A 71281-nucleotide genomic window follows, 5' to 3' on the forward strand; every position below is an offset into this window, starting at 1 on the left:
TTTGTTGATCGCAAAAACAGGAGGTGAGAGAATACTCTCGAGCATTAGCAGCTGAATATGTCAAATTCAACCACACCTGAAAGATTAGTATCTGCAAGCAAAGTAGTAACAGCAAAGTAATATGATAACAACGGTGTCAGAAACGATCTGTCGACACGGCAGACTATTTCTAACGATTGTATCAATGGCGCCAAGTTTCCTCGTTGACGGAAATTGTTAGTTCCCGTCAACGACCAGCGAACCAAAATTGTAGCAGGTACCAGCAGTGTAACGAGCAATAGCAGCGGCAAGGAAAAGCAGTAGTGAGAGCAGTAGCAAGTAGCAACAGTAGCAAGCGACAGTAGTAGCAACAGTAGCAGCAAAGCAAGACAAGTAACAACAGTAGCAACAGTAGTAACAGCAGCAGAGCAAAACAAGTAATAGCAGCAGTAGCAATAGTAGTAACAGTAGCAGAGCAAAACAAGTAACAACAGTAGTAGGACAAACTCGTAAGCAATGGGTCGGTGATTTGTTTGGATGATATTCATCATGCAACATTTATAACACGAAGAGATATGTGGCTAGCTCCCGTTCATCAATGTGATGTAGGCATGCAATCCGTGTGTCGTCATACGTGCTTAGGGAAAAGAACTTGCATGACATCAATTGTCCATCCCTCCCGTGGCAGCGGGGTCCAAAAGGAAACTACGTGATATTAAGGTTCTCCTTTCAATAAAGAACCAGACCAACGCATTAGCACTTGGTGAACACATGAACTCCTCAAACTATGGTCATCACCGGGAGTGGTTCCGGTTATTGTCACTCCAGGGTTGCCGGATCCTAACACATAGTAGGTAACTACAACTTGCAAGATCGCATCTAAAACACACATATATTGGTGACAACCTAATAATTTCAGATCTGAAATCATGGCACTCGAGCCCTAGTGACAAGCATTAAGCATGGCAAAGTAGTAGCAACATCAATCTCAGAACATAGTGGATACTAGGGATAAAGCCCCATCAAAACTAACTCGATTACATGATAGATCTCATCCTACTCATCACCGCCCAGCGAGCCTACGAATAGATTACTCACGAACAATGAAGAGCTTCATGGAATTGGATAGGGAAGAAGGTTGATGATGACGATGGCGACGATTTCCCCTCTCCGGAGCCCAAGATGGACTCCAGATCTGCCCTCCAGATGAAGAACAGGTGGTGGCGGCGGCTCAGTTTTGCAAACACGACGAAAACTTCTCTTTTTGTTTTTTCCTGGGACGAAAGGGAACTTATAGAGCTGGAATTGGGGGCGGCAGAGCCGTGTGGGCCCCACAAGCCTTCCCACCGCCACCAGGGGGTGGTGGCGGAGACAGGGCTTGTGGCCCACTGGCCCACCCCCTCAGGTGGAACTTGGCACAGATATTTTTCATATTTTCCATAAATGATCTCCGTAAATTTTCAGGACGTTTGGAGAACTTTGATTTCTGCACAAAAATAACACCAAGGCAATTTTGCTGAAAACAACGTTAGTCCACGTTAGTTCCATTCAAATCATGCAAATTAGAGTCCAAAACAAGGGCAAAAGAGTTTGGAAAAGTAGATACGATGGAGACGTATCATGTGCGAGCAAGTTAAGGCTGAGCATCAGCGACCCGCAGGGTTGCTACAACCTCTCAAGGTGCCGGAATGGAAATGGGACAAGGTAGGCATGGATTTTGTTACCGGCTTACCAAGGTGTAGCAGGGGCCATGACTCGATATGGGTTGTCGTCGACCATTTGACCAAGGTGGCCCACTTCATCCCTGTCAACACCACCTATGATGGGAACAAGTTGGCCAGTCTCTACATTGAGCGTATAGTAAGCCTTCATGGAGTTCCCAAGGAGATTGTATCTGACCGAGGCACGCAGTTCAACTCAAGGTTTTGGAGGAAACTTCAAGAGGCCCTCGGTACCAAGCTCTCTTTTAGCACCACCTTCCACCCACAAACAGGAGGACAGATGGAAAGGGTGAATCAGATACTTGAAGATATGCTCCGCGCATGCGTCCTAGCGCACGGCGCCAAATGGGAAGACTGTCAGCCATTCGCTGAGTTTTCATACAACAACGGCTACCAGTCTAGTCTCCAGATGGCCCCGTTCGAAGTATTGTATGGACAGAAGTGACGCACCCCGCTCAACTGGTCAGAGACTGGAGAAGGGCTGATTTTCGGTCCAGAAGTCTTGCGCAAGGCATAAGAGCAGGTGCAACTAGTCCAAGAAAATCTGGAAGCAACCAAGTCACGACAAAAGAGTTATGCGGACTCTCGCTGCAGGAATGTGGAGTTCAATCCCGGAGACCTAGTGTACCTCCGCGTCACACCTCTCGAGGGAACCAAGTGTTTCCACGTTAAGGGGAAACTCGCTCCAAGGTTCATTGGACCATTTGAGATCACGCCAAGGCGTGGAGAGGTCACTTATCAGTTGGAGTTACCTCCGGAACTATAGGGTGTGCACAACGTCTTCCACGTGTCACAACTTGGGAAGTATCTTCAAGCCCAAATCATCCCGATCCTTGCAAAGGCATTGAGCACCAGGCCATTGACCTTCCGTCTGATCTCACCTACCGCAAGAGGCCAATCCGCATTCTGGACGAAGCAGAGCGATGCACCAGGAGCCGCACTATCAAGTATTTCAAGGTTCAATGGAGCAACCACACCAAAGCCGAAGCTACATGGGAGCGTGAAGACTATCTCCAATCCAAGTTTCCAGACCTTTTTAGCACCTAGCTTAGGAATCTCGGGGACGAGATTCTTGTAAGGGGGATAGATCTGTCACACCCAGTTTTTGGTATCACCTGTCTGTATTGTGAAATTCTGAGCTTGTTAAAACTTTTTCAAAAACTAATGTTGTGAATGCCATTGTATGCTTGTATGCTTGACCACGTGAGGATAAAATCCTAAATTGTTTTTGCATAACACTGATTTCCAAAAACCCTTGCTTATTTCTGATCAAGGGAAAACCCCACCTTGAGTTGCACTACATCCCTTGATAGCAATCAGTGCTTCTACTCATAGTTGGTAATCTGATTTTAACCTATATTTATATTTCAAAACCAAAAAGATAATTATTTTTGCAATAATTTTCCTGATTAAATAGCATGTCCATTTCTGAGGCCAGAAATGGTATTCCAAGAGGGAAAAATACTTTTGTGCCTTAGAAAAATCTGATTAAATTTGGAGATGATTAGAAAGACATATAATTTCCATACATATGATTTTAAACCCCATTTTATATTATAATTATTGATTAAAACTATGAAATCTATTTGTGTCTGTTTTAGCATTTTGAAATATTTCCAAAGGAAATATTCTCAATAAATTCCTAGAAAATTCCAGTAATATCCCTGAGATCTATTTGGTGTCCACATAAAGTTTCACCTTGATCCAAGGTGAATAAGGACCCCAAATAAGCCAAAAACTATTCCTGTCCAGAATCAAGTTAGAGCAACTCTATATAACAAGGTTTGCCCTATGATGCTAAAACTTTGCAGGAGTGCCTAATACCTCAAATGAGGGTTCCACTCCAAAAATGGGATTTGTGGGACTCAGTTTGCCCACACTCCCTTTGGAAGGGACAGATCTGGTCACATTGGAGTATTTTCAAGTTTACAAAGCTAAACTTGTCCTTTGGAGCTCAAATTTGGTGAAATCCCATGGTTTACCACCAAACCCAAACCTGTTAAGTTGCAGCACCAGTGGTGGGGTGCAACTCCCTTAACCCACTGTCGAACACCTTCTCACAGTTAGGAAAAAGCCACCTTAGCCACAGCTAAACCAAACCCCTTTGCTTCAAACTCATAGATTAAGTGCCCAGCATCTCTGTGTAACTCCAGTCAACTGGCCCCTCACTGGTTCAAAGTGGAAAGGCCAAAAACCCCAATTCAGATTTCAGTTCATGACTGACAGCACCAGTATTTCTTGCCTCCCTTGACCAGTCGAAGCTCCCACTAGGACCAAACGGCTAGCTACACTCCCAGCCAGTGCCAGGACATGCTAGACATGTCCAAAGTGCCTCAGAATGCGCCAGCATGCCGTGGCATGCAAAACTGCGCTCTGGGCGGGCTATAGGGAGTCGCCGAGGTGGGGGCGACGTTCTCGGCCAGTTCCAGCCTCCCCCGAGATGTCCAACCTCCTCCCCGACAACTCTCCTGCGTCGAGCAAGCCTCAGGGCCCCTCCTCTCCCACGTTAGAGCTCGCACGACGCGTGCCCGCACGCACCAGAACCGGCCAAGGTTGCGCGACCAAGAATACTCGACTCCTCTCTCTCTCCCTCTGCCGCAGATAGTTCGGGCAGTCCAAAACCACGTCCTGAGACCGTGGTTTCGACCCCAGCCTCTCTCTGCACCCCCATGCGCACCACAGTGAGTCACCGGCGCTCCCGAATCTGCTCATGGTCGCGGGCCTATAAATAGCCCTCCCCCTCGCTCCAGCACCCCTCAGATAGCTTCACCACAATCACTAGTACCTCCCTAGCCACCCCAACAAACTACTAGAGCCCCGGTGCTCGAGATCGACCGAGGCCCCTCCGCCTCAGAACTCCGGTCGATCTCCGGCTACACGACGACTGCTGCGCCCCTCGACCCATCAAACTAACCCTCTCAACCCCAGGAAGCTTTCCCCCAACTCGCCCGACCATTTCCGTGCCTCTAGCCAACCCCTCGACCACCTCCCGAAACTCCTCCGCCACGGCCTCCTCGTCGCTGGTGAACCCCTGCCTCCCCGTCGTTGTTCCGACCATCAGCAGGTAGGCGACAGTAAGGCGAACCCATTCCAGTCCTTGTTTCGGCATGAGAGCATCGGCAACCACGCCGGCTTCCTCCTCCTCCTCTCTGGCCAGAGGTAGGAGACGACCCCGACAGGTGTGCCCCACCTGTCGGTGGCCCAGCCTCCTCTCCTGCGCTGTCCTCAGCCACTAACTGCAGGGCCCCGCGCGTCAGGTTCAAACCTGACGGCGCGCGCGCCTCGGCAGGGTGTCGGCTGGCCATGGGCCAGCCCAGCTCTGGGCCGAGCCAGGCCGGGAGTTTTAGCCGGTTTTATTTTATTTTTCAAACCGTGGTTTCCAAGATTTTTATAAAAACATTTAACCAGTGTAAAAATATAATTTTTCCACTGTTATTCTTCTAAAAATATGTAGTATTTAATGATATGCTTGGATGAAATTCTTCAAGAACTATTCTATTTTCCATTAACAAAAACGACTAAAATGAAATAGTTTTGCTTCTGTTTGGTTGATTTCAAAAATATTCCTTCAAGGAAAATTAAGAAAAATATTTTTTAAATGATACCTTAGATTTATATGTAATAAAGAACATTTTTAATATGACTTTGTGATCTGTTTCTGTGTGAGCTATTTTCTTATTTGTTGTTTTATCGACGATAGAAAATCCGTGTGACGAGGGAATCGGAACGGAAGACCTCGAAGACCCCGGATACTTAGCTGACCAAGGCAAGCAGCCCTTTGACCATGACTGAGCATATGTTACTTTGCATGTTAAAATCGCAAGTATTACCGTTGCATAAGATCATAAGTACCGGTAATCATTTGACATGATTTTACCGAAGGCTCCCCCGGAGCACATGCATTGCGCTTGACCCTACCCCTTGAGGGTCCTGCTAATACCATGTTGACAAGTAAAGATAGAAGTAGTATTATCATGAGCATGTTGTTGACATAAACCAAGAGTTTATGAAAACCCCGTCGGGTGCCACTAATGCCAGAGGGTGATGAGGACTTAGGTGGTCACTTTTGGGGAAGTGATGCACCCGGTATTTGTGTGAGTATGGTTTCGGAAATGGATTTAGATTTATCATGTGTCGACCGTCCCAACCTTACCAGTACGACCACGTTACCCCTCGTGGGACGGGGCTATGTTAATTACTCTGGTCGGTGCTAGCAAAGAGCCACATTACTAGTGGCGGGAGTGATGTGTGGTCACTCTCGTGATGGGGCCGTGCCGGGTAGGACGACTATGCCATTTTTATGAGTTCCAGTCACACCGTCCCTGCATGGTTGGTACTGTCCAGAGTTGGTGCTCGTAAGACGTAAAACATGTGGGCTGGGTACCAATCGAGTGGACCTCTTTGTCTAGTATCGTCAGGGGAAAGGCATTGATCGGGTACTTACCTCGGGTATGTGATATACCGCGAGTCGTGGATGACACGGAATTTTCCCGGATCTCGTGGGTCCAGCGTACTACCTCTGTAGAGTGTAAACTATTCGAATAGCCGTGTCCACGGTCAAGGACAGTTGGGTAATCATGCTTAAACTACGTCCAGTTGTTTCCGCATAAACCAAGTGTGTGTCAGTGTGAGTGTCTGTGGTGTTGGAAAAGGTGTTGTTATGAAATAATGATATGACCAAGTTCGGTGACTTGGCATACAGGATGAACCCGGATGGTTCAGCCCTCAATAGATATATTGATATCTGTAACCTGTTCTTCAAAAGTGATTCTTTAACTTGATGCATAATCATGATCATTTCCACCAAGATGAGTTACACCAAAGATGCATGATATTATTATCCTTCACTTTGATTGTTCATGTCATGGGCTGTTTGCGAGTACATTCAAAGTACTCATTGGCTTGTCACTAGTTATGTTATTGACCAGACATGGAAGGACCGGAGTTTGGAGATGAGTACATCTTCGGAGACGCCCCTGCGAACTAGGACGCTTCCAAGTCAGAATGCATGTTGGTGTAGGCTTGATGGCAAGGGCACCCGCTTAGCCCCTTTGTTTTCTGCTATTAGTGTATCTGAGTGATTTGGCCTTAGGCCCTGTCTTGTGAACTTGACCCTGTGGTCATGTGTTGTAATAATCGGTACTTGGATTTAAGACTCTTTTATTCGATATCTGTGTTCAGTGTGCATTGATCTCTAGGATCACTGAGCACGGCGACTAGTAAGTCGGGGTCCCCACAGGTCGCCGCGTTACCGTTGCGTTGCCACGCATTCTGGGTGGAATAGGCATATCTGGTGGGTTATAAACTCCCTCGGTAGGTGTCAGGAACAAGAATACAATAGAAGAATCTCACGAGGAGACTGAACTAAGCTCAAACATGAATTAGCAGCCAAGTGTTTGATTAGCGGTGCGGCTAATGCACATAGACAATGGGCCTGAATTTTGCGTGAGAATGATCATCTACTAAGGAGACTCTCTTGCCAAAAATTTAGCTCAAATGGATGAACCTAGGTGACACTTTCTTTGCAAAGTACCACACTGTGCAGAAATATGGATGTTGAAGCTGGGATCAAATGAATCAATGGATTGAGCTGAAATTTGGTGTATGATGTTAATTAGGGCATATGAAGGCAGTGTAAAACATTTATACCATTTGGACATGCCCAAGTGACAGTTTGTTCACAAAGTGCTATTCTCAACAGAACTAGAAAATGAATATTGCTGAATTATTTTCGAACTATGGAAGCAAGGGTTTTCACATATTTGAGGAATATATGATCCAAAGTATTTATGAGAATTTTTCAAGAATATTTGGAATGACAGAATAGTAGGTTGCTTCACAAACTAGGCAAAAAAGAACACATGGACATGACACGTAGGCAAAATTGATGATGTGGCACCTAGGCATAGCTATGACCTTCTATATTAGTCGTAATTAGCTACAAATTAGGCAGCGAAATAGGGCTATATGCTTTACGACCTTTTCTAGTAAGGAAGTTACGACCTTTCTGATGAGAACGGTCGTTAGTTTTTGGGGTTAGGACCCCTCCGGACAGCTTACGACCAATTGACCTCAAATGGTCGTAGATTTACGACCAATTATGCGAGTGTCACTGACACAAGGTCGTTAGTTGACATATTTCTTGTAGTGGCATCTGACATGCTACTATATATTGGTTCCTTATGGTTTCCCCTCCCATGTCCATTGTCGCATTTGCCTTGAGAACGGAGACGAGTTTAACACAAGCATTTCACCCCTCCCTCCCTACCTCAACAACACGAGCTCCACCACGACCTTTCTGTCTTTTCCGACCACACTTGAAACCCAACGACGCAGCCCCTAGACGCGTGAACAATGACCCGCAAGCTAAAACATATCACAAACATTAAAAATAAGAAAATGGGTTTCATATAGATCACGGACCCCCGTCATCCTTGTCACGTGGCGCCAAAATATTTCAAAAGGGGAATGCAACACGAGGATTTCCCAGGAGGTCAGCCATCCTAGGACTACTCTCGCCCAAGCACGCTTAACTTTGGAGTTTTGATGGTATCCGGTACTTTAGTGCTGGTATGATTGCATCCAACATGCTACTATCTATTGGTTCCTTATGCTTGCCCCTCCCATGTCCATTGCCACGTTTGCCTCGACAACGTAGACGAGTTTACAACAAGAATTTCACCCCTCCCTCCCTAGCTCAAAAACACGAGCACCATCGCGACCTCTCTGGCTTTTCCGACCACGAGGTTACACATCCTAGTACTACTCTCGCCCAAGCATGCTTAACTTCAGAATTCTGATGGGATCCGGTGCTTTAGTGCTGGTATGATCGCATCCGACATGCTACTGTCTATTGGTTCCTTATGCTTTCCCCTCCCATGTCCATTTTCGCATTTGCCTCGAGAACGGAGACCAGTTTAACACAAGAATTTCACCCCTACCTCCCTTCCTCAACAACACGAGCACCAGCACGACCTCTCTGTCTTTCCCGACCACGCTTGAAACCTAACGACGCCACCCCTACACGCGTGAACAATGAGCCGCAAGCTAAAACATATCACAAACGTTAAAAATACGAAAACAGGTTTCATATAGATCACGGACCCGCGTCATCCTTGTCACGTGGTGCAAAAATATTTCAAAAGGGGAATGCAACACGAGGACTTCCCACCAGGTCACCCATCCTAGGACTACTCTCGCCCAAGCACACTTAACTTCGGAGTGTTTATGGGATCCGGTGCTTTAGTGCTGGTGTGATTGCATCCAACATGCTACTATCTATTGGTTCCTTATGCTTGCCCTCCCATGTCCATTGCCACGATTGCCTTGACAACGTAGACAAGTTTACTACAAGAATTTCACCCCTCCCTACCTACCTCAACAACACGAGAACCACCACGACCTCTCTGTCTTTTCCGACCACGCTTGACAACCAATGAGGCCGCCCCTAGACGCGTGAACAATAAGCCGCAAGTTAAAACATATCACGAACGTCAAAAAAAGAAAACTGGTTTCTTATAGATCACGTACACGCGTCATCCTTGTCACGTGGCGCAAAAATATTTCAAAATGGGAATGCACCACGCGGACTTCCCAGAAGGTCACCCATCATAGTACTACTCTCGTCCAAGCACGCTTAACTTCAAAGTTCTGATGGGATCCGGTGCTTTACTGCTGGTATGACCGCATCAGACATCGGACATGCTACTATCTATTGGTTCCTTATGCTTGCACCTCCCATGTCCATTGCACGTTTGCCTCGACAACGAAGAAGGGCTTAACAAAAGAGTTTCACCCCTACCTCCCTACCTCAACAACACGAAAACCACGACGACCTCTCTGTTTTTTCCGACCACGCTTGACACCTAGCGACGCCGCCCCTTAACGCGTGAACTATGAGCCGCAAGCTAAAACATATCACAAACGTCAAAAATAAGAAAACGGGTTTCATATAGATCACGGACCCGCGTCATCCTTGTCACGTGGCACAAAAAAATTCAAATGGGGAATGCAACACTAGGACTTCCCAGGAGGTCACCCATCCTAGTACTATTCTAGTCCAAGCACGCTTAACTTCGGAGTTTTGATTGGATCCGGTGCTTTAGTGCTGGTATGATCGCACCCAACATGCTACTATCTATTGGTTCCTTATGCTTGCCCCTCCCATGTCCATTGCCACGTTTCCCTCGACAACGTAGACGAGTTTCACACAAGAATTTCAGCCCTCCCTCCCGACCTCAACAACACGAGCACCACCATGACCTATTTGTCTTTTCCGACCACGCTTGACACCAAACGACGCCGCCCCTAGACGCGTGAACAATAAGCAATATTTCAAAAGGGGAATGAAACACGAGGACTTACCAGGAGCTCATCCATCCTAGTACTACTCTCACCCAAGCACGCGTATCTTTGGAGTTCTTATGGGATCTGGTGCTTTAGTGATGGTATAATTGTATCCGACATGCTACTATTTGTTGGTTTCTTATGCTTGCCCCTCTCATGTCCATTGCCACGTTTGCCTCGACAACGTAGACGAGTTTAACACAAGAATTTCACCTCTCCCTCCTTACCTCAACAACACAAGGACCACAACGACCTCTCTGTTTTTTCCGTCCATTATTGACACCCATAGACAACGCCCCTAGATGCGTGAACTATGAGCCGCAAGCTAAAACCTATCACAAACGTCAAAAATAAGAAAACGGGTTTCATATAGATCATGGACCCGCGTCATCCTTCTCACGTGGTGCAAAAATATTTCAAAAGGGGAATGCCACACGAGGACTTCCTAGAAGGTCCCCCATCCTAGTACTTCTCTCGTCCAAGCACGCTTAACTTCAGAGTTTTGATGTGATCCGGTGCTTTAGTGCTGGTATGATCGCATCCGACATGCTACTATCTATTGGTTCCTTATGCTTTCCCCTCCCATGTCCATTGTCGCATTTGCCTCGAGAACGGAGACGAGCTTAACACAAGAATTTCACCCCTCCCTCCCTACCTCAACAACACGAGCACCACCACGACCTCTCTGTCTTTTCCGACCACACTTGAAACCCAACGACGCCGCCCATAGACGCGTGAACAATGAGCCGCACGCTATTATGATCGCATCGAACATGCTACTATATATTGGTTCTTTATGCTTTCCCCTCCCATGTCCATTGCCTAGTTTGCCTCGACAACGTGGACGACTTTAACACAAGAATTTCCCCCCTCCCTCCCTACCTCAACAACACGACCACCACCACAAACTCTCTGTCTTTTCCGACCACGCTTGACACCCAAGGACGCCGCTCCTAGACGCGTGAACAATGAGCCGCAAACTAAAACATATCACGAACGTCAAAAATAAGAAAACGGGTTTCATATATATCACGGGCCCGCGTCATCCTTGTCACGTGGCGTAAAAATATTTTAAAAGGGGAATGCAACACGAGGACTTCCCATGAGGTCACCCATCCTAGTACTACTCTCGCCCAAGCACACTTAACTTCACAGTTCTGATAGGATCCGGTGCTTTAGTGCTGGTATGATCGCATCCGACATGCTACTATCTATTGGTTCCTTATGCTTGCCCCTCCCATGTCCATTGCCACGTTTCCCTCGACAATGTAGATGACTTTAACACAAGAATTTCCCCCCTCCCTCCCTACCTCAACAACAAGAGCACCACCACGACCAATATTTCAAAAGGGGAATGCAACACGAGGAATTCCCAGTAGGTCAGCCATCCTAGTACTACTCTCGCCCAAGCACGCTTAACTTCAGAGTTTTGATGGGATCCGGTGCTTTAGTGCTGGTATGATCGCATCCGACAAGCTACTATTTATTGGTTCCTTATGCTTGCCCCTCCCATGTCCATTTCCACGTTTGCCTCGACTTAGTAGACGACTTTAACACAAGAATTTCACCCTTCCTCCCTACCTCAACAACACGAGCACCACCACGACCTCTCTGTCTTTTTCCACCATGCTTGACCACGACGTCGCCCCTAGACGCGTAAACAATGAGCCGCAAGCTAAAACATATCACAAACGTCAAAGATAAGAAAATGGGTTTCATATAGATCACTGATACGTCTCCAACGTATCTACATATCTTGTCAAACTTTGGATGTTTTGCATGCCTTTTATATATTTTTTGGGACTAACTTATTTACTCAGTGCCAAGTGTCAGTTCCTGTTTTTCCATGTTTTTGACCCCTTTCGGAGGAGATTTTGAAACGGAGTCCAAACAGCAGAAGATCCCCGAAAAGATTTTTTCTTGAACGGAAGAAGATCGGGAAGCTTGAGAGCCAAGGCAGGGGAGCCTCAGGGGCCCCACAAGCCCCCACCCCGCGGTTAGGGGGGTAGGCTGCAGCCCACAGGCTTGTGGCCCCCTGAGCGCCCCCTGACCTAGGGGTTGCGCCTATAAATTCCCTAAAAATCCCAAAAAAATCACGAGATCATCGAAAGTACTACTCCGCCGCCGCAAGCTTCTGTCTCCGCAAGATCCCATCTGGGGCACGCTATGGTGCCCTGCCGGAGAGGGGATTCGGATACGGAGGGCTTCTTCATCAACACCATGACCTCTCCGATGATGCGTGAGTAGTTCACCATAGACCTATGGGTCCATAGCTAGTAGCTAGATGGATTCTTCTCTCTCTTGTGTCTTCAATACAAAGTTCTCCATGATCTTCATGGAGATCTATCCGATGTAATCTTCTTTTGCGGTGTCTTTGTCAAGATCCGATGAATTGTGGATTTATGATCAGATTATCTATGAATCTTATTTGAGTTTCTTCTGATCTCTCTTATGCATGATTTCATATCCTTGTAATTCTCTTCGAGTTGTGGGTTTTGTTTGGCCAACTAGATCTATGATTCTTGCAATGGGATAAGTTCTTGGTTTTGGGTTCATACCGTGCGGTGACCTCACCCAGTGACAGAAGGGGTAGCGAGGCACGCATCGTGTTGTTGCCATCAAGGGTAAAAAGATGGGGGTTTGATCATTGGTTTGACATTATCCCTCTACATCATGTCATCTTGCTTAAGGCGTTACTCTGTTCGTCATGAACTCAATACACTAGATGCATGCTGGATAGCGGTGGATGTGTGGAGTAATAGTAGTAGATGCAGAAAGTATCGGTCTACTTGTCTCTGACGTGATGCCTATATGTATGATCATTGCCTTAGATATCGTCATGACTTTGCACAGTTCTATCAATTGGTCGACAGTAATTTGTTCACCCACCGTGATATTTGCTATTATGAGAGAAGCCTCTAGTGAACACTATGGCCCCCAGGGTCAACTCCACACCATATTTTCAGCCTTACACTTTTCACGTCGTTGCACTTTCCGCCTTCAGATCTCACTTTGCAAACAATCTTGAAGGGATTGACAACCCCTTTGAAGCGTTGGGTGCAAGCTTGTTTGTGTTTGCGCAGGTACTCTGGACTTGACGAGGCCCTCCTTCTGGATTGATACCTTGGTTCTCAAACTGAGGGAAATACTTACTGCTCCTGTGCTGCATCACCCTTTCCTCTTCAAGGGAAAAACCGACGCAAACCAGAGAAGTAACAAGAAGAATTCCTAGCGCCAAGGAAGGACTTTTGTTGCTGCAGCAGAAGAATTTTTGGCACCGTTGCCGAGGAGGAAGATCTAGTCAAGAACTCATCCAAGTAGGTGTCGCAAACTCATCTCTTGCATTTACTTTGTTTGCCAGTTGCCTCTCGTTTTCCTCTCCTCGGCTTCACCAATTTGCCTTTTTCGTTCACCTTTTTCTCGCCTGCTCTTTGTTCGCTTGGGTGCTTGCTTGCTTGCTGAAGTAACCATGAACGAAAACACCAAACTTTGTGACTTCTCGAATACTAATAATAATTATTTTATTAGTACACCGATTGCTCCCGCCACTAGTTCGGAGTCATACGAAATCAATGTCGCTTTATTGAATCTTGTTATGAAAGAGCAATTCTCTGGCCTTCCTAGTGAAGATGTCGCATCCCATCTCAATAACTTCATTGAGCTTTGCGATATGCAAAAGAAAAATATGTGGATAATGACGTGATTAAATTGAAGCTTTTTCCTTTCTCGTTGCGAGATCGCGCAAAAACTTGGTTTTCTTCTTTGCCCAAAAATAGTATCGATTCTTTGGATAAGTGCAAAGATGCTTATATATCCAAGTATTTTCCACCGGCTAAGATCATCTCTCTTCGTAATGATATCATGAATTTCAAGCAACTTGATCATGAACATGTTGCACAATCTTAGGAGAGAATTAAATTAATGATTAGAAATTGTCCCGCTCATGGCTTGAGTCTTTGGATGATTATTCAAATTTTTTACGCTGGCTTGAATTTCGCTTCTAGAAATATCTTGGACTCCGCCTCAGGTGGAACGTTCATGGAAATCACGTTAGGGGAAGCTACAAAGCTCTTAGACAACATCATGACAAACTACTCTGAGTGGCACACTGAAAGATCACCTACTAGTAAGAAGGTACACGCTATAGAAGAAATTAACTCGTTAAGTGCTGAGATGGATGAGTTAATGAATTTGGTTGCTAGTAGAAGTACTCCTTTGGATCCTAATGATATGCCCTTGTCTTCTTTCATTGAGAGTAGCAACTCTAGGTTGGACGTTAATTTTGTTGGTAGGAATAACTTTGGCAACAACAATGCTTTTAGAGGAAACAATGTTACTAGGCCTTTTCCTAGTAACTCCTCTAATAACTTTGGCAACTCCTACAACAACACTCATGGAAATTACAATAGATTACCCTCTGATCTAGAGAGTAGTATCAAAGAGTTCATCAACTCTCAAAAGATTTTCAATGCGTCGATAGAGGAAAACTACTCAAAATTGACGATTTGGCTAAGAGCGTTGATAGAATTTCTACTGATGTTGATGCTTTGAAAGTTAGATGTGCTCCTCCGAAAATCAACATGGATGAAACTTTGAAAGATGTGCGTGTTTCCATGATTGAGAGCCAAGAAAGAACCGCCCAAATTCGTGCTAGACATGAATGGCTTAAAAAGGCATGTTCTCGTGATGAGAATCACGAAGATCTTAAAGTGCTTGGTGTGACTCCCATTGAACCTTTGTTTTCTTGTGTCAAACCTAATGATTATGGGGCTGGATATGAATCCACTTTCGTTGAAAAGTGCCCCAATGATTCGGAGTCCATCTATCGTGATGCTAAAAGCATTAAAACTGGAGTAGAACATGTTAAAACTTTGAGTAGTAATGAAATTACTACCGTGGATTTCAAGGAATTCAATTATGATAGTTGCTCCTCGATTGAATGCATTTCCTTGATGCAATCCATTTGGAACTCTCCACACGCTTATAGCCAAAACAAGGCCTTTACCGATCATATCGTCGAAGCTATGATAAAACCTCTTGAAGAGAAACTTGGATTGGAAGTCTCTATCCCTAGAAAGCTTCATGATGAGTGGGAACCTACCATCAAAATCAAAATCAAAAACTATGAGTGCAATGCTTTGTGTGATTTGGGTGCTAGTGTTTCTGCGATTCCAAAGTCTTTATGTGATGTTCTCGGTTTTAATGAGATTGAAGAGTGTTCTCTTAATTTGCATCTTGCTGATTCTACTGTCAAGAAACCCATGGGAAGGATCAATGATGTTCTTATTATTGCAAATAGGAACTATGTACCCGTGGATTTCATTGTGCTTGACATTGATTACAATCCTACATACCCTATTATTCTTGGTAGACCTTTCCTAAGGACTATCGGTGTTATCATCGATATGAAGGAAGGGAATATTAGATTTCAATTTCCTTTAAGGAAGGGCATGGAACACTTTCCTAGAAAGAAAATAAGATTGCCTTATGAATCCATGATGAGGGACACTTCTGATTTGAACACCAAAGACGACGATACTTGATTCTATCGTTTTTATGCCTAGCTCAGGGCGTTAAACAATATCGCTTGTTGGGAGGCAACCCAATGAAGTTATCTTTTTCTTTCTGTTTTGTTGTTTCCACACTTTCATAATTCTGTTGTGATTGTGTTTTTTGTGTTTCTTTTTGTGTTTGAGCCAAGCAAAGCCTTTATGACTAGTCTTGGTAATGGTTGTTTGATCTTGCTAGAAAAAGACAGAAACTTTTTGCTCACAAGATGATTTTTCATTTTTATTTACAAAGAGCTTTTGAGTTGATTCTTTTTGCTGCTGATTGATATGCTTTTTTCCCAGACCGTTGTAATTGTTCAGATTTTGTGAGGTAACAGAAGTATACAAAGTATACAGATTGCTACAGACTGGTCTGTTTTTGACAGGTTCTGTTTTTGTTGAGTTGGTTTCTTGTTTTGATGATACTATGGTTAGTATCGGGGGGTACTAGCCATGGAAAAGTGAGAATACAGTAGCCCAATACCAATATAGATGGAGTTCAAGTTTGCAACAGTAACAAAAGAAGTGGTAGTTTGTTTTCTTGTGCTAATGTTATCACGAGTTTCTGTTTAAGTTTTGTCTTGTGAAGATTTCAAGTTTTGGGTGATGTTCTCATGGACAAAGAGATAAGGAGTGGAAAGATCTCAAGCTGGGGGATGCCCAAGGCATCCCAAGTCAAATTCAAGGACACCAAAAAGCCTAAGCTTGGGGATGCCCCGGGAAGGCATCCCCTCTTTCGTCTTCAATCCACCGGTAACATTACTTGGAGCTATATTTTTATTCACCACATGATATGAGTTTTTGCTTGGAGCGTCTTGTATCGTAGGGGTCTTTTCCTTTTGTTGTGTCACAATCATCCTTGCTGCACACCTTTTTGATAGAGAGAGACATGCACTCATTGTGATTTTTGCTAGAATGCTCATAGTGCTTCACTTATATCTTTTGAGCTAGCTACTTTTGCTCTATGTGCTTCACTTATATCTTTTAGAGCACAGTGGTGCGTGATTTGGTAGTTGGCTTATGCTATGAAAGTAGTCCCAAAAGTGATAGATACCCAAAGAGGATGCAAAAAGCTCCATCTTCATATGCATTGAGTAGAAAGAGAAGTTTTGATTCCTCTCAAATAGTTTTGAGACACGGATTTGGTAATATTAAGAGTTATGTTAGTAGGGTGTTGTGAATCTAGAAATACTTGTGTTGAAGTTAGTGATTCCCGTAGCATGCACGTATGGTGAACCGCTATGTGAGGAAGTCAGAGCATAATTGATCTATTGATTGTCATCCTTTGTGTTGAGGTCGGGATCGCGCGATGGTTTACACCTACCAACCCTTCCCCTCGGAGCATGCGTTTAATACTTTGTTTTGATTACTAATAAAAACTTTCGCAACAAGTATGTGAGTTCTTCATGACTAATGTGAGCCCATGGTATAGATGCACCTTCACCTTCCACCATTGCTAGCCTCTCTGGTGCCGCGCAATTCTCGCCGGTGCACAAACCCACCAAATTCCTTCCTAAAACAGCCGCCATATCTACCTACTATGGCATTTTCATAGCCATTCCGAGATATATTGCCATGCAACTCCCACCGTTCCGTCTCATGACTTGTGATGTCACTCTCATATTGCCATTGCATGATCGTAAGATAGCTAGCGAGATGTTTCAACATCGTACGCCATGCTAGATCGTTGCACATCCCGGTACACTGCCGGAGGCATTTCCTATGAAGTCATCATCATTGTGATCTTTGAGCTGTGAGTAAATAAAAGTGTGATGATCATCATTATTAGAGCATTGTCCCATGTGAGGAAATAAAAAAGAGGCCAAAGAGCCCAAATACAAAAAACAAAAAACAAAAAAAAAAGAATAGAAAAGAAAAAAAAGAGTCCTAAGAGCCCAAATGAAAAAAGAGAAAAGAGAGAAAAAGAGAGAAGGGACAATGCTACTATCTTTTTCGACACTTGTGCTTCATGATAGCACCATGTTCTTCATGATTGAGAGCTTCTTGCTTTGTCACTACCATATGCTAGTGGGAATCTTCATTATATAACTTGTCTTGTATATTCCAATGATGGGCTTCCTCAAAATTGCCCTAGGTCTTCGTGAGCAAGCAAGTTGGATGCACACCCACTAGTTTTCCTTTTGAGCTTTCACATAATTATAGCTCTAGTGCATCTCTTGTATGGCAATCCCTACTCATTCACATTGATATCTATTAATGGGCATCTCCATAGCCTTTTGATACGCCGAGTCAATGTGTCCATCTCCTCCTTTTTGTCTCACAACCACCACCACACTCTATTCCACCTATAGTGCTATATCCATGGCTCGCGCTTATGTATTGCGTGATAGTTATAAAAAGTTTGAGAAAGTAAGAGTGCGAAAACAATTACTTGGCCAATACCGGGGTTGTGCATTATGTACATTAGTTGTGTGAGGATGATGGAGCATAGCCAGACTATATGATTTTGTAGGGATAACTTTCTTTGGCCTTGTTATTTTGAAAGTTCACGATTACTTTGCTAGTTTGCTTGAAGTATTATTGTTTTCATGTCAATAGCAAACTATTGTTTTGAATCTTACGGATCTGAACATTCATGCCACGTGAAAGAAGTTGCAAAGAACAACTATGCTAGGTAGCATTCCACATCAAAAAATCATTATTTATCACTTCCCTACTCGAGGACGAGCAGGAGTTAAGCTTGGGGATGCTTTATACGTCTCCAACGTATCTATAATTTTTTATGGTTTCGTGCTATTATCTTATCAAACTTTGGATGTTTTGGATGCCTTATATATATTTTTTGGGACTAACTTATTAACTCAACGCCAAGTGCCAGTTCATGTTTTTTCCATGTTTTTGACCCCTTTCAGAGGAGATTTCAAAACGGAAGAAAATCCCTGAAAAGATTTTTTCTGGAACGGAAGAAGATCGGGAAGCTTGAGAGCCAAGGCAGGGGAGCCTTAGGGGCCCCAGAAGCCCCCACCCCATGGCCAGGGGGTAGGTCGTGGCCCACAGACTTGTGGGCCCCCTGAGCGCCCCCTGACCTAGGGGTTGGGCCTATAAATTCCCTAAAAATCCCAAAAAAATCAGGAGATCATCGAAAGTACTTTTCCGCCGCCGCAAGCTTCTGTCTCTCCGTGATCCCATCTGGGGCACGTTCTGGTGCCCTGCCGGAGGGGGCATTCGGATACGGAGGGCTTCTTCATCAACACCATGACATCTCCGATGAGGCGTGAGTAGTTCACCATAGACCTACGGGTCCATAGATAGTAGCTAGATGGCTTCTTCTCTCTCTTGGATCTTCAATACAAAGTTCTCCATGATCTTCATGGAGATCTATCCGATGTAATCTTCTTTTGCGGTGTGTTTGTCGAGATCCGATGAACTGTGGATTTATGATCAGATTATCTATGAATCTTATTTGAGTTTCTTCTGATCTCTCTTATGCATGATTTCATATCCTTGTAATTCTCTTCGAGTTGTGGGTTTTGTCTGGCCAACTGGATCTATGATTCGTGCAATGGTCGAAGTGCTTGGTTTTGGGTTCATACCGTGCGGTGACCTCACCCAGTGACAGAAGGGGTAGCGAGGCACGCATCGTGTTGTTGCCATCAAGGGTAAAAAGATGGGGTTTTCATCATTGGTTTGAGATTATCCCTCTACATCATGTCATCTTGCTTAAGGCGTTACTCTGTTCTTCATGAACTCAATACACTAGATGCATGCTGGATAGCGGTCGATGTGTGGAGTAATAGTAGTAGATGCAGAAAGTATCGGTCTACTTGTCTCGGACGTGATGCCTATATGTATGATCATTGCCTTAGATATCGTCATGACTTTGCGCGGTTCTATCAATTCCTCGACAGTAATTTGTTCACCCACCGTGATATTCGCTATTATGAGAGAAGCCTCTAGTGAACACTATGGCCCCCAGGGTCTACTCCACACCATATTTTCAGCCTTACACTTTTCACTTCGTTGCACTTTTCGCCTTCAGATCTCACTTTGCAAACAATCTTGAAGGGATTGACAACCCCTTTGAAGCGTTGGGTGCAAGCTTATTTGTGTTTGCGCAGGTACTCTGGACTTGACGAGGCCCTCCTTCTGGATCGATACCTTGGTTCTCAAACTGAGGGAAATACTTACTGCTCCTGTGCTGCATCACCCTTTCCTCTTAAAGAGAAAAACCGACACAAACCTGAGAAGTAACAAGAAGAATTCCTAGCGCCAAGGAAGGACTTTTGTTGCCGCAGCAATCATGGACCCGCATCATCCTTGTCATGTGGCGCAAAAATATTTCAAAAGGGGAATGCAACACGAGGACTTCCCAGCAGGTCACCCATCTTAGTACAGCTCTCGCCCAAGCACGATTAACATCGGAGTTTTGATGGGATCCGGTATTTTAGTGCTGGTATGATCACATCTGACATGCTACTATGTATTGGTTCCTTATGCTTGCCCCTCCCATGTCCATTTCCATGTTTGCCTTGACAACGTAGACGACTTTAACACAAGAATTTCACCCTTCCCTCCCTACCTCAACAACACGAGCACCACCATGACCTCTCTGTCTTTTCCGACCACGCTTGACACCCAACGATGCCGCCCCTAGACGCATGAACAATGAACCGCAAGCTAAAACATATCACAAACGTCAAAGATATGAAAAAGAGTTTCATATAGATCACGGACCCGTGTGATCCTTGTCACGTGGCGCAAAAATATTTCAAAAGGGGAATGCAACACGAGGACTTCCGAGGAGGTCACCCATCCTAGTACTACTCTCGCCCAAGCACGCTTAACTTGATGGGATCCAGTGCTTTAGTGCTGGTATGATCGCATCCGACATGCTACTACCTATTGGTTCCTTCTGCTTGCCCCTCCCATGTCCATTGCCATGTTTGCCTCGACAATGTAGACGACTTTAACACAAGGATTTCACCCTCCCTCCCTACCTCAACAACACGAGAACCACCACGACCTCTCTGTCTTTTCCGACCACGCTTGACACCCAACGACGCCGCCCCTAGACGCGTGAACAATGAGCCGCAAGCTAAAACATATCACAAACGTCAAAGATAAGAAAAAGGGTTTCATATAGATCACGGACCCGCGTCATCCTTGTCACGTGGCGCAAAATAGTTTCAAAAGGGGAATGCAACATGAGGATCTTAGTACTACTCTCGCCCAAGCACGCTTAACTTTGGAGTTCCGATGGGATCCGATGCTTTAGTGCTGGTATGATCGCATCCGACATGCTACTATCTATTGGTTCCTTATGCTTGCCCCTCCCATGTCCATTGTCATGTTTGCCTCGACAATATAGACGACGTTCACACAAGAATTTCACGCCTCCCTCCCTACCTCAACAACACGAGCACCACCACGACCTCTCTATCTTTCCGACCATGCTTGACACCCAACAACGCTGCCCCTAGACGCGTGAACAATGAGCCGCAAGCTAAAACATATCACAAACGTCAAAGATAAGAAAAATGGTTTCCAATAGATCACGGACCCGCGTCATCCTTGTCACGTGGTGCAAAAAAATTCAAAAGGGGAATGCAACACAAGGACAACACGAGCACCACCACGACCTCTCTGTCTTTTCCGACCACGCTTGACTCCCAACTATGCCGCCCCTAGACGTGTGAACAATGAGCCGCAACCTAAAACGTATCACAAACGTCAAAGATAAGAAAAAGGGTTTCCTGTACATCACGGACCCGCGTCATCCTTATCACGTGGCGCAAAAAAAATTCAAAAGGGGAATGCAACACGAGGACTTCTCAGGAGGTCACCCATCCTAGTACTACTCTCGCCTAAGCATGCTTGACTTTGGAGTTCTAATGGGATCCGATGCTTTAGTGCTGGTATGATTGCATCTGACATGCTACTATCTATTGGTTCCTTATGCTTGCCCCTCCCATGTCCATTGCCACGTTTGCCTCGACAATATAGATGATGTTAACACAAGAATTTCACCCCTCCCTCCCTACCTCAATGATACGTCTCCAACGTATCTATAATTTTGATGGTTCCATGCTATTATCTTGTCAACCTTGGATGTTTTATATGCATGAATATGCTATTTTATATCTTTTTTGGGACTAGCCTATTAACTCAGTGCCAATTGCCAGTTTCTGTTTTTCCGTGTTTTTGACCCTTTTTCAGATGGAGTCCAAATGGAATAAAACTTTGCGACGATTTTTTTGGGTCCAAAAGAGACCCCCGAAGGTTTGGAAGAAGGTCAGAAGAGCCATGAGGGAGTCACAAGCCCGGGAGGCGCGACCCCCCTAGGCCGCACCTACCAGGCCTGTGACCTCCTCATGGGCACAACCGACATAATTCCACCGCCATAAACTCCTATAAATTTAGAAACCACCAAAAAGAAACCTAGATCGGGAGTTCCGCCACCGCAAACCTCTGTAGCCACCAAAAACCAATCTGGAGCCTGTTCCGGCACCCTGCCGGAGGGGGAATCCATCTCCGGTGGCCATCTTCATCATCCCGGCGATCTCCATGACGAGGAGGGAGTAGTTCTCCCTCGGGGCTGAGGGTATGTACCAGTAGCTATGTGTTTGATCTCTCTCTCTCGTGTTCTTGAGATGTCTTGATCTCGATGTACCGTGGGCTTTGCTACTATAGTTGGATCTTATGATGTTCTTCCCCCTCTCCCTTCTTGTAATGAATTGAGTTTCCCCTTTGAAGTTATCTTATCGGATTGAGTCTTTGAGAACACTTGATGTATGTCTTGCACGTGTCTATCCACGGTGATCAACTTGCGGGTTTGTGACATTGGGAACCTATGCATATGGGTTGGCACACGTCTGATTCATGTGAGTACTCGATGTATGTTTTGGTGATCAACTTGCGGGTTCGTGACATTGGGAACCTATGCATAGGGGTTGGCACATGTTTTGACTCTCTGGTAGAAACTTTGGGGCACTCTTTGAAGTTCTATGTGTTGCTTGAATAGATGATTCTGAGATTATGTGATGCATATCGTATAATCATGCCCACGGATACTTGAGGCGACAATGGAGTATCTAGGTGACATTAGGGTCTTGGTTGATATGTATCTTAATGTGTTATTCTAGTACGAACTCTATGAAAGATTGAACGGAAACAATAGCTTCGTACTATTTTACTACGGACTCTTGAATAGATCGATCAGAAAGAATAACTTTGTGGTGGTTTCATACCCGACAATAATCTCTTTGTTTGTTCTCCTCTATTAGTGACTTTGGGGTGACTCTTTGTTGCATGTTGAGGGCTAGTTATATGATCCAATTATGTCATCATTGTTGAGATAACTTCACTAGTGAAAGTATGAACCCTAGGCCTTGTTTCCACGCATTGCAATACCGTTCGTGCTCACTTTTGTTACTAGTAACCTTGCTGTTTTTGTAATTTCAGATTACAAAAACCTATATCTACCATCCATATTGCACTTGTATCACCATCTCTTCGCCGAACTAGTGCACCTATACAACTTACCATTGTATTGGGTGTGTTGGGGACACAAGAGACTCTTTGTTATTTGGTTGCAGTGTTTCTTGAGAGAGCCATCTTCATCCTACGCCTCTCGCGGATTGATAAACCTTAGGTCACTCACTTGAGGTAAAATTGCTACTATCCTACAAACCTCTACACTTGGAGGCCCAACAACGTCTACAAGAAGAAGGTTGCGTAGTAGACATCAAAAATATTTCAAAAGGGGAATGCAACACGAGGACTTCCCAGGAGGTCACCCATCCTGGTACTACTCTCGCCCAAGCACGCTTAACTTCAGAGTTGTGATGGGATCCGGTGCTTTGTGCTGGTATGATTGCATATGACAAGCTACTATCTATTGGTTCTTTATGATTGCCCCTCCCGTGTCCATTGCCACGTTTGCCTCGACAACGTAGACGACTTTAACACAAGAATTTCTCCCATCCCTCCCTACCTCAACAACACGAGCACCACCACGACCTCTCTGTCTTTCCCGACCACGCTGACACCCAACAACGCCGCCCCTAGATGCATGAACAATGAGTCGCAAGCTAAAACATATCACAAACGTCAAAGATAAGAAAAAGGGTTTCATATAGATCATAGACCTACGTCATCCTTGTCACGTGGCGCAAAAATATTTTAAAAGGGGAATGCAACACGAGGACTTCCCAGGAGGTCACTCATCCTAGTACTACTCTCGCCCAAGCAAGCTTAACTCTGGAGTTCTTATGGGATCCGGTGCTTTAGTGCTAGTATGATCGCATCCGACATGCTACTAAGTACCTAACCCTAATAACACAAATTTAAATAACACAAAAATAACAAAAATAACCTATTTAACACTAACCTACCTAACCCTAAATTCACCAAATATTCTACAAATAACACTTAAGCATATACAATAGCAAAATTAAGCAATAATCTAAAAACAGTAATTAAGCATCTATGTACGTAGAAATGTCTTCTTCTTCTTCTTCTTCTTCTTCTTCTTCTTTCTTATTTTCTTCTCCGCTTCTTCTTCTCCTATTTTTCTTCAAATTCTCTTCTTCTACTTCTCCGCTTCTTCTATTTTTCCTCTTCTTCTCCTCTCCTCCTCTTCTTATTCTCCTTTTTCTTCTTTTCTTCTCCTCCTCTTCTTATTTTCCTTTTTCCTAATCTTATTTTCTTATTTTTGTTCATCTTTCTTCTTCTTGTAACCCTAACCTAATTCTAAATATTACTAACCCTAATAATCGAGCACAAACCTAATAACAATAGGAACTAAATGACAAAAAAAATCTTTTCTTCTTTTCTTCTCCTTTTTCTTCTTTTCTTCTCCGTTTTCTTCTTTTCTTCTCCTTTTTCTTCTTTTCTTTTCCGTTTTCTTCTTTCCTTCTCTTTTTTCTTCTTTTCTTCTCCTTTTTCTTCTTTTCTTCTCCTCCTCACCAGCACGACGGCGGCGGTGGCGTCGCCGTCGGCAGGCACGACGGCAGGGCGACGACGAGGAGGACGGTAGGGCGACGGCGACGGCGGGCAGCCTGGCCGCGTCGAGGAGATCGTCCGTTGCCGCGCCGGGCAGGAGAGGCGAGCGAGAGGAAGAAGAGAACGAAATGGCGTTTGGATTAGGATTTTCGTCCGCGCCGTATATATAGTAGGATCTTTAGTCCCGGTTCGGGGCTCGAACCGGGACTAAAGACACCCTTTAGTCCCGGGTGGAGCCACGACCCGAGACTAAAGACCCTTTTTCGGCAGACCAAAAGGCGGGAAGCATGGGCCTTTAGTCCCGGGTCGGGGCTCGAGCCGGGACTAAAGACACCCTTTAGTCCCGGGTCTAGCCACGACCCGGGGCTAAAGACCACTTTTCGGCAGGCGGCAGGCGAGGGGCTTTAGTCCCGGGTCGTGGCTCCTCCCGGGACTAAAGCCCCTCCGCTGACTGCACGATAAGTTTAGTCCCACCTCGCCCAGCGAGGGGCACTGACAATAGTTTATAAGCCCCGTCGCAGCATCTCCATCAAGCTCCTCTCTAAAGCAGGCTTACGGGCCTAAACATACTGTAAATTTAAAAATTGAAACTATATTTGAAATTATGGAGAAAATTCAATAAATTCTCATATAGTTTCAATTTTTTTCTATTTTCAAAATTAATTATTTTGACTATCCAAACTATTAACTATTTTGTTATTTTCAATTAAAAACTATGTTTATTAAAATTCTTTTTGCATATTTGAGAATTTGACAAAACTATGAAAATGAAAAGTGTTTGAAATTAAATAAATAATTCAAAACTATTTTCTATTTTCAAAATTAATTATTTTGACTATCCAAACTATTAACTATTTTGTTATTTTCAATTAAAAACTATGTTTATTAGAATTCGTTTTGCATATTTGAGAATTTGACAAAACTATGATAATGAAAAGTGTTTGAAATTGAATAAATAATTCAAAACTATTTTCCATTTTCAAAATTAATTATTTTGACTATCCAAACTATTAACTATTTTGTTATTTTCAATTAAAAACTATGTTTATTAAAATTCTTTTTGCATATTTGAGAATTTGACAAAACTATGATAATGAAAAGTGTTTGAAATTGAATAAATAATACTAAAGTATTTTCTATTTTCAAAATTAATTATTTTCACTATCCAAACTATTAACTATTTTGTTATTTTCAATTAAAAACTATGTTTATTAAAATTCTTTTTGCATATTTGAGAATTTGACAAAACTATGATAATGAAAAGTGTTTCAAATTGAATAAATAATTCAAAACTATTTTCTATTTTCAAAATTAATTATTTTGACTATCCAAACTATTAACTATTTTGTTATTTTCAATTAAAAACTATGTTTATTAAAATTCTTTTTGCATATTTGAGAATTTGACAAAACTATGATAATGAAAAGTGTTTGAAATTGAATAAATAATTCAAAACTATTTTCAATTTTATAAATTAATTATTTTGACTATCCAAACTATTAATTATTTTGTTATTTTCAATTAAAAACTATGTTTATTAAAATTCTTTTTGCATATTTGAGAATTTGACAAAACTATGATAATGAAAAGTGTTCGGAATTGAATAAATAATTCAAAAGTATTTTCTATTTTCAAAATTAATTATTTTGACTATCCAAACTATTAACTATTTTTTTATTTTCAATTAAAAACTATGTTTATTAAAATTCTTTTTGCATATTTGAGAATTTGACAAAACTATGAAAATGAAAAGTGTTTGAAATTAAATAAATAATTCAAAACTATTTTCTATTTTCAAAATTAATTATTTTGACTATCCAAACTATTAACTATTTTGTTATTTTCAATTAAAAACTATGTTTATTAGAATTCGTTTTGCATATTTGAGAATTTGACAAAACTATGATAATGAAAAGTGTTTGAAATTGAATAAATAATTCAAAACTATTTTCCATTTTCAAAATTAATTATTTTGACTATCCAAACTATTAACTATTTTGTTATTTTCAATTAAAAACTATGTTTATTAAAATTCTTTTTGCATATTTGAGAATTTGACAAAACTATGATAATGAAAAGTGTTTGGAATTGAATAAATAATTCAAAAGTATTTTCTATTTTCAAAATTAATTATTTTGACTATCCAAACTATTAACTATTTTTTTATTTTCAATTAAAAACTATGTTTATTAAAATTCTTTTTGCATATTTGAGAATTTGACAAAACTATGAAAATGAAAAGTGTTTGAAATTAAATAAATAATTCAAAACTATTTTCTATTTTCAAAATTAATTATTTTGACTATCCAAACTATTAACTATTTTGTTATTTTCAATTAAAAACTATGTTTATTAGAATTCGTTTTGCATATTTGAGAATTTGACAAAACTATGATAATGAAAAGTGTTTGAAATTGAATAAATAATTCAAAACTATTTTCCATTTTCAAAATTAATTATTTTGACTATCCAAACTATTAACTATTTTGTTATTGTCAATTAAAAACTATGTTTATTAAAATTCTTTTTGCATATTTGAGAATTTGACAAAACTATGATAATGAAAAGTGTTTGAAATTGAATAAATAATACTAAAGTATTTTCTATTTTCAAAATTAATTATTTTCACTATCCAAACTATTAACTATTTTGTTATTTTCAATTAAAAACTATGTTTATTAAAATTCTTTTTGCATATTTGAGAATTTGACAAAACTATGATAATGAAAAGTGTTTCAAATTGAATAAATAATTCAAAACTATTTTCTATTTTCAAAATTAATTATTTTGACTATCCAAACTATTAACTATTTTGTTATTTTCAATTAAAAACTATGTTTATTAAAATTCTTTTTGCATATTTGAGAATTTGACAAAACTATGATAATGAAAAGTGTTTGAAATTGAATAAATAATTCAAAACTATTTTCAATTTTATAAATTAATTATTTTGACTATCCAAACTATTAATTATTTTGTTATTTTCAATTAAAAATTATGTTTATTAAAATTCTTTTTGCATATTTGAGAATTTGACAAAACTATGATAATGAAAAGTGTTTGGAATTGAATAAATAATTCAAAAGTATTTTCTATTTTCAAAATTAATTATTTTGACTATCCAAACTATTAACTATTTTTTTATTTTCAATTAAAAACTATGTTTATTAAAATTCTTTTTGCATATTTGAGAATTTGACAAAACTATGATAATGAAAAGTGTTTCAAATTGAATAAATAATTCAAAACTATTTTCTATTTTCAAAATTAATTTTTTTGACTATCCAAACTATTAACTATTTTGTTATTTTCAATTAAAAACTATGTTTATTAAAATTCTTTTTGCATATTTGAGAATTTGACAAAACTATGATAATGAAAAGTGTTTGAAATTGAATAAATAATTCAAAACTATTTTCTATTTTCAAAATTAATTATTTTGACTATCCAAACTATTATTTGGTATTTTTCGTGCATTTACTTTTTTTTGAGCTAGTTGACCCCTTATGCTTGCCCCTCCCATGTCCATGGCCACGTTTGCCTCGACAACGTGGACGACTTTAACACAAGAATTTCACCCCTCCCTCCGTACCTCAACAACACGAGCACCACCACGACCTCTCTGTCTTTTCCGAGCACGGTTGACACCCAACAACGTCGCCCCTAAACGCGTGAACAACGAGCCGCAAGCTAAAACATATCACAAACGTCAAAGATAAGAAAAATGGTTTCATATAGATCACGGACGCGCGTCATCCTTGTCACGTGGTGCAAAAATATTTCAAAAGGGGAATGCAACACGAGGACTTCCCAGGAGGTCACCCATCCTAGTACTACTCTCGCCCAAGCACGCTCAACTTCGGAGTTCTGATGGCGCGAAAATAGATCACGGACGCGGGTCATCCTTGTCACGTGGCGCAGAAATATTTTAAAAGGGGAATGCAACACGAGGAGTTCCGAGGAGGTCACCAATCCTAGTACTACTCTCGCCCAAGCATGCTTAACTTCGGAGTAATAATGAGATCCGGTGTTTTAGTGCTGGTATGATCGCATCCGACATGCTACTCTCTATTGGTTCCTTATGCTTGCCCCTCGCGTATGCATTGCCACGTTTGCCTCGACAACGAAGACGACTTTAACACAAGAATTTCACCCCTCCCTACCTCAACAACACGAGCACCACCACGACCTCTCTGTCTTTTCCGACCATGCTTGACACCCAACGACGCTGCCCCTAGACGCGTGAACAATGCGCCGGAAGCTAAAACATATCACAAACGTCAAAGATAAGAAAAAGGGTTTCATATAGATCACGGGCGCGCATCATCCTTGTCATATGGCGCAAAAATATTTAAAAGGGGAATGCAACACGAGGACTTCCCAGGAAGCCACCCATCCTAGTACTAGTCTCCCCCAAGCACGCTTAACTTAAGAGTTCTGATGGGATCCGGGGCTTTAGTGCTGGTATGATCGCAACCGACGTGCTACTATCTATTGGTTCCTTAAGCTTGCCCCTCCCATGTCCATTGCCACGTTTGCCTCGACAACGTAGACGACTTTAACACAAGAATTTCACCCCTCCCTCCCTACCTCGAAAACACGAGCACCAACACGACCTCTCTGTCTTTTCCGACCATGCTTGACACCCAAGGACGCCGCCCCTAGACGCGTGAACAATGAGCCACAAGCTAAAACATGTCACAAACGTCGAAGATAAGAAAAAGGGTTTCATATAGATCAAAAACGCGCGTCATCCTTGTCACGTGGCGCAAAAATATTTAAAAAGGGGAATGCAACATGAGGACTTCCCAGGAGGTCACCCATTCTAGTACTACTCATGCCGAAGCACGGTTAACTTCAGAGTTCTGATGGGATTCAGTGCTTTAGTGCTGGTATGATCGTAACCAACGTGCTACTATATATTGGTTCCTTATGCTTGGCCCTTCCATGTCCATTGCCACGTTTGCCTCGACAACGTAGACGACCTTAACACAAGAATTTCACCCCTCCCTACCTACCTCAACAACACAAGCACCACCACGACCTCTCTGTCTTTGCGACCACGCATGACACCCAACAATGCCACCCCTAGACGCGTGAACAATGAGCCACAAGCCAAAATATATCACAAACGTCAAATTAAGAAAAAAATATTTCAAAATGGGAATGCAACACGAGGACTTCCTAGGAGGTCACCCATCCTATTACTACTCTCGCCCAAGCACGCTTAACTTCGGAGTTCTAATGGGATCCGATGCTTTAGTGCTAGTATGATCGCATCCGACATGCTACTATCTATTGGTTCCTTATGCTTGCCCCTCCCATGTCCATTGCCACGTTTTCCTCGACAACATAGACGACTTTAACACAAGAATTTCACCCCTCCCTCCCTACCTCAACAACAGGAGAACCACCACGACCTCTTTGTCGTTTCCAACCACGCTTGACACCCAACGACGCCGCCTAAGCCGCAAGCTAAAACATATCACAAACGTCAAAGATATGAAAAAGGGTTTCATATAGATCACGGACCCGCGTCATCCTTGTCACTTGGCGCAAACATATTTAAAAAGGGGAATGCAACACGAGGACTTCCGAGGAGGTCACCCATCCTAGTACTACTGTCGCACAAGCACGCTTAACTTCGGAGTTCTGATGGGATCTCGTGCTTTAGTGTTGGTCTCAAAGCATCGAAGGTGCTACTATCTATTTGTTCCTTATGCTTGCCCCTCCCATCTCCATTGCCACGTTTGCCTCGACAGTGTAGACGACTATAACACAGGAATTTCACCCCTCCCTCCCTACCTCAAAAAATATTTCAAAAGGGGAATGCAACATGAGAACTTCCTAGGAGGTCACCCATCCTAGTACTACTCTCGCCCAAGCACGCTTAACTTTGGAGTTCTAATGGGATCCGGTGCTTTATTGTTGGTATGATCGCATCCGACATGCTACTATCTATTGGTTCCTTATGCTTGCCCCTCCCATGTCCGTTGCCATGTTTGCCTCGACAACGTAGACGACTTTAACACAAGAATTTCACCCCTCGATCCCTACCTCAACAACACGAGCACCACCACGACCTCTCTGTATTTTCCAACCACGCTTGACACCCAACGACGTCGCCCCTAGACGCGTGAACAATGAGCCGCAAGCTAAAACATATCACAAACGTCAAAGATAATAAAAAGGGTTTCATATAGATCACGGACCCGCGTCATCCTTGTCACGTGGCGCAAAAATATTTCAAAAGGGGAATGCAGCACGAGGACTTCTCAGGAGGTCACCCATCCTAGTACTACTCTCGCCCAAGCACGTTTAACTTCGGAGTTTTGATGAGATCCGCTGCTTTAGTGCTGGTATGATCGCATCCTACATGCTACTATCTATTGGTTCCTTATGCTTGCCCCTCCCATGTCCATTTCCACATTTGCCTCGACAAGTATACGACTGTAACACAAGAATTTAACCCCTCCCTCCCTACCTCAACAACATGAGCACCACCACGACCTCTGTGTCTTTTCCGACCACGCTTTACACCCAACGACGACAGGAGGACTTCCCAGGAGGTCACCTATCCTATTACTACTCTCTCCCAAGCACACTTAACTTCGGAGTTCCGATGGGCTCCGGTGCTTTAGTGCTGGTATGATCGCATCCGACATGCTACTATCTATTGGTTCCTTATGCTTGCCCCTCCCATGTCCATTGCCACGTTTGCCTCGACAACGTAGACGACTTTAACACAAGAATTTCATCCCTCCCCCCCTACCTCAACAACACGAGCACCACCACGACCTCTCTGTCTTTTCCGACCATGCTTGACACCCAACGACGCCGCCCCTAGATGCGTGAAAAATGAGCCGCAAGCTAAAACATATCACAAACGTCAAAGATAATAAAAAGGGTTTCATACAGATCACGGACCCGCGTCATCCTTGTCAAGTGGCGCAAAAAATTTCAAAAGGGGAATGCAACACGAGGACTTCCCAGGAGTTCACCCATCCTAGTACTACTCTCTCCCAAGCACCCTTAACTTCGGAGTTCTAATGGGATCCGGTGCTTTGGTGCTGGTATGATCGCATCCGACATGCTACTATCTATTGGTTCCTTATGCTTGCCGCTCACATGTCCATTGCCACGTTTGCCTCAACAACGTAGACGACTTTAACACAAGAATTTCACCCCTCCCTCCCTACCTCAATAAAACGAGCACCACCACGACCTCTCTGTCTTTTCCGACCACGCTTGACACCCAACGACGCCGCCCCTAGATGCGCGGACAATGAGCCGCAAGCTAAAACATATCACAAACGTCAAAGATAAGAAAAAGGGTTTCATATAGATCATGGACCCACGTCATCCTTGTCACATGGCGCAAAAAAAATTCAAAAGGGGAATGCAACACGAGGACTTCCGAGGAGTTCACCCATCCTAGTACTACTCTCGCCCAAGCACGCTTAACTTCGGAGTTCTGATGGGATCCGGTGCTATAGTGCTGGTATGATCGCATCCAACATACTACTATCTATTGGTTCCTTATGCTTGCCACTCCCATGTCCATTGCCACGTTTGCCTCGACAACATAAACGACTTTAACACAAGAATTTCACCCCTCCCTCCCTACCTCAACAACACGAGCACCACCACCACCACTCTATCTTTTCCGACCACGCTTCACACCCAACGACGCCGCCCCTACACGCGTGAGCAATGAGCCACAAGCTAAGACATATCACAAACATCACAGATAAGAAAAAGGGTTTCATATAGATCACGGACTCGCGTCATCCTTGTCACGTCGCGCAAAGATATTTCAAAAGGGGAATGCAACACGAGGACTTCCCAGGAGGTCCCCCATCCTAGTAACACACTCGCCCAAGCAAGCTTAACTTAGGAGTTGTGATGGGATCCCGTGCTTTAGTGCTGGTATGATCGCATCCGACATGCTACTATCTATTGGTTCCTTATGCTTGCCCCTCGCATGTCCATTGCCATGTTTGCCTCGACAACGTAGATGACTTTAACACAAGAATTTCACCCCTCCCTCCCTACCTCAACAACACGAGAACCACCACGACCTCTTTGTCTTTTTCGACCACGCTTGACACCCAACGACGCCGTCCCTAGACGCGTGAACAATGAGCCGCAAGCTAAAACATATCACAAACATCAAAGATAAGAAAAAGGATTTCATATAGATCACGGACCCGCGTCATCCTTCTCACGTGGCACAAAAATATTTCAAAAGGGGAATGCAATACAAGGACTTCCCAGAAGGTCACCCATCCTAGTACTACTCTCGCCGAAGCATGCCTAACTTCGGAGTAGGAGGTCACCCATCCTAGTACTACTCTCGGCCAAGCACGCTTAACTTCAGAGTTCTGATGGGTTTCGGTGCTTTAGTGCTGGTATGATCGCATCCGACATGCTACTATCTATTGGTTCCTTATGCTTTCCCTCCCATGTCCATTGCCACGTTTGCCTCGACAACGTAGACGACTTTAACTCAAGAATGTCACCCCTCCCTCCCTACCTCAACAACACGAGCACCACCACGACCTCTTTGTCTTTTCCGACCACGCTTGACAACAAACGACGCCACCCCTAGACGCGTGAACAATGAGCCGCAAGCTAAAACATATCACAAACGTCAAAGATAAGAAAAAGGGTTTCATATAGATCACGGACCCGCGTCATCCTTGTCATGTGGCGCAAAAATATTTCAAAAGGGGAATGCATCCCAAGGACTTCCCAGGAGGTCACCCATCCTAGTACTACTCTCGCCCAAACACGCTTAACTTCGGAGTTCTGATGGGATCCGGTGCTTTAGTGCTGGTATGATCGCATCCGACATGCTACTATCTATTGGTTCCTTATGCTTGCCCCTCCCATGTCCATTGCCACGTTTGCCTCGACAACGTAGACGACTTTAACACGAGAATTTTACCCCTCGCTCCCTACCTCAACAACACGAGCACCACTACGACCTCTATGTCTTTTCCGACCACGCTTGACACCCAATGACGCCGCCCCTAGATGCGTGAACAAAGAGCCGCAAGCTATAACATATCACAAACATCAAAGATAAGAAAAAGGGTTTCATATAGATTACGGACCCGCGTCATCCTTGTCACGTGGTGCAAAAATATTTCAAAAGGGGAATGGAACACGAGAACTTCTCACAGTTGCCACCAAGTATGTACGATAAGACAACACTAACTCTGGGACTTTCCCACCGTTGCCACCAAGAACGTATGATAAAAGAGCGCTAACTCTGCGACTTTCCCACCAATGCCGCCGTTGCCACCAGGTATGTATGGTAAAACACCGCTAACTCTACGACTTTCCCACCGTTGCCACCAAGAACGTACGATAAAACACCGCTAACTCTGCGACTTTCCCACCAATGTCGTCGTTGCCACCAAGTATGTACGATAAAACACCGCTAACTCTGCGACTTTCCCTACATTGCCACCAAGAACGAACGATATAACACCGCTAACTCTACGACTTTCCCACCAATGCCGCCGTTGCCACCAAGTACGTACGATAAAACATCGCTAACTCTGCGACTTCCCACCAATGCTGTCGTTTCCACCAAGTACGTACGATAAAACACCGCTAACTCTGCGACTATCCCACCGTTGCCACCAAGAACGTATGATAAAGCACCGCTAACTCTGCGACTTTCCCACCAATGCTGCCGTTGCCACCAAGTACGTACGATAAAACAGCGCTAACTCTGCAACGTTCCCACCAATGCCGTCATTGCCACCAAGTACGTATGATAAAACTCCGCTAACTCTGTGACTTTCCCACCAATGCCGTCGTTGCCACCAAGTACGTACAATAAAACACCGCTAACTCTGCGACTTTCCCACCGTTGCCACCAAGATCGTACGATAAAACACCGCAAAATCTGCATCTTTCCCACCAATGCCACCGTTGCCACAAAGTACGTACGATAGAACACCGCTAACTCTGTGACTTTCCCACCGTTGCCACCAAGAACATACGATAAAACACCGCTAACTCTGCGACTTTCCCACCAATGTCGTAGTTGCCACCAAGTACATACGACAAAACACCGCTAACTCTCCGACTTTCCCACCGTTGCCACCAAGAGTGTACGATAAAACACTGCTAACTCTGTGACTTTCCCACCAATGCCACCGTTGCCATGGTGGGCGCCAACTGTCGTCGTTTTCTCACGACAGATAACATGGGTAGGCTTATCGAGGGTGGTTTGGACACAAAGAACACTGACGGGCTCCGGGAATGGGATTGGTAACTAGCAGTGCAAGACGCATGATGTACCCAGGTTTGGGGCCCTCCGTGGGAGGTAATACCGCTAGTCCTGCCGGAGTGGTTGATGAACCAGTGGAAATAGAATGTGCTCCTTGAGCTGTTTGACGGAGGATGAAGATGGAGCAGCCGGCTCGCAGTCTACCTCTCGTGTGTGAGTGTGTGTGTGCGTAAGAATGGACGACCCTCTACATGGAGGGGGTAAGTGGGTTTTATAGACGACCCCCTCTGCCTACAATATGGATGTAAGGTACTGCAAAGGGGGCCCAGCTGGCAGCATCTCCGGCTAGTCAGAGGGCCCGCCGCTGATCAGTAATGTCGCTGGCGGGGCCCGCCAGCTGCAGGGTCCCATCGGGGTCTGGGGCCCGCCGGCTGGCCTATGCGATTCGTGTGTGCTCCTCATGCGGGGCACGGGAGGTACGTTGGCCGTCATCTTGCGGGATCCGGCATCGGTCAGTGGTACGGCCACCTCCACTTTAGCCATGTCGGGCCAGGCAATGGAGTGGGTGGCGGCGTGCAGACACTATACATGGTTGACGGGTCGCTGAGTGGATCAGGAGAAGCTGAAGAACCTCAAGGTCGCCAATAGGAAGAACGCCAAGTTTCAATACTTCATGGAGGTATTCATGTAGGTTGCCACTTGGATTGCTGATGGGATTGACCTCGACACCTTTGTGGAAGCTGTGGTTCCTTTGTCCGAGTGCTTGATCTAACCGTTAAACTTTGAGTGAGCCTTGGGCTCCTGCTATCCGTACTTTTGTTTCGAATCATAATGCGGTTTTCTTTGCTATGTTTTTATTCGAATTTGAGTCTTTGAACTAATGATGGTCATGTTCATCATGACGCCCGAGTGAGGGTTATGACCTCATTCGTAGCTGTCTTTACTAAGGCGAAAGCAGGTTTGCAGCTAAGCCCCCAAGCATGGAGGATGTCCTCACTCGGGGCAGGTTTTACCCTAGGCGAAAGGAGGTTGGCAGCTAAGGCTTGAGGGTACTTCCCTCAGACCAATGATTGTCTTTTTCATCTTGGCATCCGAGTGAGGAGTGTGCCCTCATTCAGAGCCGATTTTACTTAGGCGAAAGCAGGTTCACAGCTACAACCCCCATGGAGGACATCCGCACTCGGGTCACATTTTACCCTAGGCGAGAGCAGGTTCACAGCTAAGGCTTGAGGGTAGTTCCCATGTGTGACATCCCTGGATTATGCTATAGTGATCATTGTAATTAAGCTACAATGATGACCATGATCAATGCCAAATCATTTTGTTAAACAGTACATGATCAATATGGATTTCATATCTCATTTAAAATTCCACTACTAAATGCCCTAGGATTTTATTGTGATAAAATAAATCCTCAAACAACATATGAAAAATGTTGCACACTTGTTGAAAATCTCAAAAAAATATTGTGAAGGAAAACAACATCACCTTGATGTTGGTGTGGACCCCACCATCCAAAACAAAAGCTTAAACCATTTAAAAGTGCTCCTAAATTCAAATGGAAAATTAAAATGTATTCCAAAAATGCCCAAACTTGATGTGGCCATGCAGAATATTGCAAGATATTTTTGTTGGACCTTGTTACACATTTTTTCTCTAGAGAACTAATGCAAAAAGTAAATGAAATAGAAGCTGAAAAAGTGAAACAAAAAAGGAATAAAATCCCCCCTCGGAGGCCCAACTAGGCATCGGCCCACCAACCAGCCCAACCGGCCACCCCCCCCCCCACCGGCCGACTAAACCCCGGGGGGTATAAAACCCCCCAAACCCTAACCCCCACCCTAGCCTCCCACTCTCTCCCCCTCAGCCCCAACCGAGCCCCCGGTGGATCGCGACCCCCCCCCCCCGCTCGCTCCTCACCCCTAAGGATGAACGAAGGGTGGATCATCGCGGCGACTGCTGGCTGCAGTTGTCTCAATGCGTCTTAGGGACGGGTACGCATGGCGTGCAGCTCCATAGTCTGAGCTTAGAAGGCACGATCCAGCGCCTCCGTGTACTACACCAAGACTTGTGGGTCATAACGACGCCTCATGTAGGGGGGTACAGACAACAACGTAGGACCGGTCGTTGCACTTCCGAACGTGAGCAGCGTAGGCAGTGAGATCAGATCCACTATCATCCCTGATACGTCTCCAATGTATCTATAATTTTTTATGGTTTCATGCTATTATCTTGTCAAACTTTGGATGTTTTATATGCCTTTTATATCTTTTTTGGGACTAACTTATTAACTCAGTGCCAAGTGCCAGTTCCTGTTTTTTCCGTGTTTTTGACCCTTTTCACAGGAAGATTTGAAACGGAGTCCAAACGGAATAAAATCCCAGAAAAGATTTTTTCCGAAACAGAAGAAGATCGGGAGACTTGAGAACCAAGGTCGGGGGTCCTGAGGGACCCCACAAGCCCCCCAGCCCCCGCCAGGGGGGGAGGCCGAGCCTCACGGGCTTGTGGGCCCCGTGGACCTCCTATGCCCTAGGTTTTGCGCCTATATATTCCCTAAAATCCCAGAAAAAATCAAGAGATCATAGAAAATACTTTTGCGCCGCCGCAAGCTTCTGTCTCCGCAAGATCCCATCTGGGGCACGTTCTGGTGCTGTGGCGGAGGGGGGATTCGGACACGGAGGGCTTCTTCATCAACACCATGACCTCTCCGATGAAGCGTGAGTAGTTCACCATAGACCTACGGGTCCATAGCTAGTAGCTAGATGGCGTCTTCTATCTCTTGGATCTTCAGTACAAAGTTCTCCATGATCTTCATGGAGATCTATCCGATGAAATCTTCTTTTGCGGCGTGTTTCTCGAGATCCGATGAATAGTGGATTTATGATCAGATTATCTATGAATCTTATTTGAGTTTCTTCTGATCTCTCTTATGCATGATTTCATATCCTTGTAATTCTCTTCGAGTTGTGGGTTTTGTTTGGCCAACTAGATCTATGATTCTTGCAATGGGAGAAGTGCTTGGTTTTGGGTTCATACCGTGCGGTGACCTCACCCAGTGATAGAAGGGGTAGCGAGGCACGCATCGTGTTGTTGCCATCAAGGGTAAAAAGATGGGGTTTTCATCTTTGCTTTGAGACTATCCCTCTACATCATGTCATCTTGCTTAAGGCGTTACTCTGTTCGTCATGAACTCAATACACTATATGCATGCTGGATAGCGGTCGATGTGTGGAGTAATAGTAGTAGATGCAGGAAGTACCGGTCTACTTGTCTCGGACGTGATGCCTATATGTATGATCATTGCCTTAGATATCGTCATGACTTTGCGCGGTTCTATCAATTGCTCGACAGTAATTTGTTCACCCACCGTAATACTTCCTATTTTAAGAGAAGCCTCTAGTGAACACTATGGCCCCCAGGTCTACTCCACACCATATTTTCAGCCTTACACTTTTACTTCATTGCACTTTCCGCCTTCAGATCTCACTTTGCAATCAATCTTGAAGGGATTGACAACCCCTTTATAGCTCTAGGTGCAAGCTCTTTTGTCTTTGCGCAGGTACTCTGGACTTGACGAGATTCTCCTACTGGATTGATACCTTGGTTCTCAAACTTAGGGAAATACTTACTGCTCCTCTGCTGCATCGCCCTTTCCTCTTCAAGGGAAAAACCAATGCAAGCTCAAGAGATGACAGAAGGTTTCTGTCGCCGTAGCCAAAGGATTTCTGGCGCCACTGCTAGGGCTATCAGAAGAATTTGTGGCGCCGTTGCCAGGGAGGATCAAGTCAAGAACTCATCCAAGTAAGTGTCGCAAACTCATCTCTTGCATTTACTTTTCTGCCTCTCGCTTTCCTCTCCCCCACTTCTAAAAAACAAAAATTTTAAAAAATATTTGCCTTTTTCGTTGGCCTTTCCGTTCGCCCTTTTCTCTCGCTTGCTCTTTGCCCGCTTGTCTGCCTGCGAAAACCCGCATGGCCCAACCAAGGGATTTTGATACTCACTATGCAAGGTTGGAACAGATTGAAACTAGTGTTAAAGGCTTCATGTCTGCACAGTTTGAATACAACAGTTACTTTCGTAGAGAACTGAAGGAGCAAAATTCTTTTCTGGCTTTCATGATTAGAGAAGTTGATGATATGGCCAAAGAATTCCTTGCGCTAAATTCTCAGTTTGCTCGTCTTGAAAAGTTGGTAAACCAGATTTCTGATAAGCAGGCTACCTTAGTCAATAAAATGGCTGCTAAACCTGAAACTCGTGATGAGAATCATGAAGATCTTAAAGTGCTTGGTGTGACTCCCATTGAATCTTTGTTTTCTTGTGTCAAACCTAACGATGATGGGGCTGGATATGCATCCACTTTGGTTGAAAAGCGCCCCAATGATTCGGAGTCCATCTATCTTGATGCTAAAAGCATTGAAAGTGGAGTAGAAGATATTAAAACTTTGAGTAGTAATGAAATTACTACTTTGGATTTCAAGGAATTTCAATTATGATAATTGCTCCTTGATTGAATGCATTTCCTTGATGCAATCCATGCTAAACTCTCCACACGCTTATAGCCAAAACAAAGCCTTTACCAATCATATCGTCGAAGCTATGATAAAATCTCTTGAAGAGAAACTTGAATTGGAAGTCTCTATCCCTAGAAAGCTTCATTATGAGTGGGAACCTACTATCAAAATAAAAAATCAAAAACTATGAACGCAATGCTTTGTGTGATTTGGGTGCTAGTGTTTCCGCGATTCCAAAGTCTGTATGTGATGTTCTGGGTATTAATGAGCTTGAAGAGTGTTCTCTTAATTTGCATCTTGCGGATTCTACTGTCAAGAAACCCATGGGAAGGATCAACGATGTTCTTATTATTGCAAATAGGAACTATGAACCCATGGATTTCATTGCAATTGACATTGATTGCAATCCTACATGCCCTATTATTCTTGGTAGACCTTTCCTAAGGACTATCGGTTCTATCATCGATATGAAGGAAGGGAATATTAGATTTCAATTTCCTTTAAAGAAGGGCATGGAGCACTTTCCTAGAAAGAAAATAAGATTTCCTTATGAATCCATGATGAAGGCCACTTATGGTTTGAGCACCAAAGACGACAATTCGTGATTCTATCGCTTTTATGCCTAGCTAAGGGCGTTAAACAATAGTGCTTGTTGGGAGGCAACCCAATGAATTTATATTTTTCTTTCTGTTTTGTTGCGTCCACACCATCATAATTCTGTTGTGATTGTGTTTTTTGTGTTTCTTTTTGTGTTTGAGCCAAGCTAAAAGCTTTATGACTAGTCTTTGTGAGGGTTGTTTGATCCTGCTGGAAAAAGACAGAAACTTTTCGCTCACGAGATGATTTTTCATTTTTATTCAGAAAGAGATTTTGAGTTGATTTTTTTGCTGCTGGTTGATATGCCTTTTTCCCAGGCAGTCGTAATGTTTCAGAATTTGTGAGGTCCCAGAAGTATACGAAGTATACAGATTGCTACAGACTGGTCTATTTTTGACAGATTCTGTTTTTGTTGAGTTGGTTGCTTGTTTTGATGAAACTATGGTTAGTATCGGGGGGTACTAGCCATGGAAAAGTGATAATACAGTATCCCAACACCAATATAAATATAAATCAAGGTTGATACAGTACCTAAAGTGGTGGTAGTTTGTTTTCTTGTGCTAATGTTATCACGAGTTTCTGTTTAAGTTTTGTGTTGTGAAGTTTTCAAGTTTTGGGTGATGCTCTCATGGACAAAGAGATAAGGAGTGGAAATAGCTCAAGCTTTTGTATGCCCAAGGAATCCCTAGCCAAATTCAAGGACACCAAAAATCCTAAGCTTGGGGATGCCCCGGGAAGGCAATCCCTCTTTCGTCTTCAATCCATCGGTAACATTACTTGGAGCTATATTTTTATTCACCACATGATATGTGTTTTGCTCTTGTATCTTAGGAGTTTTTTCTTTTTGTTGTGTCACAATTATCCTTGCTGCACACCTTTAGAGAGAGACATGCACTCATCGTGATTTTGCTAGAATGCTCATCGTGCTTCACTTATATCTTTTGAGCTAGATAATTTTGCTCTATGTGCTCCACTTAGATCTTTTAGAGCACGGCGGTGCATGACTTGGTAGTTGGCTTATGCTATGAAAGTAGTCCCAAACATGATAGGTACCCAAAGAGGATACAAAAACCAACATCTTCATGTGCATTGATTAGAAAGAGAAGTTTTGATTCCTCTCAATTAGTTTTGAGACGTGGATTTGGTAATATTAAGAGCTATGTTTGTAGGGTGTTGTGAATCTAGAAATACTTGTGTTGAAGTTAGTGATTACCGTAGCATGCACGTATGGTGAACCGCTATGTTAGGAAGTCGGAGAATAATTGATCTATTGATTGTCAACCTTTGTGTTGAGGTCGGGATCGCGCGATGGTGAACACCTACCAACCCTTCCCCTAGGAGTACGCGTTTAGCACTTTGTTTCGATTACTAATAAAAACTTTCGCAACAAGTATGTGAGTTCTTCATGACTAATGTGATAGCCTCTCTAGTGTCGCGCAATTCTCGCCGGTACACAAACCCACCATATGCCTTCCTCAAAACAGCGACCATACCTACCTACTACGGCATTTGCATAGCCATTCCGAGATATATTGCCATGCAACTCCCACCGTTCCGTCTCATGACTTGTGCCTTCACTCTCATATTGCCATTGCATGATCGTAAGATAGCTAGCGAGATGTTTCAACGTCATACGCCAAGCTGTTGCACATCCCGGTACACTGCCGGAGGCATTTCCTATAGAGTCATCATCATTTTGAGCTTTGAGCTGTGAGTAAATAAAAGTGTGATGATCATCATTGTTAGAGCATTGTCCCATGTGAGGAAATAAAAAAAGAGGCCAAGAGCCCAAATAAAAAAAAGAGAAGAGGCCAAAGAGCCCAAATAAAAAAAAGAGAAAGAGAGAAAAAGAGAGAAGGGACAATGCTACTATCTTTTTCCACATTTGTGCTTCATAGTAGCACCATGTTCTTCATGATTGAGAGCTTATTGCTTTGTCACTACCATATGCTAGTGGGAATCTTCATTATATAACTTGTCTTGTATATTCCAATGATGGGCTTCCTCAAATTGCCCTAGTTCTTCGTGAGCAAGCAAGTTGGATGCACACCCACTAGTTCTCCTTTTGAGCTTTCACATACTTATAGCTCTAGTGCATCCCTTGTATGGCAATCCGTACTCATTCACATTGATATCTATTAATGGGCATCTCCATAGCCTTTTGATACGCCGAGTCAATGTGACCATCTCCTCCTTTTTGTCTCACAACCACCGCCACACTCTATTCCACCTATAGTGCTATATCCATGGCTCACGCTCATGTATTGTGTGATAGTTATAAAAATTTTGAGAAAGTAAGAGTGCGAAAACAATTACTTGGCCAATACCGGGGTTGTGCATGATTTGCATTAGTTGTGTGAGGATGATGGAGCATAGCCAGAATATATGATTTTGTAGGGATAACTTTGTTTGGCCTCGTTATTTTGAAAGTTCATGATTACCTTGCTAGTTTGCTTGAAGTATTGTTGTTTTCATGTCAATAGCAAACTATTGTTTTGAATCTTACGGATCTGAACATTCATGTCACATGAAAGAAGTTACAAAGGACAACTATGCTAGGTAGCATTCCACATCAAAAATTCAGTCTTTATCACTTCCCTACTCGAGGACGAGCAGGAGTTAAGCTTGGGGATGCTTGATACGTCTCCAACGTATCTATAATTTTTTATGGTTTCATGCTATTATCTTGTCAAACTTTGGATGTTTTATATGCCTTCTATATCTTTTTGGGACTAACTTATTAACTCAGTGCCAAGTGCCAGTTCCTGTTTTTCCGTGGTTTTGACCCTTTTCAGAGGAAGATTTGAAACGGAGTCCAAACGGAATAAAATCCCCAAAAAGATTTTTTCCGAAACAGAAGAAGATCGGTAGACTTGAGAACCAAGGCACGGGGTCCCCAGGGACCCCACAAGCCCCCCAGCCCCGGCGAGGGGGGAGGCCGGGCCTCACGGGCTTGTGGCCCCCCTGGACCTCCTCTGCCCTAGGTTTTGCGCCTATATATTCCCTAAAATCCCAGAAAAAATCAAGAGATAATCGAAAATACTTTTCCACCACCGCGAGCTTCTATCTCCGCAAGATCCCATCTGGGGCACATTCTAGTGCCCTGCTGGAGGGGGGATTCGGACACGGAGGGCTTCTTCATCAACACCATGACCTCTCTGATGATGCGCGAGTAGTTCACCATAGACCTACGGGTCCATAGCTAGTAGCTAGATGGCTTCTTCTCTCTCTTGGATCTTCAATACAAAGTTCTCCATAATCTTCATGGAGATCTATCCGATGTAATCTTCTTTTGCGGTGTGTTTGTCGAGATCCGATGAATTGTGGATTTATGATCAGATTATCTATGAATCTTATTTGAGTTTCTTCTCATCTCTCTTATGCATGATTTCATATCCTTGTAATTCTCATCAAGTTGTGGGTTTTGTTTGGCCAACTAGATCTATGATTCTTGTAATGGGAGAAGTGCTTGGTTTTGGGTTCATACCGTGCGATGACCTCACCCAGTGACAGAAGGGGTAGCGAGGCACGCATCGTGTTGTTGCCATCAAGGGTAAAAATATGGGGTTTACATCATTGGTTTGAGACTATCCCTCTACATCATGTCATCTTGCTTAAGGCGTTACTCTGTTCGTCATGAACTCAATACACTAGATGCATGCTGGATAGCGGTCGATATGTGGAGTAATAGTAGTAGATGCAGAAAGTATCGGTCTACTTGTCTCGGACGTGATGCCTATATGTATGATCATTGCCTTACATATCGTCATGACTTTGCGCGGTTCTATCAATTGCTCGACAGTAATTTGTTCACCCACCGTAATACTTGCTATTTTAAGAGAAGCCTCTAGTGAACACTATGGCCCCGGGGTCTACTCCACACCATATTTTCAGCCTTACACTTTTACTTTGTTGCACTTTCCATCTTCAGATCTCACTTTGCAATTAATCTTGAAGGGATTAACAACCCCTTTATAGCGTTGGGTGCAAGCTCTTTTGTGTTTGCGCGGGTACTCTGGACTTGACAAGATTCTCCTACTGGATTGATACCTTGGTTCTCAAACTGAGGGAAATACTTACTGCTCATGTGATGCATCGCCCTTTCCTCTTCAAGGGAAAAACCAACGCAAGCTCAAGAGACGAAAGAAGGTTTTTGTCGCCGTAGCCAAAGGATTTCTGGCACCGCTTCCAGGGATAGCAATCCCCGGTAGGAACATAGAGGATGTATCTGAATGATGTATCCTCCATGCAAGGGGTATGCTCTGCAGAGGCGGGTGATAGCAATATAGGTCGCATCATGGACGAGCATATCGATCGTCAATCCAACGCCGTAGAAGGTGTGGAGCTCGTGGGTGGACATGTCCGTCCGATCGAAGATGCGAACCTCAGCTTGGTATTGGTACTGGTTGAACTCACGAAAGTCCTCATACATAGTGTACTCAGGGTACCAGCGATATCCCTGCCTCGTCAAGAGGTCGACCAGAATGGCCGGGAACCTAGTCGCATCAACAGCCATAGTCAGGCGTACGATTTACCTTGTGGGACGCATCTCAATAGGAAGATTCAAGGATGTCAAATGAGAGAGTGTGTAACATATTAATAGAAGAACAACAATAAATATCCATCCCTCTGGGTCAATGTGATTACGAGATCCTAATATTAGAGTTAGCAAAATATTTAACACAAAAGAGAAGAGAGAGTAGAACCCAGAGTATATAAGAGAAGTAAAATATACTAATACCACCCAATTGAGATTTGGGCCTGTAAACCACACAACAATGTTAGTAAAACTTTTTCAAGTACTAGACTCAACTTCGGCCAAGGAGGTGGAAAGAGGGCTACCTATAGGTTGTCAGCTCTGATTCAAACTCGTGAGACCCTCGATTTGATGGTACGCTAATCATACACGCAAATGCGTACGACCAAGCTCAAGGACTCGCGAGAAGATATCACAACACAACTCTAGACACAAATAAAAACATACAAGCTTCATATTACAAGCCACGGGCCTCGATGGATAGAATACAGAAGCTCAATAAACACACGAGTCAGTGGAAGCAACAAATATCTGAGTACAGAGATGAAACATGAAAATGCCTTAGATAAGGCTAGCACAAAAGATATAAAGATCGGACGAGGCGAGGCCTCCTGCCTGGGAACCTCCTAAACTACTCCTGGTCTTCAGCGGCCTCCACATAGTAGTAGGCATCGTCGGGGTAGCAGTCGTCGTCGGTGGGATTCGCCATCTCCTGGGCTCCATCATCTAGTCGTAGCAACGTATAAAGGGGAAAAGGGGGATAAAAGCAACGGTGAGTATTCATTCAAAGTACTCACAAGACTGCATCAGAACTATGCTAAGTATGCATCAGTATCAAATGAAAGGGGTTTTATGTGGACTGACTGCAACAATGCGAGAATAGAGAGAGGTGACTAGTCCTATCGAAGACTAGCATCTTCAACGTCTTCCAGCAGTAGACACGAGTAGAGCAAACAACACATATATATAGTCATATTGTTGTAGTAATAATAATTAAGGTCATGCCCAGAGATTCTTCCTCAAGTCCCTGCGAGAAAGCAGTCCCGGAGAAAACATTCCAGTTAAGTATTTGTTGTAGTTGTATAAGATCGGTGCACAACTCCAAGTCATCCTGTAACAGTGGACACGGCTATTTGAGTAGTTAATTTTCATCCCCGCAGGGGTGCACCAAAGTACCCAACACACTTGATAAACTCTGGCCGGACACACTTTCCTGGGTCATGCACGGCCTTGGAACATCAACATGTCGCAACCCTACCTAAGCTCAACAGAGAGGCAAGCCAGTCGGTCTAAATCCTAAGCGCGCATGGGTCATGGGCCCATCACCCTTTGCACTCATGCACGATGCAAGGGCAACCGATGTCAGTCCTGGCACCTCTTATACAAGAACGATGCTTATCCAGCCACTTGAGTGTGCGCCCCTCCATTGCTAATGTGTGAAGAGCTTCGGCTGATACCACGACATAGAGTATCCATAACTTCTCCCACATAAAGGTTAGTGCGAAAAAGGTCTCCCGACCAACTCAGATCAAATACCCAAATCCATTAGCATTTTAATTAACTCATGATCACATCCACGCGGGAATCCACCTGCAACACACCATTTCATCAAGTTCCCAGTAACAAGGTCAAGTAGTTGTGGGGCTGTAACCTCAGAGGGATCCCAGGTAACACCCTCGATGGATTCCAAATGATGTAATTGTCAAGTTGGAGAGGGAGGAATCACCCTCGATGGACCATGATGGGTTGTACAACACAGTCGTGATCGGAGGTGGTGAAGGAGGAATCACCCTCCGAGAACCACCGTCGGTCAACCACACTACAACGCTAACATCGGAGTACATAACAAGGTTTCACCCTCGGTACTCGATAATAGATCTACAACGTCATACAACCAAGTGGGGTGTGAGTGCTGTGACGGGTCATGGCTCATCGATGAACTGGATTAAGGGTCAAAGGGGATGACTGCTCCACCTATACTAAACAGTTTTAAGGTGCAGTAGAATAAAGTAGCAGTTTATCAAAAATAGGCTATGCATCAGATATAGGAGCTAACTACAACAGTAGAAAAATTCTAACGCAAGCATGAGGGAGAAAGAATAGGTGATATAGGAATGATCAAGGAGGGGTTTGCTTGCCTTGTTAGTCTGCGGCAAAGGGCTGGTCGTCAGGAGTGTAGTCATACCCGGTAGCAGCGTCAGTCTCGGGGTCTACCATAGAGAAGAGGGGGAAGAAACGATAAATATAACATAGAGATGCAACACTATGCATGACATGGCAATATGCAGGGCTAGGCATGAGCTAACGCAGTATCATCCATCATAGATGGATCGGGAAAAAATCTAACGATATTTCGGGGGTCTCTAGCTACTACCGGATTGTTGGAAATATGCCCTAGAGGCAATGACAAATAGCTATTATTATATTTCCTATTTAAAGATAATCATTTATTATCCATGCTATAATTGTATTGAATGAAAATATAGATACATGTGTGGATACATAGACAAAACAAATGTCCCTAGCAAGCCTCTAGTTGGCTAGCCAGTTGATGAATGATAGTCAAGGTTTTCTGGCTATATGCAAGTGTTGTCACATGATAAGTGGATCACATAATTAGAAGAATCATGTGATGGACTAGACCCAAACTATGAACGTAGCATATTGATCGTGTCGTTTTACTGCTATTGTTTTCTGCGTGTCAAGTATTTATTCCTATGACCATGAGGTCATATAACTCAGTCGCACCGGAGGAATACCTTGTATGCATCAAATTTCGCAACGTAACTGGGTGACTATAAAGGTGCTCTACAGGTATCTCCAAAGGTGTCCGTTGAGTTAGTATGGATCAAGACTGGGATTTGTCACTCCGTGTGACGGAGAGGTATCTCGGGGCCCACTCGGTAATACAACATCACACACAAGCCTTGCAAGCAATGTGACTAAGTGTAAGTCACGGGATCTTGTATTACGGAACGAGTAAAGAGACTTGTCGATAACGAGATTGCAATAGGTATGCGGATACCAACGATCGAATCTCGGGCAAGTAACATACCGAAGGACAAAGGGAATGACATACAGGATTATATGAATCCTTGACACTAAGGTTCAACCGATAAGATCTTCGGATAATAATATAGGATCCAATATGGGCATCCAGGTCCCGCTATTGGATATTAACCGAGGAGTGCCTCGGGGCATGTCTACATAGTTCTCGAACCCGCATGGTGTGCACACTTAAGGTTCGATGATGTTTTAGTATAGTTTAGTTATATGTGTGGTTACTGAATGTTGTTCGGAGTCCCGGATGAGATCACAGACGTCACGAGGGTTTCTGGAATGGTCCGGAAACGAAGATTGATATATAGGATGGTTTCATTTGGTCATCGGAAAGTTTTGGGCAATTCCGGCAGTGTACCCGGAGTGACGAATGGGTTCGTGGAGTTCAACGGGAAGGGCCCACCCACCCAAAAGTGATCCCAATGCAATAGGGTGGCGCCACAAGTCCTTAGTGGGCTGGTGGAGTCAGCCCAAGGGGCCCATGGCGCCACATAAATAAATACCAAAAGAAAAGAAAAAGAAAAAGGGAAAGAGGGAGGTGGGAAGGAAGAAGATGAGTCCTCCTTCCCCAAACCGAATTGGAGGAGTCCTCGTCCTCCTAGCGCCAGTGCACCCTTGAGGGCCTTGTCCCTCAAGGCAAGCCCCTCCCCCTCCCTCCTATATATAGTGGTGTTTTAGGGCTGATTTGAGACAATGTTTGCCATTTGCAACTCAACCCTAGACCACATAGTTCTACCTCTAGATCGGATTTCTACGGAGCTCGGGCGGAGCCCTACAGGAGTAGATCATCACCACCACCGAAGCGTTGTCACGCTACCGGAGAACTCATCTACTTCTCCGTCTTGCTTGCTGGATCAAGAAGGCCGAGATCATCATCGAGCTATACGTGTGCTAAACGTGGAGGTGTCGTCCGTTCGGTACTAGATCGGAACGGATCGTGGGACGGATCGCGGGACGGTTCGTGGGCCGGTTCGAGGGACAAGAAGATGTTCCACTACATCAACCATGTTTCTTAACGCTTCCTGTTGTGCGATCTACAAGGGTACGTAGATCCAAATCTCCTCTCGTAGATGGACATCACCATGGTAGGCCTTCATGTGCGTAGGAAATTTTTTGTTTCCCATGCGACGTTCCCCAACAGTGGCATCATGAGCTAGGTTCATGCGTAGATGTTATCTCAAGTAGAACACAAAAGGTTTTGTGGGCGGTGATGTTCGATTTTCTGCCCTCCTCAGTCTTTTCTTGATTCGGCGGTATTGTTGGATTGAAGCGGCCGGACCGACATAACTCGTACGCTTACGAGATACTGGTTTCATTGGTTGACATGCAACCTCGTTGCATAACGATGACTGGTGGGTGTCGGTTTCTTCAACTTTAGTTGAATTGGTTTTGACTGAGGCGGTCCTTGGAGAGGTTAAATAGCAATTTGCACATCTCCGTTGTGGTTTTTGCGTAAGTAATATGCGATCATACTAGACGCCCATAGCAGCCACGTAAAACATGCAACAACAAATTAGAGGACGTCTAACTTGTTTTTGCAGGGTCTGCTTGTGATATGATATGGCCAATGACGTGATGTGATATATTGGATGTATGAGATGATCATGTTGTAATAGTTAATATCAACTTGCACGTCGATGCTACGGCAACCGGCAAGAGCCATAGGGTTATCTTTAAACTAACATTTGTGTTTGCAGATGCGTTTGCTATATTGCTAGGTCATAGCTTTAGTAGTAATAGCATAGATAACACGACAACCTCAATGGTGACACGTTGATGGAGATCATGATGATGGAGATCATGGTGTGGCGCCGGTGACAAGAAGATCGTGCCAGTGCTTTAATGATGGAGATCAAGAAGCATAAGATGATGGCCATATCATGTCACTTATGAATTGCATGAGATGTTAATCCTTTTATGCACCTTATTTTGCTTAGAATGACGGTAGCATTATAAGGTGATCTCTCACTAAAATTTCAAGACGAAATTGTGTTCTCCCCGACTGTGCACCGTTGCTACAGGTCATCGTTTCGAGACACCACGTGATGATCGGGTGTGATAGACTCAACGTTCACATACAACGGGTGCAAAACAGTTGCACACGCGGAACACTCAGGTTAAACTTGACGAGCCTAGCATGTGCAGACATGGCCTCAGAACACATGAGACCGAAAGGTCAAGCATGAATCGTATAGTTGATGTGATTAGCATAGAGATGCTTACCACTGAAACTATTCTCAACTCGCGTGATGATCGGACTTGAGTTAGTGAATTTGGATCATGAACCACTCAAATGACTAGAGAGATGTACTTTTGAGTGGGAGTTTAGCAAGTAATTTGATTAGTTAAACTCTAATTATCTTGAACATAGTCTAAGTCAATGGCTCACGCGACAGTCACCCTGAATTTTAATACGTTCCTAGAGAAAGCTAAGTTGAAAGATGATGGAAGCAACTTTGTAGACTGGGCTCATAATCTTAAGTTGCTCCTGTAATCTGGGAAGAAGGATTATGTCCCTAATGCTGTGCTAGGAGAAGAACCACCTGCTACGGCTGACCAAGATGTTAAGAACGCTTAGTTAACACGTAAGGAGGACTACTCAGTAGTTCAATGTGCAGTCTTGTATGGCTTAGAGCCGGGACTTCAACGTCGCTTTGAGCATCATGGAGCATTTGAGATGTTCCAGGAGTTGAAGTTTATCTTTCAGAAGAACGCCCGGATCAAGAGGTATGAGACCTCCGATAAATTCTATGCTTGCAAGATGGAGGAGAATTCGTTTGTAAGTGAACATGTGCTCAAAATGTCTGGGTACTCAAACCGTCTAGCTGAGCTGGGGATTGAAATCCCGCAAGAGGCTATCATTGACAGAATTCTTCAATCACTGCCACCAAGCTACAAGAGCTTTGTGTTGAACTATAACATGCAAGGGATGAACAAGTCACCCGGCGGGTTATTCGCGATGCTGAAAGTCGCAGAGTCAGAACTCCGTAAAGAGCATCAAGTGTTGATGGTGAATAAGACCAATAGTTTCAAGAGAAACGGCAAAGGCAAGAAGGGTAACTCCAAGAAGAGCAGAAAACCTATTGCCAGTACGATAAAGAAACCCAAGGCTGGACCTAAGCCTGAAACAGAGTGTTATTATTGCAAGGGATTGGGTCACTGGAAACGCAACTTCCCCAAGTATCTGGCTGAAAAGAAGGCGGCCAAGGAAAAATCAGGTATATTCGATATACATGTTATTGATGTGTACTTAACCAACTCTCGTAGTAGTGCCTGGTTATTCCATACTGGTTCTGTTGCTCATATTTGCAACTCGAAACAGGAATTTCGGAATAAACGAAGGCTGGCGAAATATGAAGTGACGATGCGCGTGGGAAATGGTTCCAAGGTTGATGCAATCGCCGTCGGCATAGTTTCACTTTAGTTACCATCAGGATTAGTTATGAACTTAAATAATTTTTATTTAGTGCCTGCGTTAAGCATGAACATTATATCTGGATCTTGTTTATTGCGAGACGGTTACTCGTTTAAGTCCGAGAATAATGGTTGTTCTATTTCTATGAGTAATATCTTTTATGGTCATGCACCCAATGTGAGAGGATTGTTCATATTGAATCTTGATAGCGATGATACACATATACATAACATTGAGACCAAAAGAGTTACAGTTAGCAATGATAGCGCCATGTTTTATGGCACTGCCACTTAGGTCATATTGGTGTAAAGCGCATGAAGAAACCCCATTCTGATGGAGTTTTGGAGTCACTTGACTTTGATTCACTTAACACGTGCGAACCATGCCTCATGGGCAGGATGACTAAGACTCCGTTCTCTGGAACAATGGAGCGTGCAAGTGACTTGTTGGGGATCATACATACCGATGTGTGCGGTCCGATGAGTGTGGAGGCGCGCGGTGGATATTGTTATTTTCTCACCATCACTGACGATTTGAGTAGATATGGTTATGTCTACTTGATGAAGCACAAGTCTGAAACGTTTGAGAAGTTCAAGCAATTTCAGAGTGAAGTTGAAAATCATCGTACCAAGAAGATAAAGTTCCTACGGTCTGATCGTGGGGGTGAATATCTGAGTTTCGAGTTTGGTGCTCACTTAAGACAATGTGGAATTGTTTCACACTTGACACCGCCTAGAACACCACAACGTAATGGTGTGTCCGAACTTCGTAATCGTACTTTATTAGAGATGGTGCAATCTATGATGTCTCTTATCGATTTGCCGTTATCGTTTTAGGGTTATGCATTAGAGACAGCTGCATTCACTTTAAATAGGGCACCATCGAAATCCGTTGAGATGACACCATACGAACTGTGGTATGGCAAAAGAGCAAAGTTGTCGTTTCCTAAAGTTGGGGGATGTGATTCTTATGTCAAAAAGCTTCAGCCTGGAAAATTGGAACCCAAAGCGTAAAAGTGCGTCTTCAAAGGTTACCTAAAAGAAACAGTTGGGTATACCTTCTATCTCAAATCCGAGGGCAAAGTGTTTGTTGCTAAAAACGGAGCTTTTCTTGAGAAGGAGTTTCTCTCAAAAGAATTGAGTGGGAGGAAGATAGAACTTGACGAGGTTGTCGAACCTCTAATCCCTCTGGATGGTGGCGTAGGGCAAGGGGAAACCCCTGTCGTTGCGACACCGGTTGAGGAGGAAGTTGACGATGATGATCATGAAACTTCGGATCAAGTTCCTATCGGACCTCACAGGTCGACAAGATCACGTACTGCTCCTGAGTGGTAAGGTAATCATGTCTGATCAATTATGTTGTTAGACAACAATGAACCTGCAAATTATGAAGAAGCAATGGTGGGCCCGGATTCCAACAAATGGCTGGAGGCCATGAAGTCCAAGATAGGATCCATGTACGAGAACAAAGTGTGGACTTTGGAAATACTACCTGAATCCCACAAGGCTATTCAGAACAAATGGATCTTTAAGAAGAAGACGGACGCAGACGGTAATGTGACCGTTTATAAAGCTCGACTTGTGGCAAAGGGTTTTTCACAAGTTCAAGGACTTGACTACGATGAGACGTTCTCACCGATAGTGATGCTTAAGTCCCTCCGCATCATGTTAGCAATAGCTGCATTTTTCGATTATGAAATCTGGCAGATGGATGTCAAAACGGCGTTCCTTAACAGTTTTCTTAAGGAAGAGTTGTATATGAGGCAACCCGAAGGTTTTGTCAATCCAAAGAATGCTAAGAAAGTATGCAAGCTCCAGCGATCCATTTATGGACTGGTGCAAGCATCTCAGAGTTGGAATAAGCGCTTTGATGAGGTGATCAAAGCATTTGGGTTTATACAAGTGGTTGGAGAATCTTGTATTTACAAGAAAGTGAGTGGGAGCTCTGTGGCGTTTCTAATATTATATGTGGAGGACATATTGCTGATTGAAAACAACGTGGAGGTTTTGGAGAGCATAAAGGATTACTTGAATAAAAGTTTCTCTATGAAGGACCTAGGAGAAGGTGCTTACATTCTAGGCATTAAGATCTATAGAGATAGATCGAGATGCCTGATAGGACTTTCACAAAGCACATACCTTGATAAAGTTTTGAAGAATTTCAAAATGGATCAGTCCAAGAAAGGGTTCTTGCCAGTATTACAAGGTATAAAATTGAGTAAGACTCAGTGCCCAGCAACTGCTGAAGATAGAGAACAAATGAGTTCCGTCCCCTACGCTTCAGCCGTGGGTTCTATCATGTATGCAATGTTGTGCACTAGACCACACGTCAGCTTGGCCATAAGTATGGCAGGCAGGTTTCAGAGTAATCCAGGAGTGGATCACTGGACGGCGGTCAAGAATATTCTGAAGTACCTGAAAAGGACTAAGGAAATTTTTCTCGTTTATGGAGGTGACAAAGACCTCGTCGTAAAAGGTTACGTCGACGCAAGTTTTGACACCCATCCGGATGACTCTAAGTCGTGAATCGGATACATATTTATTCTTAATGGGGGTGCCGTAAGCTGGTACAGATCCAAGCAAAGCGTCGTAGCAGATTCTACATGTGAAGCAGAGTACATGGCTGCCTCGGAGGCGGCAAAGGTGGGTGTCTGGATGAAGAAGTTCATGACAGATCTTGGAGTTGTGCGGAGCGCATTAAATACAATAACTCTGTTATGTGACAACACTGGTACCATTGCCTTAGCAAAGGAACCAAGGTTTCACAAGAAGACCACACACATCAAACTACGCTTAAACCTCATCCGCGACTACGTCGAAGGAGAGGACATGAATATTTGCAAAGTGCACATGGATCTGAATGTAGCAGACCCGCTGACTAAACCTCTTCCATGGGCAAAACATGATCAACACCACAACTGTATGGGTGTTCGATTTATTACAATGTAAATCACATGGCGGTGTAAGGACTAGATTATTAACTCTAGTGCAAGTGGGAGACTGTTGGAAATATGCCCCAGAGGAAATGATAAATAGTTATTATTATATTTCCTGTTTAAAGATAATCGTTTATTATCCATGCTATAATTGTATTGAATGAAAACATAGATACATGTGTGGATACATAGACAAAACAAATGTCCCTAGCAAGGCTCTAGTTGGCTAGCCAGTTGATCAATGATAGTCAAGGTTTTGTGGCTATATGCAAGTGTTGTCACTTTATAACTGGATCACATCATTAGGAGAATCATGTGATGGACTAGACCCAAACTATGAATGTAGCATATTGATCGTGTCGTTTTATTGCCATTGTTTTCTGCATGTCAAGTATTTATTCCTATGACCACGAGATCATATAACTCACTGGCACCGGAGGAATACCTTGTGTGCATCAAACATCGCAACGTAACTGGATGACTATAAAGGTGCTCTATAGGTATCTCCGAAGGTGTCCGTTGAGTTAGTATGGATCAAGACTGGGATTTGTCACTCCGTGTGATGGAGAGGTATCTTGGGGCCCACTCGGTAATACAACATCAAACACAAGACTTGCAAGCAATGTGACTAAGTGTAAGTCATGGGATCTTGTATTACGGAACGAGTAAAGAGACTTGCCGATAATGAGATTGAAATAGGTATGCGGATATCGACGATCGAATCTCGGGCAAGTAACATACCGAAGGACAAAGGGAATGACACACGGGATTATATGAATCCTTGACACTGAGGTTCAACCGATAAGATCTTCGAAGAATATGTAGGATACAACATGGGCATCCAGCTCCCGCTATTGGATATTGACCGAGGAGTGCCTCGGGGCATATCTACATAGTTCTCGAACCCGTAGGGTCTGCACACTTAAGGTTCGATGATGTTTTAGTATAGTTGAGTTATATGTGTGGTTATCGAATGTTGTTTGGAGTCCCGGATGAGATCACGGACGTCACGAGGGTTTCCGGAATGGTCCGGAATCGAAGATTGATATATAGGATGGTTCATTTGGTCACCAGAAAGTTTCGGGCAATTCTGGAAGTGTACCGGGAGTGACGAATAGGTTCCGGGAGTTCACCGGGAGGGCCCCGCCCACCCGGGAGTGAGCCCAAGGCACTAGGGTGGCGCCACAAGTCCTTAGTGGGCTGGTGGAGTCAGACCAAGGGGCCCATCGCACCACATAAAGAAATACCAAAAGAAAATAAAAAGAAAAAGGGAAAGAGGGAGGTGGGAAGGAAGAGGAGGACTCCTCCCTCCCCAAATCGAATTGGAGGAGGAGTCCTCCTCCTCCTAGCGTTGGCGCACCCTTGAGGGGATTGTCCCTCAAGGCAAGCCCCTCCCCTCCCTCCTATATACTGTGGTGTTTTAGGGCTGATTTGAGACAACTTTTGCCACATGCAACTCAACCCTAGACTACATAGTTCTACCTCTAGATCGGATTTCTATGGAGTTCGGGCGGAGCCCTGCAGGAGTAGATCATCACCACCACCGGAGCGCTGTCAGGTTGCCATAGAACTCATCTACTTCTCCGTCTTGCTTGCTGGATCAAGAAGACTGAGATCATCTCCGAGTTGTACGTGTGCTGAACGTGGAGGTGTCGTACGTTCGGCACTAGATCGGAACGGATCGTGGGACGGATCGCGGGACGGATCGCGGGATGGTTCGTGGGATGGTTCGATGGACGTGAAGACGTTCCACTACATCAACAGCATTTCTTATCGCTTCCCGCTGTGCGATCTACAAGGGTACGTAGATCCAAATCTCCTCTTGTAGATGGACATCACTATGATAGGCCTTCGTGTGCGTAGGAATTTTTTTTGTTTCTGCGACGTTCCCCAACACGGACATGCGAAACGGATGTAAAAGTTCCATAATCTCTATAGTAGAGACGCGTGGCACACGATCGGACAGCGTATCATGGTTTGTCTCGTTTTTCTCATCAACTTTCATGTACAATTTATCTTCATCCGGATTACAAATTATTTTATATTAATAGTTTCATTAATATTCAGAAATTAAATAGATTTATTTTAATTCATTAAATAGTTATGACGTGAGCATGATGTCAAGCTCACATCACGAATCAACACTCATGTTGGCTTGTCAACTTTGACTAGTGGGTCCCACACGTCATACTCACATTTTTTTAATTAATGTAATTAGCAATTAATCACGTTCATTTAGGGGGGACCCACCTGTCATTCTCTACTAAAATTAATTAATTAACAGATTCTAATTTACTTAGCTTAGGTTTAATTAACCTAATTAATCATCCCAATTAATTACCCTACTTAATTACTTTAACTAAATTAGACAAAATTAATTGGGGAGTTAATTAAGTCAACTAATTAATCTTTAATTAATTACTTAACAGAATAATTAATTAATCATTTTAATTATTATTTTTATTACATATTTTTTTTCTAATTCTTCTTTTTAAACCATTTTAGAGGGGGTGTCCTCGCCCCCCTCTATCATTCACTAAAGGGGAGGGGGGATTAACCGCCAACTAAACCAGGACCGGCGAGGTTCGGGGCCAACCCAGCAATAGCAACAACATGGCGTGGGGGCCACAACGGCGGCGCGGGAGCGGCCGCGATGGTAGTGGCTGGGCGTCGACGGCGAGGGCCAATGGCCGCATGGGGGAAGAGGGTAGCAGCCGGGGGAGCGGCTAGGCGTGCAGGGCAATGCGACAGCTATGAGTAGCGTGTTCAATAGCAGTAGTAGGGGTGCGACCACGCTCGTCCTACGTGCACGGGGGGAATGTAGCCGGCAGCAACAGCGACGGGCGGCTAGGGGGCGATGCGGCGGCTCGAGGTGCACGGAGCCGCGATGCTGCACGGGGCCGGGGTCGCGGGAGTGGTGGCCGGAGTGGAGGGAGAGGAGAGGGTGGCCAAGGTCGGTGTGCTCACCAGCAAGCAGGGGAGGCAGAGGCTCGAGGGAGAGGCCATCAACATGTTGGTGAGGCGGACAAGGGAGGATTCGGCGGGGTGGAGGTAGACGGCAGCCGACGGGGCGCCGGCGTCGGCGGCACCGGATATGGCGTAGGGTCGGGGCAGTGAGGCGACAGATCTACCACCAGTGTAGCGACCCGACTCAAAACGAGTCAAGCCTCGGTGTTTCTGTGCCATCCCTGGATCAGTATGCTGGCACACACAGTACATCAATGTATATATCAAAGTGCAATCACATGTAAATAGCGTAAAACTGATATATACCTTAAATATCTCAGCGGAAGCAGTCAAGGGAGTGGAGTCCCAATAAACACCAACGGCAAGTTGAGTGTAGACCATAACCCTGGATCGTACTCTTACTCGTCGAAGAAAAATATCTGCAACATAAGACGTTGCAGCCGTGTAGGTCAGCATATTGAATATGCCGGCAAGTCACATAAGAGAGGGGTGAAAAGTAATCATCTATACTATATGCATATATGGCAGGTGGGGCTATAAGTTTTTAGCGAAAAGCAAGTTTTCTCCTACATCAAGAGAGGGCTAAAAGCAAAATGTTACTACATTGTTGGTTGTTAACGAGATGGTTCCACCAACCAATTCTCGTACCCATGTTGTCAATAATACCCACATCAATATTGTTATTTGTGTTGAGAATTTCAGATAACTTCAGTTCCTTTGGCTCAAGTTTTCCATGACCGTGGACACGGCTAATCGATTAGGTTTGAGTACTCTGCAGAGTTTTGCACACGTTCCCCACAAGATTTGATCGCCTCCGTGTATGTCCTCGCACTTCAGGGTGTTTGAAGACCGGATGATCAAAACATGGTCTTTCAACGGGTCCCTCTGAATCCCTGTGAGTGCCCATCCATTCCTACCGTTCTTCTACATCTGCTAGCTCCGCCTGTCCAGAGTCGCCGCGTTGTCCAACCAAGCCAGAGCCCATAATGACTTGTGGCTGTGCAGGTAAGCCTTGGGTCTTGAAAATATCCGTCCGTCTCTTTGAGCCTAGGTGAAGCTTTCCGCAGGATGTCATGGCCGTCTCCAGCATCCCGGGTCATCCACTGGTTTCTCCATGGAGCCGATCAACCTTCCTTCACCCAGAGTTGCATTGCATCACGAGGTCTTGAAAAGTCTTGACTTAACCGGTCTTGGTTATTAAATTACTCTCGCATCACTCGTGATAAACTCTCAACCAGAATCCCGTCTACTCAAGCATAGCAATATGAAATTTGTCGTCCCGGGCCAAGTAACGGGGTTGTTGGGTGCCTACCACATGATACTACAATATGTAACCATAATTTCCAAGTACCTAGTCAGCATGCAATTGGGCATAGGATGGTAGAACTACGATGCATAAAACATAGGTGATACATGGTCAAATGACTTGCCTGGTGATGTTGACGAAGAAGAATTTCTCGAGAAATAAGTTGACAGACTACTCGTCACTCTCCGATGAAATCTATATAACAAACATATCATTCACATAAGCACTCATACTAGCAATCATTCTAGCAATCAAAACAAAAGAGAGAGCGAATAGGAATCCGAAGGAAACTTCAAATAAGACTAGGGAGTCTTCTACTACATCAAACACTAAAATAGTTTTTGTCTAGCAGAAAATAATAACAGGGAATTAAGATATAAATTTAGCTAAGATAAAATAGAGTATTTTCACAAAACTTTTTAAAAGTATTTCCAAACGGGATTTGAAACAGTGGAGAAACCAATTGCAAGTTATTAGGGAACTAGAATTGATTTCATGATAACATATAAAAATAAAAATCAAAACTTGTTGCAAACCTACTGGTAACTAACAGAAACAAAACATAATCTTTCTGAAATATAAAAGAAAATAATTTAAAAACAATTACAGAAAAGGAAATAGCCAAAATCCTAAAAGAGGTGAAATAGATATTGTTTCACAAGAAACAATGGTCTAAGATACTCAAATCATTCTGAAACTTTTACCACTGATAACTAAGATCACTAGTGATCATTAGCAAAAAGAATCAAATTAAAAGCTATTTTTAAACTCCTGGAATAAGCAAAACAAGGTTTAAACTAAATCTGATCTAATTCAAATTTGCAAATTTCAAACATAGACAAATTATATGTTTTTAAAAACTATAGAAAACTTGTGATCTACTGGAAAAAGAATCAACCTCATTGGACTTGTGGATCAAAAGTTATGAGCAAAAGAAAATTGAAACTCTCTCTGTTTCAGAATTAAAATAGAAAAGAGAATCGGTGACGTGGCACGATCTGATTTGATGAAAACCGTTCACTGCTACAGCTTAACTAGCAAATGGCCGCTATATAAGTAAAATATTTCGGTTAACTTAACAGGTTGATCGGTTCTTTTTAGAAAACCGAAGGGGTAAGTTCCTTCTAATCTACACCGTGGGATCTAGATCTAACGGTGAAAGGAATGGAAAGGGAAAAAAGGACAGGGAGTTACCTGCGCTCCTGGCTTGCAGCGACGGCAGGGAGGACGGTGGCGTGGAGGGGCTTCTCCGGCGAGGGGGGGTCGCCGGCGAGGGTGGGGAAGGGCGGCTCCGACGTGGGGAGGGGTCAGTGGAGGAGGGGGGCGCTTGGGGAAGGGGCGCTCCTGGGAGGTGGCGATGGGGAGAGGCAGGAAGTTCTTGGCAGGGAGCTCGGTGGGGATGAGGAGGGCCTGCAGGGGCGACGGTGTGAGAGGTGGGCGTGGGGTGGTGCAGCGGGGTAGGGGTGGCGGCGCGCAGGAGGTCAGGAGGTGGAGGTGGCGTGGTCTGGTGATGTAGGGGCGACGGGAGAGCTCCTCGTGAGCTTCGGCGAGGCAGGGAAAGTGATGGTGGTGGCGTGGTGCCTATAGGTAGGGAGAATATGAGTTTCCTAGGGGAACGGAACGAGGAGGGGCAGGGCATTCTTATAGGGGTGGTGGGAGTCGCGGGAAGGCAATGGAGCTCGCGAAATCCGGAGGGGAAACTTCGAGGAGGCTTCTGCCATGGCTACAGAAGGCAAGTGACGAGAGGAAGAAGAAGGTGGGGATATGGGCCAGATGACGTTCCTAATATGGCCCAAGGACTTTCCTAAATAAAAGATTACTTTCCATTTTTATTAAAATGGGAATTAAAACAATTCAAAGGGAAAGGAATATTCCTCGGAATATAGGGGTATAATATATTAAAATTTTCAGAAAAACAAATCCAAAAAGATGGGCATTTTTCCACGACCAAAATGAAAAACTTTAAAAAAATGTTTTTCAGAAAATCCCCTAAGGCTTTATTTTCTTTTTGCAAATAATTTTCAAATAAAACTTTGGTTTTTCTTGGCTCAAATATTTTTCAAAAATACCCCTGATTTTGGGAGGGTCATTTTCCTCCGCTCTTTCTTGCTTGCAAGAATTTATTTTCGGGGTATTTCTCGGGGAAGAAAAATAAACAAGCAAGGGAAAATGTTTGAAAGAATTCAAATGCAAAACTCTGTTCAAATTCTTTATAGTTGAAGAAGTCATGTCATCTTTTCTCATTGCTTTTAATTGGATGAATTTGAATTTATCGGAGATGGGGAAAGTCATTTTTTCCCTCTCATTCAATAGTTTTTGAAAAGTTTCAAATTTCACTCAAGTTTCAATCACTCAAGAAAACAGACAAACAATCTAATAATTATATTAACATTCCAAAATTTGGGATGTTACAACCAGGCCTTGAGTGGCCTGCTGTTGGAGGTCGTACCCCTTCTCTTGGACCGCTACTCATCGATTCGATGCGGTACGAGCACATGAGTCACCACGAGATGCAGAATCCCGCCCCTAGGTTCTCCTATCAGAGTCGTCGTTAGCTACCTGGATTTAGCTGTTTTCTCCGACGTTGATGTAGCATTATCGCAATGTCTCATTGTTGTATCCCTCCACCGTGTGCATGCGTGCCGCCTAGTGAGTCCAGGGTTATCGTCTAGTGGGTCCAGGTTATCGCCAAATTTTGAATTTGCAATCGATGGTTTGTAATCAAACTTATGTATGGGTCTGTATGTCGAACTTGACTACTATGAAGTATCTATCGCATTTCCTTTCATCATGCTTGATTGCTTCATGAATTACTATAATGCCCCTGCAATTACTTTATGCTAAACTACCCCTGTTAAATTTTAGTAGGATGGTTAGACCAGCTGGCTGCCCACGTGGTCCCGCAAACGGTCCACCACCCACGCCTCGTGAATATATGGCTGGGATGATCCAACAGTTTGAACTGAACCGCCAGTTTATGCAAGGGCTCATGGACCAGTTCCAACGGTCGAACATGAATCAACAGCAAGGTGTGACCGTGCAAGAGTTTTGCCGCCTCAACCGTGTGATCTACCGTAGCTCAACTCAGCCTCTTGATGGTGATGGCTGGCTCCGTGACATTGCTTATGAGTTGGAGTCTGCCAATGTGCCCCTGGCGAGTTAGGTCAACTTTGCAGCTAACTTTCTGAAGGGTACGACCACTCAATGGTGGGACAGTCACATGCGCTCTCAGCCTGCTGGAACTGTCATCACTTGGACGGAGTTCAAGGCTGCCTTTCGTGGTCGCTACATTCCTTAGGAAATCTTGGACCGGAAGAAGCGTGAATTCCGCAACCTTGTCCATGGCAACAAAACTGTGGATGCTTATCAGTGGGAATTTCTAGACTTATCCCGCTATCCTGAAGAAGACATTGCAACCGATGCTCGCAAACAGGAGATATTCCGTGATGGCCTCCACCCTCACATCAAGATGGCGCTCCTTGTTCAGGACAATGCCGATTTCGCCACCTTGGTGAACAAGACCATCCAGGTTGATACTGGTCTGCAGGAATACAAGGATAGCAGCAAGTGCAACCGTGACATGGGTTCATCTTCGGGCTCATTTGCACAAAAACGGAAGATCTGGATTCCCGACAACATGTACCATGCACCGGCTCTGTCGGTGAAAGGATCGACACCTATGGGGGGCTCAACGGTCCCCTTTTGCTCGTTTGGCGGGGAGAGGGGTCGCGACAAGAGTAGAACCAACAGTTAGGGCCCGGCAAGGTCGTTTTTACCCAGGTTCGGGCCGCATTGTGCGTAAAACCCTACTCCTGCATGTGTTTAGTTATTTGTTTTAGTTTATTGTAGATCTGTCCCTCTTACAACCTTTCGATTGGTCAAAATGCCAAAAGCCCTTTCTACTGAGCCTCGGACCTCCTTTTATAGGTGAAGGGGTCACCACGGTGCCTCAGCGGGTGAACGGTGGGTTTACGAGTGGAACATCACCGACCGCCCGCCACAGTGTTATTGCGGTGCATTAAATGCTTCGACAGACTTCCTGACCTCGTCAGGGGGAGTTGGACACGTACCCACACATGGCAACTTCAGGGTGTTGCATTGGCGTGTAGGCGGACGCTGGTCCATGCATCGGCGGTGGCGTGTTCGTCGGTGGACGCGTTCACAGGACGCGAAGGCGCCCCGGGCCCGCACCTCTTTTCGGGCCTTCTTTTCCTCCCCGGCAGGGTTACCTTGCCGGGGGCTCTTCTTGTCTCTCGGCAGGGAGGTGATGGCTTGCCGAGGCCTTGTCAATCTTCCCGGTGAGGATGGCTTGCCAGGGCTCAGTCCTTCTCCCTTGGCGGGAGGGTCTCGCCTTGGCAATGTCTATCTTCCTGGCGGGGAGCTCCTGCCGGGGTCTCTTCTTCATTCCCAACAAGTGGGCGCTTGCCGGGGGCTTGCAGTTTGCACTTGGTGGGCTTCCGAGCCTTGCTTCCGCCCTATGCTCCAGCGACGCGCCTTGCCATTGTGGAGGGGGCTGCCGGTGTCCGCGCACTAGTCCGGGGCACTGGAGACCCCGGTCTTTAGTGCACCGACATGCTCCTTCTCCAAGACCGTTTATGCTGCACCTCGTGTGCCTCCTCCACCACCTAGGCAACCGAGGCTTCCAGCTCCACCGCCTCGAGTTCCTCCTTGTCGTCCTGAGGACAGGCTATGCTTCAAGTGTGGCCATCCAGGTCATCGTGCTAGAGACTGTAGGCAGAATCCAAACCAGCTGGCACTGCCCTCAACTGGCAGTGGCAGCAACCAGAACCGCAACAACATAATGAGAATGATAGCAACTACTCATATGGATACTTAGAGGCTATATCAAGAATTCGTGCTACTTGGAACTTAAAAAATTTAACAAGCAAGCTCATTTTCTGTAGCACCAAGTATAGCAATTTATGCCAAATATAAAACACTAAGGCAAAAACTAATTGGTGAGGTTGAGGAGTCACATACAAAGGAACAATTTCTTCAAAACAGTTTCAGAAACAGGTTTCCGAGCAAAGAGCTCGAGAATTTCAGTTTCTAGAGGAAGAACACGGGAGAGGGAGAGCTAGGAAAACTTTTCTGGAGGTAGAAGATGTTGTGAGCTAAAGGGATAAGGCAGGGGGCCCTATGGGTCCCACAGGCCATAAGGGCACGGCCAGGGGCGCGTCTTGTTGACTGGTGGCCCACATGTGCATCTCCCTGCTGTTATTTTTATGCAATTTTTTTATTTATTTGAGAAAAATCATGTTAAAATTTTATGACATTCTTGGACTTTTTATTTTTGGGTCATTTTTATATGGTACGAAAAACTCAGAAAACACGGTAATCATGGCATTTTACTTTTGTTTAGCTAAGGGAATAAAGAATAAACTTGGGAAACACAGTGTTGTGAATACTCAATTCATTAATCACATGTATTTCAAAAAAGATCCATTAATAAGGTTGATCAAGTCTTATTAACAATCGCTTTTGATAAACATGAAAATGAAGAACTTTTATATATCACTAGGTTACCTAAATGGGGATTTGCATATCCCCCACAATAAGATTATAGTATTTCTTTTTCTTGGCAGTAGGTAGAGGGATGGTAAAATCTCCAATGATGATCGTGGGAATAGGCTCAATGAGATTAATATTGTTGACCATAGTTTGCTTCTTCATAAAATGCACCGAATGTTGCTTGCTATTAACATGAAAAGTGATCTTGCTTTTGTTGCAATCAATAACAGCATGTGCAGTATTTCAAAAGGTTCTACCAAGGATGATCAACATATTGTCGTCCTCGGGCATATCAAGAATAACAAAGGCTCTTAAGATAATAACATTTGCAACCACAACGAGGACATCTTCGCAAATTCCAATGGGTAAAGAAGTTGATTTATGAGCCATTTGCAAAGATATCTTAGTGGGTGTAAGCTTATCTAATTCAATACATTTATAAAGGGAGAAATCCATAACACTAACACGAGGTCCTAAATCACATAAAGCAGTTTTAACATAAAGAATTTAATGGAGCAAGTTATTGTGGGTATACCCGGATCTCCCAACTTCTTAGGTATTCGACCACCAAAAAAGTTATTAGCAAGCATAATAGCAATTTCAGTTTCGGGTGTCTTTCTTTTATTAGTCATAATATCCTTCATATATTTAGCATACAGAGGCATTTTCAATATATCAGCCAAGCGAGTGTGCAGAAAGACATGTCTAATCATTTTAGCAAAGCATTCAAAATATTCATCGTCCCTACTTTTAGAAGAGTTTTGAGGGAATGGCATGGGTTTTTGAACCCATGGCTCTATTTCCTTTCCATGTTCTCTAGCGACAAAGTCTCTCTTACCATAACGTTTATTTTTAGGAGGTGGGTTATCAAGACCCTCAACAGGTTCTATCTCAACATCATTATTAGGTTCCTTATTACTACCTCGTGGATCATCTAGATGAACATCATTGTTATCATTATCATTATTATTAAGTTCATGTTCACTACGAGATTGTATGTGAGCATTAGAAATAGAAACATCATTATGACTCTCAGCAGATTTCTCAATATCAGGTTCACTAGGGGATGCAAAGTCCTATCATTTTTTTTTCTTCTTAGTGGGACTAGGAGTATCATCATTAACTTTCTGGGAATCCCATTCTATTCTTTTAGGGTGACCTTTAGGATAAAGAGGTTCCTGGGTCATTCTACCTACTCTAGTCATTACTCTAACAACATGATCATTAATATTATTCATCTCAGCAAGCAAATCATTTTGTGACTTAGCTACTTGATCTAGTTTGGTGTGAACAATACAAGCGTGCTTACCTAGACCTTTCACATCATTATCAATTCTAAATATCAAGTCACTTAAGCGGTCTATAATCGTGGAATTTATTATTCAATTGATCCTTAACGTAGTTATTGAAGTGTTCTTGTTTAACAATGTAGTTGTCAAATTCATCCATGCATTGATCAGGAGTCTTAGCATAAGGTATATCATTTTAAGTTAAGGGATGGAGAGAGTTTACTTCTACTACCTATGTCGGGGTATCAAGTCCATGTATTTCTTCAATAGGTGGTAATTTCTTGACATCCTCAATTTTAATACCTTTCTCCTTCATAGATCTTTTTGCTTCTTGCATATCTTTAGGGCTCAGGAATAGAATACCTCTCCTCTTTTTAAAATGTTCCGATGGCGGTTCAGGTAGTGTCCAATCATCGTCATTTTGCAATATATTATTTAGTAACACTTCTAATTGTGCAACTATTCTTTCCCTCAAAACACAACCATCACAACTATCTAGGAAGTCCCTAGAAGCATCGGTTAGTCCACTATAAAAGATATGAATTTCATTCTTCTCAAGAGGACAATCATGCAAAGCTCTAAGTAGCTAGAGAAGCCTCCCCAAGATTAAGGGATATTCTCTTCTTCAATTTGAACAAAGTTAAATATTTCCTATAAAGAAGCTTGTTTCTTATGAGCAGAAAATATTTTTCATAGAAGTAATAAAGCATATCCTGGGGACTACGCGTACAACTAGGACCAAGAGAAAGAAACCATTCCTTGGCCTCGCCTTTCAGTGAGAAAAGCAAAAAGCTTAAGGATATAATGGTAGCGTATATTTTCATCATCGGTGAACAAAGCGCAATATGATTCAGTTCCATAAAGTGTTTGACCAGAGTTTCATTTTTATAACCATGAAAAGGATCAGATTCTACTATAGGAATTAATTTAGGGTCTATAGCAAATTCATAGTACTTATCAGTGACAAATATAGGAGAAGTAGCAATTTTAGGATTAGGTTTCATTTTCTTCATCATAGATTTTTCTTTTAGTTTGCATAGTAATCTTTTAAAATCATATCTATCTTTGCAAGCAAAAAAGTCTCTAGCTACCTCACCATCCATAACATAACCTTCAGGTACATTAGGTAATTCATATTTATTAGGAGGACTAGGTGTAATAGGTAATTCAAGATCTTCATCTGTTTCAGGATTTTCAAGTTCGCTAGCTCTAGCAATATGAGCATCAAGTAATTCACTCACTGGCACAGATTCAGTTTCAACATGTGTAGCAACAGTATCATGATTGATTTCAGAAGTAGCATCATCATGCTCATGTGACATATTAGGATGATCAACAGGTGGTGGTGTAACAAGCTTATTCAAAAGAGTAGGTGAATCAAAAGTAGAGCTAGATGGCAGTACCTTACCTCCTCTCGTGCGAGAGGGGATGATCTTAGTTCCATTATCTTTCAGATTCTTCATAGGGGCAATTAGATATCCTCAAGTCAACAAAACGAATAAAGCCATGCTCCCCGGCAACGACGCCAGAAAAAGGTCTTGATAACCCACAAGTATAGGGGATCGCGACAGTCTTCACGGGTAGTATTTCACCCTAATTTATTTATTCAACACAAGGGGAGCCAAAGAATATTCATTGGCCATAACATTTGAGTTGTCAATTCAACTACACCTGGGATATCTCTCTGCAGCAAGGATTTAGTAGCATGGCAAATGATAGTAGCAACAGTAACACTGATATCAACAATTTTGGTAATAGTAGTAATGGTAGTAATGGTAGAAATTGAGTAGCGGGTGTGACATTAGCAACAACAATAGTATCTTAGCAAGATTCAGTATATGTAAAGCATAGGCACGTGGATCGGTGATGGATAATGATTTAGATGACATTGATCAACAGTTACACACTAGGGCGAGACCGAACTAGCTCCAATTCATCAATATAATGTAGGCATGTATTTCGAATATAGTCATACGTGCTTGAGATTAGAACTTACATCACATCTTTTGTCCTACCCTCCCGTGGGAGCAGGGTCCTGTTGGAAAATAAGGGATATTAAGGCCTCCTTTTAATAGAGAACCGGAACAAAGCATTAAGACATGGTGAATACATGAACTCCTCAAAAATACGGTAATCACCGGAAAGAATCCCAATTATTGTCACCTTGGGGTATGCGGATCAAGACACGTAATAGGTAACTACAACTTGCAATATAGGATCCAGATCACTCTCATATTCATGAAAACATAATAGGTTCGGATCTGAAATCATGGCATTCAGGCCCTAGTGACAAGCATTAAGCATAGCAAAGTCATAGTAACATCAATCTCAGAACATGGTGGATACTAGGGATCAAGGCCTAGCAAACTTAACTCGATTACATGATCAATCTCATCCAATCCAACCACTGTCTAGCAAGCCTACAAAGGAATTACTCACTCCCGATGGTGAGCATCATGGCGGTGATGATGAAGAAGGGTTGGTAATGACGATGGCGATGAATCCCCCTCTCCGAAGCCTGAAACGTACTCCAGATCAACCCTCCGGAGGAAGAACAAGAGGTGGCAGCGGCCCCATCTTGTGAAACGCGATGATAACTTCTCTTTTATTTTTTCTTCGAAGATGTGATTTTATAAGACTGGAATTAGGGTCGGAGGAGCCACATTGGCCCCACAAGCCATCAGGGCATGGTCAGGGGGGCCTATTGGCTTGTGGCCCCGTGGCAATGTTTCTGTGACAGGTCTTCGCTCCATAATTCCTTATAAATGCCAAAAATAATTCACAAAAAGTTTTCGTCCAATACCGAGAACTTTTATATCTGCACAAAAATAACACCAAGGTAGTTGTGCTGAGAACAACGTCAGTTCGGGTTAGTTTCATTCAAATTGTGCAAATTAGAGGTCAAAACCAGAGGAAAAGTGTTTGGAAAAGTAGATGCGTTGGATACATATCAATCCCTGGGGAAGAAGGACAATAGCTGTTGGCCGAGATACGTGAAGGGATCTGTGGCTCACACTTGGGATCACGAGCCCTTGTCGGGAAGGCATTCCGGCAAGGCTTCTATTGGTTGACAACCCTTCAAGTTGCCTTCATTTTGGTGACTAGGTGCGAGGCATGCCAGTTCCACGCTAAGGAAATACATCAGCCAACATAAGCCCTCCAAACAATACCACTCTCCTGGCCATTTAGGGTCTGGGGGCCTGATACGTCCCAAACGTATATATAATTTATGCTTGTTCCATGATCTTTTGGGTGACATTGTTATATATTTTGCTACACTTATAATCATTTTACACATATTTGGACTAACCTACTAACTCAGTGCATCCAGCACCAGTTTATGTCTGCTGATGTCTATTTTGCACGGGCTTTTACCCAATTTTGTGAAGCCTGAAAAAATCCAGAAAAAATGTATAAAAATCAGCGAAACAGAAGCTTCCGGATCACCGAAGGAGGCCCAAAGGGGGGCCAGGAGCCTCTTAGGCGGCCTACTGGCGCGGCCAGGCCCTAGGCCACGCCAGGAGGTCGCCTGGGTGGGTCCCACCTCCTCTAGTGCCCTCCTTTGGCCTATATTTAGAGTCCCGAGAGGAAACCCTCGCAGACTTTCTAGAATCGTGAATTTCTCCATCGTTCCGCCGCCGCAGTGCATCTGAGATCGGGAGCGTCCGGAGACCTCTTCCGGACACCCTGCCGGAGGGAGGATTGACCTCGGGGAGCTTCTCCACCATCATGGACACTTCCCGGATGTGCCATGAGTAGTTCCCCTTCGACCATGAGTCCATGACCAGTAGCTATGTGATGTCTTCTCTCCAATCTTGTGCTTCAATTGTAAGTCCTTGTGAGCTGCCCTACATGATCAATGCATCTATGTAATTCTCTTGCTATTTCTATGCTCAGTTTCTTGGGATCCGATGAATTATGATATTATGTTCAGATTCTTATGAGTTATATATTTGATTATCCTTTTATATTATGTTCCTTAGTGATTCATGCATGTTCTCTGTTGCTTTTTATCGCTTTGGCCAAGTAGTAGATCATAACTCCAAGAGGGAGCGTTATGCATGATTGTGGGTTCAGGCCCCTCAATGTCTAGCTTGAGTGACAGAAACATGAGACTAGGGGATGTGCAGTTGTCCATTGCTTTGAGTTTACACTTTGGGTGGGGCTCGCAACTTAATACCGGAGAGATGTTTTGGATAGATATCTCAGGGTGGATGATTAGTAAGTAGATGCTGATGAATAAACGGTCTACTTCTCTTGGCGTACTTCCCATTACTATTGAACCTCTAACTATCAAGGAGCATAATTAGCATTGAAGTACGATCATAATTCTGTCAATTGCCCAACTATGATTTGTTTACCCTAGCATAGTTGTTTATCGTCTTTTGGGAGAGAGACATAACTAGTGAATGTCATGTGACTCCGGTCCATATCACAACCATTGCTTACACCTCCATCATTTACCGCTTTATTTACTTTTCTGTTGCAATCACTATTACCTTCCCGCTTGTGTTTTGATCCTTTGCAAACTACAAGGCCGGAGAGATTGACAACCTCTGTGTACTCGTTGGGAGAAAAGTTATTTGTTGTGTGTGCAGGTCCACGTCTTCTGCTAGTGCCAGGGTGGAAGACACCTACTTGTTGAGCCTAGGAGTCCTCCTGCTTTGATAAACCTTACAGTCTTCGTGTAAGGGAAATTTGCTGCTGACTACATCTCCACCTTCCACTTGGGGTATCCAACGAGGGGCGAGAAGTATATACATCAACTCGTCATCAAGCGAATTTCTGGCGCCGTTGTCGAGGATTCCAGTCTTCAAGATAGGGGAGTTGCATACTATCTTTTACCTTTGCTTTTTAGTCTTGTTAGTCTGCTTTCTAGTTTTTGCTTTAGAGTCTTATACCAAAAACCACAAAAAAATTAGTTACTTTGCTTTTAATTTTCAAGCATGTTAAGATTTGATTCCTGGAAGGAATTTGAGGTCCTAGACTTCCATCAAAGGAATGGAGAAAATATGAAGGAAGCATGGGATAGAATTTCTGAAGCACACAAAATAATTATGCCTTGGATACCTATCAAAATTGTGCTTAGAACATTTTATCATGGTCTCTTGATATGGTGCAAACACTCTCTTGATATTATAGCTAAAGGAGATTTCTTAGAGTGTGATGGCGCAAGAGCTCTTGATATTATACATGGTCTATCTAATAATCTTGTTTATAATCATGGTTATGACACTATTATAGATAGACTTGCTACCATTGAAGGGAAAATAGATGCTCTAGACTTAAGAGAAAGAGAGAAACCCATGGTAGATAAGGAGCGGATTTTGAAAATAGATGATGATTGGGAACCTTTTGTTAGAATTAGCATCTCTAACCAAGACTTCCTTGCTTATTGTGATATTGGATCCATGGTTTCTACTATGCCAAAAGTTGTTTATGATTCTCTCTGGTTAGACATGGAATTTTTTTCATCCTATCATGAACATGCTAATGGTGATATTTCTGAAATCCAGGGAAAGGTAAAATATGTCCAAGTTACATTCTCTAAAAGGAATGCAACGATTGATTTCTTCATCATGGAGCCCAACAAAGGGAATATAGTGCTTGGAAGGGACTTCCTCCGAGCCATGAGAGGCTTCATTGATATAGGTAAAGGACACATACGCCTACGTGGGAAAGCGAAAGGTACGTACCAATTCCCTAGGAAAAATAAGGATGCACTTGTTGAGGATCCGTTTGAAGGTTTTTATAATTCTAATGACTTCGAAGAATCTTGATCCTCCTTCTTGCATTATGCCTAGCTCAAAGGCATAAAAGAAAGCGCTTGTTGGGAGGCAACCCAATATGTTTTTAATTTCTATTTTAGTGGGCTTGATGTGTTTTACTACTGTAGCAACATCATTGTATCTTTATTTTTAAGCTTTGTGCCAAGTTATAGCCTCCGATTGCAAGAAAGTTCAAAAATTGTGCCATGCTGTCCAGAAACAGATTCTGTGTGCTTGACGGAAAATTCGCCAAAAACCACCAGATCATCTTTTTGATCTTAATTTTTTTGACAACATGCTCTATATAATTGCCTTTCTGGCATCTGTTTTGAGTTTTTTGATTTGAGTTGCAGAAGTGCCCCGAATAAATTATTTACTACCTGTTGTTCTGTTTTCCCCAGATTCTGCCATGTTTTGTGAATCCTAAGCTTGCTTTTTATTTGCAAAAATATTTTGGCATTCATGAGAAGCTGTAGCTTTTCATGAAAATCTTTATTTCCAGCAGGTATTGAATTATTTTATTAAGGGTACTAACCACTCTAATCAGCTTATGATGAGTTTCGTATGAAGGGAGTTT

The 71281-nt window shown here is 43.5% G+C and overlaps 20 non-coding genes and 7 pseudogenes across 20 annotated transcripts; all 27 read right to left on the reverse strand.

Annotated features, from left to right (window-relative positions):
• Positions 1–8165: 8165 nt before the first annotated feature.
• Positions 8166–8284, reverse strand: LOC123451449. The gene has a single exon (XR_006632324.1). It is a non-coding gene; the product is annotated as a 5S ribosomal RNA (ribosomal RNA).
• A 562-nt stretch (positions 8285–8846) lies between these two features.
• LOC123451456 lies at positions 8847–8965 on the reverse strand. The gene has a single exon (XR_006632330.1). It is a non-coding gene; the product is annotated as a 5S ribosomal RNA (ribosomal RNA).
• Positions 8966–9272: 307 nt separating this feature from the next.
• On the reverse strand, positions 9273–9391 carry LOC123451453. The gene has a single exon (XR_006632327.1). It is a non-coding gene; the product is annotated as a 5S ribosomal RNA (ribosomal RNA).
• Positions 9392–9705: 314 nt separating this feature from the next.
• LOC123451418 lies at positions 9706–9824 on the reverse strand. Its single transcript, XR_006632294.1, has one exon. It is a non-coding gene; the product is annotated as a 5S ribosomal RNA (ribosomal RNA).
• A 218-nt stretch (positions 9825–10042) lies between these two features.
• Positions 10043–10161, reverse strand: LOC123451486 (annotated as a pseudogene).
• A 309-nt stretch (positions 10162–10470) lies between these two features.
• LOC123451455 lies at positions 10471–10589 on the reverse strand. The gene has a single exon (XR_006632329.1). It is a non-coding gene; the product is annotated as a 5S ribosomal RNA (ribosomal RNA).
• A 536-nt stretch (positions 10590–11125) lies between these two features.
• On the reverse strand, positions 11126–11244 carry LOC123451423. The gene has a single exon (XR_006632297.1). It is a non-coding gene; the product is annotated as a 5S ribosomal RNA (ribosomal RNA).
• Positions 11245–11397: 153 nt separating this feature from the next.
• LOC123451408 lies at positions 11398–11516 on the reverse strand. Its single transcript, XR_006632286.1, has one exon. It is a non-coding gene; the product is annotated as a 5S ribosomal RNA (ribosomal RNA).
• Positions 11517–19904: 8388 nt separating this feature from the next.
• Positions 19905–20023, reverse strand: LOC123451468. Its single transcript, XR_006632339.1, has one exon. It is a non-coding gene; the product is annotated as a 5S ribosomal RNA (ribosomal RNA).
• A 309-nt stretch (positions 20024–20332) lies between these two features.
• On the reverse strand, positions 20333–20442 carry LOC123451477 (annotated as a pseudogene).
• A 308-nt stretch (positions 20443–20750) lies between these two features.
• On the reverse strand, positions 20751–20850 carry LOC123451485 (annotated as a pseudogene).
• A 516-nt stretch (positions 20851–21366) lies between these two features.
• Positions 21367–21485, reverse strand: LOC123451446. The gene has a single exon (XR_006632321.1). It is a non-coding gene; the product is annotated as a 5S ribosomal RNA (ribosomal RNA).
• Positions 21486–23319: 1834 nt separating this feature from the next.
• LOC123451458 lies at positions 23320–23437 on the reverse strand. Its single transcript, XR_006632332.1, has one exon. It is a non-coding gene; the product is annotated as a 5S ribosomal RNA (ribosomal RNA).
• Positions 23438–23745: 308 nt separating this feature from the next.
• On the reverse strand, positions 23746–23864 carry LOC123451443. The gene has a single exon (XR_006632318.1). It is a non-coding gene; the product is annotated as a 5S ribosomal RNA (ribosomal RNA).
• A 4631-nt stretch (positions 23865–28495) lies between these two features.
• On the reverse strand, positions 28496–28614 carry LOC123451470. The gene has a single exon (XR_006632341.1). It is a non-coding gene; the product is annotated as a 5S ribosomal RNA (ribosomal RNA).
• Positions 28615–28918: 304 nt separating this feature from the next.
• Positions 28919–29037, reverse strand: LOC123451469. The gene has a single exon (XR_006632340.1). It is a non-coding gene; the product is annotated as a 5S ribosomal RNA (ribosomal RNA).
• A 309-nt stretch (positions 29038–29346) lies between these two features.
• Positions 29347–29465, reverse strand: LOC123451478 (annotated as a pseudogene).
• Positions 29466–29722: 257 nt separating this feature from the next.
• LOC123451409 lies at positions 29723–29841 on the reverse strand. The gene has a single exon (XR_006632287.1). It is a non-coding gene; the product is annotated as a 5S ribosomal RNA (ribosomal RNA).
• Positions 29842–30133: 292 nt separating this feature from the next.
• On the reverse strand, positions 30134–30252 carry LOC123451480 (annotated as a pseudogene).
• A 133-nt stretch (positions 30253–30385) lies between these two features.
• Positions 30386–30504, reverse strand: LOC123451442. Its single transcript, XR_006632317.1, has one exon. It is a non-coding gene; the product is annotated as a 5S ribosomal RNA (ribosomal RNA).
• A 309-nt stretch (positions 30505–30813) lies between these two features.
• Positions 30814–30932, reverse strand: LOC123451430. Its single transcript, XR_006632306.1, has one exon. It is a non-coding gene; the product is annotated as a 5S ribosomal RNA (ribosomal RNA).
• Positions 30933–31100: 168 nt separating this feature from the next.
• Positions 31101–31219, reverse strand: LOC123451476 (annotated as a pseudogene).
• Positions 31220–31527: 308 nt separating this feature from the next.
• LOC123451371 lies at positions 31528–31646 on the reverse strand. The gene has a single exon (XR_006632253.1). It is a non-coding gene; the product is annotated as a 5S ribosomal RNA (ribosomal RNA).
• Positions 31647–31955: 309 nt separating this feature from the next.
• LOC123451344 lies at positions 31956–32074 on the reverse strand. Its single transcript, XR_006632227.1, has one exon. It is a non-coding gene; the product is annotated as a 5S ribosomal RNA (ribosomal RNA).
• A 309-nt stretch (positions 32075–32383) lies between these two features.
• On the reverse strand, positions 32384–32502 carry LOC123451464. The gene has a single exon (XR_006632336.1). It is a non-coding gene; the product is annotated as a 5S ribosomal RNA (ribosomal RNA).
• A 309-nt stretch (positions 32503–32811) lies between these two features.
• Positions 32812–32984, reverse strand: LOC123451473 (annotated as a pseudogene).
• Positions 32985–33292: 308 nt separating this feature from the next.
• On the reverse strand, positions 33293–33411 carry LOC123451359. Its single transcript, XR_006632242.1, has one exon. It is a non-coding gene; the product is annotated as a 5S ribosomal RNA (ribosomal RNA).
• Positions 33412–71281: the final 37870 nt, after the last annotated feature.

The sequence above is a fragment of the Hordeum vulgare genome, chromosome 4H (genome assembly GCF_904849725.1).
Source record: "Hordeum vulgare subsp. vulgare chromosome 4H, MorexV3_pseudomolecules_assembly, whole genome shotgun sequence".
NCBI lineage: Eukaryota > Viridiplantae > Streptophyta > Magnoliopsida > Poales > Poaceae > Hordeum > Hordeum vulgare.